The sequence below is a fragment of the Anomaloglossus baeobatrachus genome, chromosome 1 (genome assembly GCF_048569485.1).
Source record: "Anomaloglossus baeobatrachus isolate aAnoBae1 chromosome 1, aAnoBae1.hap1, whole genome shotgun sequence".
In the NCBI taxonomy this organism is placed as follows: Eukaryota; Metazoa; Chordata; class Amphibia; order Anura; family Aromobatidae; genus Anomaloglossus; species Anomaloglossus baeobatrachus.
In genome coordinates this window covers 49,122,323-49,194,411 of record NC_134353.1, presented here as the reverse complement: position 1 = coordinate 49,194,411, position 72,089 = coordinate 49,122,323, and the positions used below count along the sequence as shown (strand labels likewise).

General features: G+C 46.5%; 2 protein-coding genes across 2 annotated transcripts in view; both read left to right on the top strand.

The window, feature by feature from the left end:
- Positions 1-21,156: 21,156 nt before the first annotated feature.
- On the top strand, positions 21,157-45,238 carry LOC142304324 (nicotinamide N-methyltransferase-like). The gene is made up of 4 exons (XM_075346605.1): positions 21,157-21,245; positions 27,688-27,863; positions 36,713-36,923; positions 40,605-45,238. The coding sequence occupies exons 2-4, from the start codon at positions 27,713-27,715 to the stop codon at positions 41,032-41,034; spliced, it is 792 nt and encodes a 263-aa protein (XP_075202720.1). The 5' UTR covers positions 21,157-21,245; positions 27,688-27,712; the 3' UTR covers positions 41,035-45,238.
- A 24,248-nt stretch (positions 45,239-69,486) lies between these two features.
- The window catches only part of SUCLG1 (succinate-CoA ligase GDP/ADP-forming subunit alpha), an 85,610-nt gene continuing 83,007 nt past the window's right edge, over positions 69,487-72,089 (top strand). Inside the window, 1 exon segment of the mRNA XM_075332607.1 lies at positions 69,487-69,644. Within this exon segment, the coding sequence (XP_075188722.1) occupies positions 69,611-69,644 (34 nt within the window). The 5' untranslated portion in view covers positions 69,487-69,610.

Below are 72,089 nucleotides of genomic sequence, written 5' to 3'. Positions count from 1 at the left end.
ATACAAAATACATATACAAGTTACAGTAGACAGACTAGTACAGAGGGAAGAGGGCCCTGCCCTTGCGGGCTTACATTCTATAGGATTATGGGGAGGAGACAGTAGGTGGGGTGTAGGTGGGGCGGCAGCTCCGCACGGTGGTGGGGCGGCAGCTCCGCACGGTGGTGGGGCGGCAGCTCCGCACGGTGGTGGGGCGGCAGCTCCGCACGGTGGTGGGGCGGCAGCTCCGCAAGGTGGTGGGGCAGTGAGGTCATTCAAGGTTATAGGCATTTCTGAACCACCATTTACATAATATTCTATGTTCTCAGGATGTTAGGTTTAAAATTGTAGCAGTAGTTTTTCATTTTTGTCAAGGAAATGTATAAAACTTGTTTTTCTTAGGGACCTATTCAATTTTATAGGGACTTTGGGGATCTACATATAGGTAAACCCCCAAAAAGTGATAACATTTTAAAAACTTCCCCCTCAACATATTCAAACCTACTGTCAGATAGTTTATTAACCCTTCAGTTGTTTTTTAGGACTTAATGCAAAGTGGCATGACAGGAAAGAAAAATTTTATTTTTACCACCTGAATATTGCTAACTTTAGAACAGGTCACTATAGCCGGCTAACTCTAAGGGGTACTTTGCACGTTGCGACATCGCTACTGCGATCTCGTCGGGGTCAAATCGAAAGTGACGCACATCCAGCGCCGGTAACGCCGTCGCAACGTGTAAAGCCTAGAAGCACCGATAAACGATCAGAAAAGCGTCGAAAATCGGTGGTCTGTGTAGTGTCGGTCATTTCCATAATTTCGCTGCAGCGACAGGTACGATGTTGTTCCTCGTTCCTGCGGCAGCACACATCGCTGTGTATGAAGCCACAGGAGCGAGGAACATCTCCTTACCTGCGTCCCGCCTGCAATGAGAAGGAAGGAGGTGGGCGGGATGTTTACGTCCTGATCATCTCCGCCCCTCCGCTTCTATTGGCCGCCTGCCGTGTGACGTCGCTGTGACGCCCCATGACCCACCCCCTTAGGAAGGAGGCGGGTCGCCGGCCAGAGCTACGTCGCAGGGTAGGTAAGTGAGTGTGAAGCTGCCATAGCGATAATGTTCGCTACGGCAGATATCACAAAACAACGCATCTGCGACGGGGGCGGGGACTATCGCGCTCCGCATCGCTACAATCGGCTAGCGATGTCGCAGTGTGCAAAGTACCCCTAAGAAGTACTTTGCATGCTGCAACATCACTAGCGTTTGCTAGTGATGTCGAGCGCGATAGCACCCTCTCCCCTCGCTCGTGCGACTTTTGGTGCTTGCTGCTGTAGTGAACATTATCGCTACAGCAGCGTCACATGCACATACCTGGTCAGCGACGTCGCTGTGACTGCCGAACAATCCCTCCCTCAAAGGGGAGGTGCATTCGGCACCATAGTGACAACACTGCAGCATCACTAAGCGGCCGGCCAATAGAAACGGAGGGGCGGAGATGAGCGGAATGTAACATCCCGCCCACCTCCTTCCTTCCTCATTGTCGGTGGACGCAGGTAAGGAGATGTTCGTCGTTCTTGTGGTGTCACACATAGCGATGTGTGATGCCACAGGAATGATGAACAACATCCTACCGGCAGCAGCAACGACATTAAGGAAATGAGCGACGTGTCAACGATCATCGTTTTTGAACGATTTTTGATCGTTGATCGTCGCTCATTGGTGTCGCATGCTGCAATGTCAGTAACGGTGCCAGATGTGCGTCACTAACGACGTGACCCTGACGATATATCGCAGCGTGTAAAGTACCCCTCAGGCCGTTATTTGGCCGTGAATTACCATAAAAACCATCAGGACAACACAATCATTATTTCAGGATGACAATATGGTTATAGAGGAAGACCACACACTCTGTTAATCATCTAGATGCCGTAGTCACTATTGACAGCAGCATCTAAGCAGTTAATGGGTCAGTCAGTGCCAACACTGATCGTGACTGATACAGCACGGTGTCCGCTATAGTGTACAAATGATAGCTGCGGCATTTGCACCCATCAGCGGATGCTACGCACTTATACCTCAGGTCAGTTAAGTCATATTGGTGGTCCCTAAGGGGTTATTACAATCCTTCTGGCTGTTATGACCTGCTGCAATCGTAATGGATAACCAGCTTCTGGCAGCATTCCTGATGAATTTTAGCTGAATAGGATAACTGAAGTGAGCACTAACATATATATTATGAGTGCAAGCCAAAAATTACATACTATATACGGATAAGGCTGCACATCAAACTTAGATAATGGTATAATGCCTCAAGCATATGGACAAATATCGGAATATACAATGAAAAATGCCACTTGCCAATTTGAACATGTGAATAATGAATTGCATACCTGCCATGAATATTAGGAAAAAGGAGATATTTAGCAATCGCATTGATCAATGTAACTGAGCCCCAAGGCCTCGTCAAGGCATATCTCTATATTGGGGTCCCTAGCTCTGTGACCCTAACTGTGTGTCATCTCATTGCAATTAAAAACTGCTATGGGTGGAGAGGGGTAACTAAGGACTTTCTTATATAGGAGATGGAAAAAACATGGCCGAAAGGGGCGGAGCTGTGTTCACATTCAGGAAAAAAAACTACATATAACTGAATAGGATAACTGAAGTGAGCACTAACATATATATTATGAGTGCAAGCCAAAAATTACATACTATATACGGATAAGGCTGCACATCAAACTTAGATAATGGTATAATGCCTCAAGCATATGGACAAATATCGGAATATACAATGAAAAATGCCACTTGCCAATTTGAACATGTGAATAATGAATTGCATACCTGCCATGAATATTAGGAAAAAGGAGATATTTAGCAATCGCATTGATCAATGTAACTGAGCCCCAAGGCCTCGTCAAGGCATATCTCTATATTGGGGTCCCTAGCTCTGTGACCCTAACTGTGTGTCATCTCATTGCAATTAAAAACTGCTATGGGTGGAGAGGGGTAACTAAGGACTTTCTTATATAGAAGATGGCCGTGAATTACCATAAAAACCATCAGGACAACACAATCATTATTTCAGGATGACAATATGGTTATAGAGGAAGACCACACACTCTGTTAATCATCTAGATGCCGTAGTCACTATTGACAGCAGCATCTAAGCAGTTAATGGGTCAGTCAGTGCCAACACTGATCGTGACTGATACAGCACGGTGTCCGCTATAGTGTACAAATGATAGCTGCGGCATTTGCACCCATCAGCGGATGCTACGCACTTATACCTCAGGTCAGTTAAGTCATATTGGTGGTCCCTAAGGGGTTATTACAATCCTTCTGGCTGTTATGACCTGCTGCAATCGTAATGGATAACCAGCTTCTGGCAGCATTCCTGATGAATTTTAGCTGACTTGAAACGGGTAATGTTCTCCAGTTGCCTAATATTTTTGTATTTGCTGCTGCCACCATATTCTTCAAATCCTACCAAAGATTTTCTATCAATAAACAATCATTCATTCATAGCTATTGATACAAGAGAAGCTGGCTCAAAGCCATAGGTCACAAAACATCTGCAGACAAATTTAGCTTTAATAAACAATATGGTAACTGAGTCCTTCTAGATGTCCTGATTAGAAGACATCATAGGTAATAACATGTCATTTGGCTAAAAATCAAAGGGTGTAAGCAGCGTAAATATATAATGGTATGTAGAAGACAAGACACTGCCTGCCCAGCACCCTATAATAGCAGCACTGAGTGCATGTTAGGTAATATAGAAATACACATCGTCAACTTTTATGTAAGCACAGCACAAGTTCTTCTCTAACTTTTTTTATATACTAATCTATTTTAAAGCCTGAGAAGACCTCAACATGCTCAAAGGTACGTTCCTATAACAAGTTATAATTGCCGACAGACTGCAAATTAGGACTTTTTTGCAGAGCCACTTAAATAATAGTAACTTTGGTGCCAGTGTGAAAATATGCCAGCCATGCTACTTACACTCATATTTGTCAGCTCTTCCAGAGTGTTCGAGACACCCTTGGAAGGAAGGAATGACCTGCTTCCTTAGAGGAGACAGTAAATCTCTCAAGTGCCAAACATGCAAAGAATGAGCCACCCCAGGTCATACAGGCGCTGCTCTTCATCGCTAAGGAGACTCCATATGTGGACATGGCTTTGGGCGGTATGCGTGACACTAACTTGCAGCTTAGGGCCAATGTTCATCACCCCTGCTGCCAATCGTTGACGCCATCAGATAGTAGGACACAGAGTTCACTTGGCCAACCAATCTTTAGTTTTATTCTTCACATCATTATGACAGACATGGCCTTCCTATCACTTTCTGTAGGATACTACTCCTCGTTCTGTCCGCACTATCATGGGCCACGTCCTCAATAATTCAGAGTCTGTGCCTTCTTCCCCCTAATACTGCACACATTTGTCCATTTCTGGGCCCTGGCAGTTTCTCTAGCCGAACTACTCTCTAAGCCAGTTGAGGTAAGCCTAAAGGGCACTTTACATGCTGCAATATCGCTATCAATATCGCTAGCGAGCGTACCCGCCCCCGTCGATTGTGCGTCACGGGCAAATCACTGCCCTTGGCACACAACATTGCTAACACCCGTCACACGTACTTACCTGCCTAGCGATGTCCCTGTGACCGGCGGTTCATTCGGCGTCACAGCAGCGTCACTAAGCGGCCGCCGAATAGCAGAGGAGGGGTTGAGATGAGCGGCCGGAACATCCCACCCACCTCCTTCCTTCCTCATTGCTGGTGGCGCAGGTAAGGAGATGTTCGTTGTTCCTGCGGTGTCACACATAGCAATGTGTGATGCTGCAAGAACGACAACAACCAGCGGCATGCACCACCAACCATATTATGAAGAGGAGAGACGTGTCAACGATCAACGGTTTTTGACGTTTTTGCGATCGTTGAACGTTGCTCCTTGGTGTCACGCGCTGCAATGTCGCTAATGACGCCGGATGTGCGTCACTAATGATGTGACTCCGACGATATATCATTAGTGATGTTGCAGCGTGTAAAGCACCCTATAGTCTCTGGACCTCCAGAGGTTACGTCACAGTTCCCTGACTGGGCCAAGCACCAAGGCCATGTCTTCTCACTTTGAACCCACTTTTTGACAACCTCTCCTCTTCAGCTCCCTCATCTAGCCATCCACCCTGGCACTCCTCCCTTTCACTACTTTAACCCTATCTTATCTAATATCTCTTCTAAAACTCACTTTACCGCTAACCTAATCCGGTGGCAGATTTTGGCAACCAAGTCTACCTAGTCTAAAGTCCTAACTCTACGACATACGGAACCTGTTCTTCTTTAAAAAACACTTAACACTAGAAGTCCCAGAGAGGGGTCATTTAACATTTCTACCTTTGGAACCCAGAGAGGGGTCGAATGACCTGAAGGAATTTAGCTAACATCCTATAATCACCGACTTTTGTTCTGTTATTAAGGTCATTACCGTCGCACCACAGAAGGTTGTTGTTTTCCATTGAGTTTAGCCAATTAGTTTCTAGTTAGTTCTATTCAGTTTGGACTAAGGGTCATTTGACCCTCTTTCAGGACTTCAGGGGGGAGCTCGAAATTTCTGGGACTTCTAGTGTTAAATACTAACACATGCATTTAGATTATTTAACACTATACTTATTAGACAGAGCATATTTAAACCATGAGGCATGGTCCACCTATTACACATCTCTCCAATTAAATATAGTTGTCTCTGACCATAACAATCTATAAAACAGGTAAAGTCCTTTTCCTTAAGTCTTAATGTGACACCCTGGCCGGGCCAGGTAGTCACAAATAGGGCCCTGCATTACACCTGTCCCTCATAGGTAACATACAGCCAAACATTAACACCCTAGTCACCCCCCTCAGGGCTTGATAGACACACCAGGGGGCGGAACCAGGTTGGAAGATGCCCACCGAGGAGTTTAGAGAGCCTGAGTCGGGAAAGTAAACAGTTCAGTTCAGTTTCAGAGTTCAAGTTGGAGAGGTGTGTGGGCTGGAGCTGTGTGCAGCTCCAGCAGAGGAGAGAGAACCAATTCGAGCAGGTGCCAGGGTAGGAATCCTGGTGCCTTGGGCTAGGAGGCAGATGGCGGTCTCCATCTGCAGGAGTCGGGAAGACGGCTTGGTGGAACTGAGGTGGACCGGGACAGGGTTGTAGCCCGCCGTTACTGACATGGGGAACCGACTCGGAAACCGGAGCACAAAGGGGGGTACTCAGACCCTGAAGCTAGGTCCAGAAGCTTCTGGGGGCTAGCTAATTAACTGATTGCGGCCAGGACTAGAGGTTCTGTCCCACCCAAAATCCCGACTGAAGGCAAAAGCCCAAGGGGGGGGATAAGCAGCCACCGCCACGTCTCAGAGATCCTACGGGCCAGCGTCTGCGGGCAAAAGGCTCTTTTGGCAACCACAAGCCGGGAGCGGACTCCTGAAGTTGCAAGCACAGGCAGTCCACCACCCAACACAGGTGCTGGAGAAAGACAGAGACCACCAGCCGGGTGGGGGACCAGACTGCAGCTGGGTGCTTGCACCGACCACCATCACCTTGGTTTACCAGAGACTCGTGTGTTTACTAATAATGAGTACAACAGCACCCTCCGGTCGCCCATCTCCCTGCACCGCCAAACACCCCCAACAGGTCCCGGGGCCACCATCCCTGCCCACGGAGGGGTTAACAACTTGCTTCCGAACTTCTCCCCCGGGTGCCCCGTAACTGCAGTGGTGGTGTCCACCTTCACCACATCCCGTGGGTGGCGTCACGAACTTAATACAGCTCCGGCCGTACATATACGTCCCCAAACCACAACCCCCCTTTCAGTTGAAGTGACCACGAGACCCCCGGGTCCAGAGACCCTCGGGTCCGGAGACCCTCGAGCCACCCACTGAAGGTCCGAATCCAAGCGGCTCGGCTGCCGAGTACGGGGCGGTGCACCTCAATTTCTGGTGTCACGAACAGCATACTTACCCATCCACTTACCTTGTGGAAGTGCGCCTTTTAGTGAAGTCAGCAGTTATCCGTTGCAAGATTTTCAGAATCCGCCATCTTGTCGCCATCTTGTTGGTGCAAAAGTTCCCGCCCCGGGTCTCCTTCCCCGAGAAAGGGTGCGAAACTGAAGCCCCGCCCACTGGGAAAACGGCCGTAAAGAAAAGCCCGAAGTCGCAAAACAAAACTTACCGGCCGGCTAGTGGAGTGCCATGAAAAGACCTGATAAGTGCATGGACGCCAGGACTCTGCAGACACACGTACCTGGACCCAGCGGCAAGACATGCTAGAAGTTCCAGGCCAAGGTCCGCTCCGTGTTGGCGGAGTGGACGTCGGAGATGAAGGGCCTGGTTGCCACCGTTCGGGTATGCGAAGTGGAGGTGGTCTCAGGGGAGCAGGTAAGCAGTGACCCACGCCCCTATGTTCCCCAGGAACCGGCCTGCCAGGCTGAGGGACCCGGCCTGCTGCCATCCACCACGCCACCTCCCTCACTACCCATGCCCGTGATCAATGCCCCGACCGACCCCTTACCCCTGTCACCGGTAGCAGAGCCCACGGCCTCAGAGGACCCCCTACGTCATACAGCCTACCGGATGGGAGGACAAGAAGACCTATCTGATTAGTCGCAACCAGGGGAAGACCACGGCCACTGTTTCCAGGGACCACCTGAAGAGATGCCCAGGGCCCCTGAAGCTGATGGACGAGGTTCCTGTGCCCACGCCGAGCGTGGAAAAGAAGAAAGAGGTGATCCACACAGCGATGGGTGATTTTCCAGCTGACTTGCCTATGCAGAATGGCACGGTGAATGTTCCCGTTATAATGTTCACACAACCCGTGGAAGAAATAGAGCCAGAGAGGTCCGTCAGCGAGCTACCAGAACCAGCGCCCAGGGATGCACCTACACCACGCCCCCGCAGGTCTCTGCCAGCCATACCTGACACTCAAGAAGAGGGACCTGCCGTCCCCTCTTCTCCTCCTGCCCCACATGAGAGTAATGGGGTCAGAAGGTCCACACACCCTAACTTCGGTCAGCCCCCGCTCAGATATAGGGAGTCCGCAATCTAGGGGTGTTGTATGTTGATTGTGTAAATAGATGTGTGAATGAATGCCAATTAACCGAAATTCTCACCAGATTAAGAATGTTAAGTGGTAGCGTGTTACGAGGGGGACCCGGGGAAGCGTGCCAAGATGGGAAATGGACTGCTTCCGCCGGTCAAGGTCCACTGTGCGGTGTAAGGGACCGCCGCTATGGTGGGTGAAGAGTGAGCGGGTTGCTGCTAGCGATCGTCTGGAATGTCACAGACGATCTATGTACACCGATCTGCCCTAACCCGTGAGGGTTGTATGGCACAGATCTCACGTCTCGGTGTACCTGTTGCACGGGGAAGCACAGAGGTGCCCACGCACGTGTGCCAGTGGAAGTCACGAGAATATGGCACGAGGGTAGCACAGAGGTGCCCACGCACGTGTGCTTTCAATAACCAGGTGAGTCCAATGGAGACTTGAGGAGCTCACCTGGGACAGGAACACGGCCTGTTGACGGGGGTACTGCCGGAGCAGCAAGGCAGGAACACGGCCTGCAAACGAGGTACTGCCGGAGCAGCAAGGGCCAAGCCCACAAGAGACAGTAATGCCTGAGCAGTGGCGTGGCAGCACGCTGCCAGACATCCAAACATAGAAGGACGGTCGCGCGCCGCCATGATGGCAGGGGGAGCTTTTAAGGAGGTGCAGCTCCACCCGAGGGCGGGCGCGAGGCGGAGATGACAGACTTGACCCAATCAGGGTCCACGACGTCCCAGCCTGGCCAGTCAGGATTCACCACGTCACCAGCCTTGTCATCAAGCCGTGTGACGTCAGTGAGCGAATCAGGACCCACCACGCATTGCACATGCTCACCCTCCTGCCTCTGGGAAATAGAGGCGGGATCCTCGGTCTCACAGTGTGCAGAGATAACGGGAATCTCACTGCTTCCCTGAGCAGTAAACCTCTGCACATTGCGCAGCCTCGCAGACCTTCGGGGCCGCTGAGCAGGAGAGTCTGCGGCAGGCCAGGAATGGGAGACCGCTTCACTCCTTGTAACAGGAGAACCACTAGGTGTCACCCTTCTGCTGCCTCTCTGAGAAGGTATCTCCTGCACACTGCGCAGTCTGGCAGACCTTCGGCGCTGCTGAGCAGGAGTGCTCGTGGCAGGCAAGGAATGGGAGACTGCCTCAGTCCTTGCCTCAGGAGAGCCACGAGATGTAACAGTAGCGGTTCCCGGCTACCTTTCTGCCCGTCCCCGTTGGGACCTTGTTAACGTTCCCGTTTTAAAGTTAAATAATGACATGGCTGAGAAATTGCAGGCCAACCCAAAAACTATTGGGCCTTGTAAATAGTCCCTGGACCACCCTTTCATAGTCCTGCAGTCTCCGGAGAGGCTGGTTGGGGGAAGGGCCTGCGGTAAATTGTAGGCCGAGGTCCTGTCCCCAGTGAGACCGGTGACGACCCTCCGGGCCAGGGGTCCCCTGGACGTGGGGAATCTGAGAGAGACTGCCGGGTAAGGAACTTATTACCCGGCCCGTGTGGGCAACACCCAGACCTGAACCCGTTTCCTGGACTAAGGAAAAGGGGTGCTGACCTGGTTTCTAGAGGCAGCATCAGGGCTAGGTTTGCTTGGGTGGGCAAAAGTGAAAAAGATCCGGTCCCGTCCCGTTCCCAGTTAATAAAAATGTTTTATTGTAACGTTTAAGCAAACTGCCTCCCATCATAGGGATGAAACAAAGCCTTCATGAATCTAAATAAGTTAGTTTTATTGTATATGTGTTTTATCTTTTTCAATTCAAAAGCAAACTAAACCGGTGGTGGTCGGACAGCCCACGGACGGTCTGTGGTTAACCAAGGGGGAGTGTGACGCCCTGGCCGGGCCAAGTAGTCACAAATAGGGCCCTGCTTTACACCTGTCCCTCATAGGCAACATACAGCCAAACATTAAAACCCTAGTCACCCCCCTCGGGGCTTGATGGACACACCAGGGGGCGGAACCAGGCAGTCGGAAGACGCCCACCGAGGAGTTCAGAGAGCCTGAGGCGGGAAAGTAAACAGTTCAGTTCAGTTTCAGAGTTCAAATTGGAGAGGTGTGTGAGCTGGAGCTGTGTGCAGCTCCAGCAGAGGAGAGAGAACCAATTTGAGCAGGTGCCAGGGTAGGAGCCCTGGTGCCTTTGGCTAGGAGGCAGACGGTGGTGTCCATCTGCAGGAGCCAGGAAGACGGCTCGGTGTAACCGAGGTGGACCGGGACAGGGTTGTAGCCCACCGGTACCGACCCGGAGAACCGACTCGGAAACCGGAGCACACAGGGGGGTACTCAGACCCTGAAGCTAGGTCCAGAAGCCACTGGGGGCTAGCTAATTAACTGATTGCGGCCAGGACTAGAGGTCCTGTCCCACCCAAAGTCCCGACTGAAGGCAAAAGCCCAACGAGGGGGATAAGCAGCCACCGCCATGGCCCAGAGATCCCACGGGCCAGCGTCTGCGGGCAAAGGGCTCTTTAGGCAACCACAAGCCGGGAACGGACTCCTGAAGTTGCAAGCACAGGCAGTCCACCATCCAACACAGGTGCGGGAGAAAGACAGGGACCACCAGCCGGGTGGGGGACCAGACTGCAGCTGGCTGAGGGCGCCAACCACCATCACCTTGGTTTACCAGAGACTCGTGTGTTTACTAATAGTGAGTACAACAGCACCCTCCAGTTGCCCATCTCCCTGCACCGCCAAACACCTCAATGGGTCCCCAGGCCAGCATCCCTGCCCACAGAGGGGTTAACAACTTGCTGCCGAACATCTCCCCCGGGTGCCCCGTAACTGCAGCGGTGGTGTCCACCTTCACCACATCCCGTTGGTGGCGTCACGAACTTAATACGGCTCCGGCAGTAAATCTACGTCCCCAAACCACAACCCCCCTTTCAGTTGAAGTGACCGTGAGATCCCCGGGTCCAGAGACCCTCGAGCCACCTACTGAAGGTCCGGATCCGAGCAGCTCGGCTGCCGAGCACGGGGCGGTATACTAATAACCTTTAAGCCAAAGTCCATACATCTGCCTGGATATGGCAAAGTTCCGACACCAGTCCTTGACCCGGTAGATACCCTGAGTCTCCCATTTCCCTCTTTGTGGATGACAATACTTTTTTTTGCACCACACTGCCTGGGCACGAGTCCTGGGGACCTAAGATAAGGGGCAGAGTCAATGGGAAACAGGGGCAAAATTTATATGGCAAGGAAAGTGTGCAAAGTCCAGGGGCAGGGACAGAGTCCATGGCGGAGTGTGGACAGCTCTCTCACCGCTCCTAATCCTGCAATCCAACTAATGGGTAAGCAATGTACGAACACGACTTGGAGGGGGAATACAAAAACTAAACATTAGCAGCTCTGGGCGAACTTCTTCAGCGAAGAATCTTGACCTACCTCCCCCTTTTCAGGATGCAGAACAGTTCAAATGGAGTCTGTGCAACTACCACAACTGGAGGCGAGTGCTGTGGAGCTGGCTTCTAGTTACAAGCACTGCAGCAGTCTGCTTGCAGCCAAAATTTACAGCCAGGTAGCCTTGGACTCAGCTACTTTGTTGTACACGGCCGAGTGGGCACCCTGGGCCATGTTTGTCACCGTAGAGGCACTCACCACCTCCAAGGCCTTGATCTGAGACTCCAGCATTGTGGTGGGGAGGCTGACTTCACTTTCCCTACTAGGCTGGTGGGCTCGGAGGGTCAATGGAGCAGGGGTACCAGTTCCCAGCAGAGAGCTATTGGGCTGTAGGGCCACTCGGAAGGCTTCCTTTTGCTAAGGTGTGCAATACCTCGACTGCGTACCATTCCTGGGAGCCGTCTTCTTTAATAAAGTAGACCTGGTGTCCCCAGGTAAGAGCGGCGCCCTCGCACCTGGACCGGTGGACTGGACATGTAAGCCTTGGTTCTAGTCTCTTCCTCCTGGATAAACCTGTATCTCCACTCATGGTCCAGGTGTAAGACCTTCAGAGATTACCTTGGGGATCCCTGACTGGCCCTAGCACCAAGGCCAGATTTTCTCACTTTGAACCCACTTTTTGACTAAGGGCGGCTTTGCACGTTGCGACATTGTACGTGCGATGTCGATGGGGTCAAATCGAAAGTGACGCACATCCGGCGTCGCAGTCGATATCGCAACGTGTAAATCCTTTTTGATACGATGAACGAGCGCAAAAGCGTCGTTATCGTATCATCGCTGCAGCCTCCGACATTTCCATAATGCCGTGCAGCGACAGGTGCGATGTTGTTCCTCGCTCCTGCGGCAGCACACATCGCTGTGTGTGAAGCCGCAGGAGCGAGGAATATCACCTTACCTGCCTTCCGGCTGCAATGAGAAGGACGGAGGTGGGCGGGATGTTTACATCCTGCTCATCTCCGCCCCTCCACTTCAATTGGCCGCCTGCCGTGTGACGTCGCTGTGACGCCACACGACCCGCCCCCTTAGGAAGGAGGCGGGTCGCCGGCCAGAGGGACGTCGCACGGCAGGTATGTGCGTGTGAAACTGCCGTAGCGATAATAATCGCTACGGCAGCTTTCACCAGATATTGCACGTGCGACGGGGGCGGGACTATTGCTGCAGCATCGGTAACACATTGTTACCGATGTCGCAGCGTGCAAAGCCCGCCTAACTCTCCTCTGGAGCTCCTTCGTCTAGCCATCCTCCCTTTCACTCCTCCCTTTCACTACCTTAAGTCTATCTTATCTAACATCTCTTCTAAAACCCACTTTACCACTAACCTAATCCAATGATAGATGGCAGATTTTGGCAACCTAGTCTACAGTCCTAACGCTACTTCATATAACACCTGTTCTTCTGTAAAAAACACTTGCATACTAACACATGCATTTATATTATTTAACAGTATATGTGACGCCCTGGACTAGCCAGGTAGTCACAGTTAGTGCCCCACACAACACCGGTCCCCTAAAAAGGAGTCATCAGCCAACCACAAAACCCTAGTCACCTCCCTAAGTGCTTGATGAACACACCAAGGGGGCGGAGCCAGGCAGTTGGCCATGCCCACCGAGGAGTTCTGAGGGCCTGAGGCAGGAAGCACAGTCAGTTGAGTACAGGTGGAGTTGAGTGCAGTTGAGAGTGAGTGAGGAGGTGAGGCCTGTGAGACAGGCCAGTGGTAGTCTGACGGGTGTGAGGGTCGCAGCCCGAACACCTTGGCTAGGAGGCAAGCGGTGGCCTCAGCCTGCAGGAGCCGGGAAGACGGCTCGGTGGAACCGTGGTGGACCGGGGCAGGGTAGTGGCCCACGGGTACCGTCTCGGAAACCAGAGCACACAGGGGGGTACTCAGACCCTGAAACGAGGTCCAGAATCCACTGGACTGAGTTAATTAACTGATTGCGGTCTGGACTATAGGTCCTTTCCCACCCAAGTCCTGACACAAGACAACAGCCCACCGAGGGGGATAGAAAGCCACCGCACAGGCAGAGAGATCCCAAGGGCCAGCGATTGCGGGCAAACGGGCTCTCCCGACATACACAAATCCGGGGAGCGGACTCCCGTCGCTGAAGTGCAGGCAGTCTACATCTACACGGTGCAGGAGAAAGGCAGAGACCACCATCTGGGTGGGGCACCCGACCGCAGCCGGCTGCGGGCACCGACCACCACCAACTTGGCTTACCAGAGACTTGTGTGTGTCAATAACAGTAAGTACAACAGTGCCCTCCAGCCGCGCACATCGCCCTGCACCGCCCAGCTATCCCCAACCAGTCTCGGGGCCATCATCCCTTCGCACGGAGGGGTTAATATCTGGCTGCAATACCATCTCCCCCGGGTGCCCCGTAATTGCAGCGGTGGTGTCTACCTTCACCACATCCTGTGGGTGGCGTCACGAACTCAAGCGCAGCTCCAGCCATGCACCTACCTAATCCCCCCACCGAAAGCACCAGTATCCCCTTCCAGAGCAAAGTGACCCTGGGTCCGGAGGCGCTCGAGCCACCCACCAACAAGCCCGGATCCGAGCGGCTCGGCTGTGGCCGAGCGCGGGGCGGTACACATTGACTCTTCTGGCGTCATAAACAGGATACTTACCTATTCACTTACCTAGTGAAGTGCGCCTTGAAGCTAAGTCAGCGGTGATCCGTTGCAAAGTTTTCAGAATCCGCCATCTTGCCGCCATCTTTTGGCGTGAAGATTCCCGCCAGAGTCTTCTTCCCCGCAGAAAGGGTGCGAAAGCCGAAGACCCGCCCCCTGGGAACTCGGCCGTGCAGCAAAGCGCGCGGTCGGAAAACGAAACTAGAGAGAAAAAGAAGCGAGTGCCGCGAAAAGACCAAGGGGGGCGGGTGAAGATTCAGCGACATGTGACTGAGCTGATAAAGGGCAGGGATGTTAGCAAGCCCACAGGGGTGCGCTAACATGGTATTCAATGCCCAGCGCCATTGGCGGTGACTCTTGTAACCTGTCTCCGTTGTCAACACCAGACGCCAGGTTTAGACTCACTGCGCATGATCTGAAGTCTCACCACTTCCAGTCACGCGCACTAGACCTCTTTCAAGCCGGGTTGTGTACACCCAGCTTCAAAGTGTGCAAGACCGTAAGTGCCGGGACTTCTGATCATGTGCACTGAGCCTAAACTCAGCGTCTGATACAGTGACAAGTGACACAGGTACACGCGTCACCACCGATGATGCGGTGCAGTGGGCATTGAACAGCATGTTATCATGCCCCTGTGGGCATATTAACATGCTAAGAGGGCGAACTAGTCGGGGGAAATAAAGCCCTTGGGACTAGTACCTGTTCTCATTAGCATATCATAAATGATCTTTAGAAATCCTTTTTCTACTAGATACAAGGACAGTTAGGCAGAAATTAGAAATATGCACCCAGAACTGCTCGTGGGTCTGGGTGCATAATGGACCTGACAGGTTCACTTTATTCTTTAAAATAAAAAATGTTGTGATAAAAAAATGAAAATTACAGAAATGAATGTTAAAAATTTAAAGAATTAAACATACTACAATATGTATAATAACAAACCAATTTTTAACATAACGCCTATAAAAGAAAAAATCCACATAATATTGAAAAATTACACTAGTTAGTGTTTGCCAGACTGATATTCAGACTTTCTGGTGTCGGTATTGCTAGCTTATATATCCAGTAGCACTCTCCATTGATCAATTTTTTTTATACTGTATCTATCATGAACTTTGTCAGGAATTTGTTCAATAATTGTTAAGCTCAGACTGTCAGGCTTTTTTGATGTTCAGATAAAGTGTTTTGAAAAAATATGGTTTAAAATACCATGCTTAATGGTATAGCGTTGCTTATTTAATCTAGAGTGCACGTGTTGGATGGTACACCCTACGTATTGGTGGCCACTGTCGCACTCCAATACATAGATTACGTAGGTGGAATGTTTGCAGGATCCTAAATGTCTCACCAGTCACCCTAGATAAAATGGTCATATTGTCATGCATGATGGTTCTGCAACACAAACATTTTTTTATTTCCACATTCTGGAATTGGTCTGTTGATATTCCTATTGATTTTATTGATGTTATTCAAGTTCTCTGTGGGGCCAATTTTATTACCAGGGGCTATCAGTTTTTTTACAGATTGCTGTTACGTCTAAATATAATCAGAGGATTTTGAGGTAAATAATTGCCTAAAATACTGTCAGAAAATATATCCAAGAAAAATAAAGTTTATCGACACATCCAAAAAAAGAGATAGAAACTACAAATGTAATCCATAAGTATCAATTAGAATCTACGTGCATTTCTGATGTATTTTGTTCAGTGGGTGAATAATTCAGTAATTTGTGAAATTGAAATTTTGTGATGAAGTAGGAGAAAGCACTTGCTATGTTAATTAGATAGTTTTTATGTCTCGTAGTTGCGTTGATTGTTTACTTTGTTCTTGTTTGATTAGTTTATTTGAAATAAGAGAAAGAATGAAATTTGGGGAGTGAATAAATTTACATGTTAGGCAAGTAGGAAACTTTCTGCATCATATGAGGGGTAATGATATTTTTTTCAGTTTCCAGAGTCTTTCAAACACCTTGGAAGAGTTGACAAATATGACTTTAAGTGGAATGGTTCAGTGGTCCTTGTATTAATTTTCCCCATATCCCAGAACCAGCTATTGGTCAAAGAAGACCTGTCACCTGCTTAAAAACAAATAAATTATATATTGTACAGAAATTACTGAACTTCCCTGATTCTGTCACTCCTGCCCATTATGTGCTTCATTGCATATCATTGCAGAGATTTTCACGTTTGATGCTTTAGGAGCATGTGGAGATACGGGGGTCAGTGGGTACTCTCGTCCGCTGACCCGGCCGCCTTTAGAAAGACAGCATGGACTAGGGCTCATCCCAACTGAACGCCCGACCTCGTTAACCGTGGGCGGAACACTACTCAGACAACACAGGGTGAGGGAATCACAATATTAAGACTTTATTGGATTTCCTAACAATTAATGGCATATGGCACATAACCAGCAAAACCACAGAATGTAACCGGCAACAGTTTCTCACCCTTCCAGCGGCTCACCAGGGATTAGAATGTCCGTGCCTCAGAGCTTCCAGGGCTACTTAATCCAAATCAGCAGCACCCCGCTTTCATCAGGCATCATGCCACGAGCGTCACTAGAAAGACAGCGGGAGCTTAGGGAGATAAATACGTGGCTTAGAAATTTGTGCAGGAAGGAAGGGTTTGGGTTCATGGAGAACTGGGCTGACTTCTCAGTCGGCTACAGGCTCTACGGTAGGGACGGGCTGCACCTCAATGGGGAAGGTGCAGCTGTGCTGGGGGAGAAAATGGTCAGACGGATGAAGGAGCTTTTAAACTAGGATCTGGGGGGAGGGAGGGTAGTGGAGCAAAAAAGGGGATAGATAGAGCAGATAGAGACAGGGAGACGGTAGGGGTCAATGAAGGATTAGGGGGGGATGGGACATGCAAGGAACGTAGGGAGGCTAGGAGTAATAAAGGTGTTAATAGGATTAAATGTCTACTGGCAAATGCAAGAAGTCTTGCAAACAAAATGAATGAATTGGAGACTCTTATGTCAACCATGGATTATGATATGGTGGGCATTAAGGAAACCTGGCTGGATGAAAGCCATGACTGGGTGACAAACATACAGGGTTATAGTACATTTAGGAGGGACAGGAAAGACAAAAAAGGTGGTGGGGTGTGTATATTTATCAAATCTAACCTAAAACCTGTGTTGAATGATGACATTGGGGGGAACTGCAACAATGTAGAGTCAGTATGGGTAAATGTACATGGGGAGGGGAATAATGGAAAAATGCTAATTGGAGTTTGCTATAAGCCTCCTAACATACCTGAACAAATAGAGGGTGAAATGCTGAAACAAATTGAAAAGGCAGCTAATAATAATAATCGGGTTCTTATTATGGGGGATTTCAACTATCCAGACATTCAGTGGGACATAGAATCTTCTGGTTGTGCTAAAAGCTGTAAATTCTTATCTACCATTCAAGACCATTTCCTCTCTCAGATGGTAGATGAACCGACGAGAGGAGATAATTTGCTAGATTTGGTCCTGTCAAATAGACCGGATACAATTTCAGATCTACAGGTCCGGGAGCACTTGGGCACCAGCGTAAGCTTCAACGTAATATTCAATAGAACATTTCAAAGGGGAAATTCTAAAACCTGGAATTTTAGGAAAGCTGATTTCAACAAATTAAGGGAAGAGCTTAAATGTGTAGATTGGGACAAAGTCATGGTAACTGCGGATACTGAACATAAATGGGGAAAGTTTAAGGATATACTGCTAGAATCCTGTAATAAACTTATACCCTCTGGTAATAAAACGTCCCGGAATAAAAATAAACCACTATGGATAAATAAGACTGTACAAAGTATAATAAAACAAAAACAAAGGGCGTTTACAATCTTGAAGGCTGAGAATACAGAAATAGCATTGCAGGAGTATAAAGATATCAATAGGAAATGCAAAAAAGAAATCAAACAAGGAAAACTAGCTACTGAAACAAAAATCGCCAATGACATTAAAATAAATCCCAAAATCTTTTATAAATACATTAATGCCAAAAGGAAAACAAAGGATAGTATTGGCCCCTTACAATATAATAACAAGTTAGTTATAGAGGACAAACAAAAGACTGAGATATTAAATAGGCATTTCTCATCTGTGTTCACCAAGGAACTGACTGTACCAGGCATTATTCAACAAGTGAAAAATCAAAGTTCACCACCCGATATAATTAATTTAACACAAGAAGAAGTACGCCTACATCTGAGAAAATTAAACATTGACAAATCCCCAGGGCCAGATGGCATTCATCCACGAATATTGAGGGAATTGAGCTCCGTAATTGACAGACCGCTGTATCTCATCTTTTTAGACTCGCTTGTAACAGGGTTCGTGCCTCAGGATTGGAGGATTGCTGATGTGGTACCGATATTTAAGAAAGGTAAGAGGGTAGATCCAGGCAACTACCGTCCAGTAAGCCTGACATCAGTAGTATGCAAAGTTTTTGAGGGCATTTTAAGGGATGACATGCAAAAATATGTTGCAGAAAATAATATAATAACTGACAGACAGCATGGATTCATGAAAGATAAGTCGTGTCTAACCAACCTGTTGGGGTTCTATGAGGGGGTAAGTGTAAACCTGGATATTGGTAATGCAGCTGATGTGATTTATTTGGACTTTGCAAAGGCATTTGATACTGTACCACATAATAGCCTTATACTAAAGCTCCAGAAGCAAGGACTAGGGGAAACTATATGCAACTGGGTAAGGAATTGGCTAAAAGATAGGAAATAAAGAGTAGTCATAAATGGAACATTCTCTAAATGGGCCATAGTCAGCAGTGGGGTGCCGCATGGATCTGTGCTAGGACCAATTCTTTTTAATCTCTTTATTAATGACCTTGTGGATGGGATTGATAGTAAAGTGTCAGTCTTTGCTGATGACACCAAACTATGTAGGATATTAAAAACTGAACTTGATAGTATAATATTACAAAAAGTTCTGGATAAGATGTCAGAATGGGCAGATACTTGGCAAATGAGATTTAATGTTGATAAATGTAAAGTAATGCACCTAGGACAGAGTAATCCTATAACTGCTTATACATTAAATGGAAGTAAACTGAGGACTACAGAACAGGAGAAGGACTTGGGTATTCTCATTACAAATAAGCTGAGCAGCAGCACTCAATGTCAAGCAGCAGCTGCAAAAGCAAACAAGATTCTAGGGTGTATAAAAAGAGAGATTAGATCCCGGGATCCCAACGTATTGTTACCTCTCTATAAATCACTTGTAAGGCCACATCTGGAATATGGGATTCAGTTTTGGGCTCCACATTTTAAAAAGGACATTCAGAAGTTAGAATCAGTTCAAAGGCAGGCAACTAGACTACTACAAGGAATGGAAGGCCTCCCATATGATGACAGGTTGAAAAAGTTAGATATGTTTAGCTTAGAAAAAAGACGTCTCAGAGGAGATCTCATTTATATGTATAAATACATGTGTGGTCAATATAAAGGACTGGCACATGACTTATTTCTTCCGAAGACAATACTAAGGACCAGGGGGCATTCACTGCGAGTGGAAGAAAAGCGATTCCGACAGCTAAATAGGAAAGGGTTCTTTACAGTTAGAGCAGTCAGACTGTGGAATGCCCTACCACAAGAGGTAGTAATGGCAGACACTATAACAGCTTTCAAAAAAGGGCTGGATGATTTCCTCAGTACACACAACATTGTTGGTTATAAATGACTTGGTGACCAGGTGTAGAACTGGTGGAGGAAGGTTGAACTAGATGGACCTAGGTCTTTTTTCAACCTTAGTAACTATGTAACTATGTAACTATGTAACTGAGAATGGAATAACGCCAGATTAAGGAAGCTGGCTGAGGGCCGCAAAGCCTGTAGTGGGGTGACGGGATTGTCCCATACTGGATTCCTTCCTTGATATTTCAGCCGAATCCTTGCGTTCGATGCTGAAGTCCATGTAGTATTATAATCCAGGTTCCGTTATGGCTTGCCAATCGGATCCGCAGATCCTAGATTGGTATCATGTAGCAAGAATCTAGAAGGGTAATGAACAATCCTGTTTCTTATACCCCTGAGCTCTCCATTCAGACTATTGGGGTCTTCACGACTGGTGGATAAGACTGGGCTCTTATTGGCTAGATTTCAAGCCATATACAAAATATCCCGAGTAATAATGGTCTCTGGCAGAGACGAGGGAGGGACAGCTAAGTTACATCACACCTCTTAATACAATGGGCTGTTCGCATAATTGATTTGTCTAGGTATCTGACCTTCACTGGCCAAGGCAATTACATGAGTCAACAAGAAATTTAACACTAGACTCCTAAGAGTCTTGTAGAAACAATGAGGGGCTTATCCACCGTTTATAAACAAACTATCATCATGTCTGGCTTAATTTTAAGAAACATAACCCATGCTAGGCACTGAGAAGAGTCCATGGCATCACAGAGCATGTGAAATCTCTGTTTGTAGCGCAACTATCACTAGCGTTTCCTCACAATTTTTTTTAGGGGTGTGCACTTTTACCCCTCCCTCACAGATGCTGCTAATCACAGCTCTGCAATGAAGGGGAAAATCCCAGAGGAGACTGTGAAGAAAAGGCCAGTTCCACTACAAGTAGAGATTTCACATAATGCGCTCCAAAAACAAATAAATGAGAATATCTCTGCAATGGTGCCATGCAGCGCAAAACAGAAACAAGTGTCAGCATCAGAGGAACTCAGTGATTTGTTATTTTATTTTTTTGCAAGCTATATAACTTATTTTTCTGAGCAAATGATGGATCCTTTTAAAAAAACACAGAAGAAAGACTATCCCGATTTGGGTCTGGGGTCCATTTCAAAATACCTTTGATTTTTTGATTTTATTTATTTTTTTTAAGAATTAAAAAAAGATTAGCTTGTAAAAAAGGGCTAGAGAACAATTTCTCCTGTGCTTACATAAGGGTTGTTCATCTTATGTATTTCCATATTAACTAACATGTACTCATTGTACTGATATTATAGGGTGCTGGGCAGGCAGTGTCATGTCTTCTGCATACCATGGTGCATTGTGACTACGCCCTTTGATTTCTCTCCGAATGTCATGGTATAGAGCATCTCCTTCACTTTGTCTTCTAATCGAGAAGTCTCCTGGAAGGGATCAGTTGTCATATTGTTTGTCCTGCATGAAATATCATCATCATCCGTCTTCTAAGCTCTGGCGTTGTGACACGGTATGGAGAGCTACAAATGAATGATTAATGATTGTCCGGTTAAATTACTACTTTTGTAATCAGGAATTATTGGCTTCATATAAGATACTACTAGTTCAGGTGCCTCAGCTTTGAGGTAGCGTCCATCTTTGAAGGAATTTATACTTGTGCATTTTAAGTATAAGTTTAGTAAAACTTTTATTTCACGCCTCCATTGTATATGCATTAATGTATCGAATTATATACTCTGAGCTTGATAACTTGGATTACAGGGGGAGAAATTCAGTTGGCGACTACTACGATGTAGACTGTAATTCTAGATCACAATCATATTATGTTAGTCACATTATGGAAGGTTTTAGTTGCTTTTTTATGTGCTTCTTTTCTGAAAAACAAAGCAGAAAAACGCACATTTTTTTATTGCGTTTGACCATTTTTTTCATATGCATTTTTTTCCTGCTGTTTTTGTTTTTCTTTTAAGTCTTGGCGATAGTTGGGATTCAGGCGCTGTACCCCCACAATCGCCACCGGGTCTCCAGCTGGTGTTACAGCCGGGACCCAGCACTTACTGCCCAGAGCAGTGCACAGCAGTTTAACCTTCTAAATTGCATTCTACATAGTTTGGTGTCATCACCAAAGACTGACATTTTACTATCAATTCCATCCACAAGGTTATTAATAAAGAGATTAAACAGAATTGGTCCTAGCACAGATCCCTGCGGCACCCCACTGCTGACTATAGCCCATTTAGAGAATGTTCCATTTATGACTACTCTTTGTCTCCCATCTTTTAGCCAATTCCTTTCCCAGTTGCATATAGTTTCCCCTAATCACGGCTTCTGGAGCTTTAGTATAAGGCTATTGTGTGGTACAGTATCAAATGCCTTTGCAAAGTCCAAATAAATCATATCAGCTACATTACCAATATCCAGATTTGCACTTACAGTGCTGGCCAAAAGTATTGGCACCCCTGCAATTCTGTCAGAGAATTCTCAGTTTCTTCCTGAAAATGATTGCAATCACAAATTCTTTGATATTATCTTCATTATTTTGCTTGCAATGAAAAAACACAAACGAGAATGAAACAAAAATCAAATCATTGATCATTTCACACAAAACTCAAAAAATGGGCCAGACAAAAGTATTGGCACCCTTAGCCTAATACTTGGTTGCACAACCTTTAGCCAAAATAACTGCGAACAACCGCTTCCGGTAACCATCAATGAGTTTCTTCAATGCTCTGCTGGAATTTTAGACCATTCTTCTTTGGCAAACTGCTCCAGGTCCCTGAGATGTGAAGGGGGCCTTCTCCAAACTGCCATTGTGAGATCTCTCCACAGGTGTTCTATGGGATTCAGGTCTGGACTCATTGCTGGTCACTTTAGTAGTCTCCAGTGCTTTCTCTCAAACCATTTTCTAGTGCTTTTTGAAATGTGTTTTGGGTCATTGTCCTGCTGGAAGACCCATGACCTCTGAGGGAGACCCAGCTTTCTCACACTGAGCCCTACATTATGCTGCAAAATTTGTTGGTAGTCTTCAGACTTTATAATGCCATGCACACGGTCAAGCAGTCGAGTGTAAGAGGCAGCAAAGCAACCCCAAAACATCAGGGAACCTCTGCCATGTTTAACTGTAGGGACCGTGTTCTTTTCTTTGAATGCCTTTTTTTTTTCCTGTAAACACTGTGTTTATGGCTTTTCCCAAAGAGCTCTACTTTTGTCTCATCTGACCAGAGAACATTCTTCCAAAACGTTTTAGGCTATCTCAGGTAAGTTTTGGCAAACTCCAGCCTGGCTTTTTTATGTCTCGGGGTAAGAAGTGGGGTCTTCCTGGGTATCCTACCATACAGTCCCTTTTCATTCAGACGCCGACAGATAGTACGGGGTGACACTGTCGTACCCTCGGACTGCAGGGCAGCTTGAACTTGTTTGGATGTTAGTCGAGGTTCTTTATCCACCATCCGCACAATCTTGCGTGGAAATCTCTCGTCAATTTTTCTTTTCCTTCCACATCTAGGGAGGTTACCACAGTGCCATGGGCTTTACACTTCTTGATGACACTGTGCACCGTAGACACAGGAACTTTCAGGTCTTTGGAGATGGACTTGTAGCCTTGAGATTGCTCATGCTTCCTCACAATTTGGATTCTCAAGTCCTCAGACAGTTCTTTGGTCTTCTTTCTTTTCTCCATGCTCAATGTGGTGCACACAAGGACACAGGACAGAGGTTGAGTCAACTCTAATCCATGTCACCTGGCTGCAAGTGTGATTTATTATCGCCAACACCTGTTAGGTGCCACAGGTAAGTTACAGGTGCTGGTAATTACACAAATTAGAGAAGCATCACATGATTTTTTAAACAGTGCCAATACTTTTGTCCACCCCCTTTTTATGTTTGGTGTGGAATTATATCCATTTGGCTTTATGACAATTTTTTTTTTTTTTCATTGAAGACAAATTAAATGAAGATAATAATACCAAAGAATTTGTGATTGCAATCATTTTCAAGAAGAAACTGAGTATTCTCTGACAGAATTGCAGGGGTGCCAATACTTTTGGCCAGCACTGTACCTCCTCATAGAAATCGAACATGTTGGTTAACCATGACTTACCGTATTTGCGATATAATCCACTATAGTGATAAAGCAACAATTGACACGCTGCTTCTTTTTTCAGTAACAAAATCTGCAGGAAAAAAGAAGCAGCGTGTGCACAGAAAGTCACAATTCTCATAGACTTTGCTTTTCCTTACTTTTATTGATTAAAAAAAGCAAGAAAAAATGCATGAAAAAATGCAAAAACCCTAACACATGTGCACATAGCCTCAAGAGCAGGAATCACCTGAATTTTTGTAAGCCTGTTCTGGGAGGTGTTGAAATTGTCACTCCAGGAAGGAGAGAAACTCTAGCGCCACCTATTGGAAGTAGCAATCCTAAAAGTCAAGACTCTCTAACTAGCCTTTTCATATGACCTAGGATTTATGCCAGATCAGATCCTCAGTTTGCAGACACGGGAGGTTCTGGGAGGTGAAGTCTCTGTCTCGCTTGTTCTTCTGTAATGTTCTACTGACATCTAGTGGATTCTTTTGACAATGTAACAGAAATGATTGAAAAAAACCCGATAGAATACACTTTAAAAGAGATAAAATACGTATATGTGCATCTAGTTCAACCTTATTATGTAGTGCTAATTTAAAGTAAGGTAAGTATTGCTGGATTGAACGAAGGGTTCTTTTTCACGCCTGCCCTAAGGACCTGAGTAATGTTGAGAGAACTGATCCGCGGATGATCGAGTTTAAGTCAAACTTCATGAAATAGGTGGTTTCTCGATTGGCGGTTCTCATATAAAAAAAAATGACGAGCACTATTTACCACAATGCTGAAGCATCAGAGCGAGCTAATGTAATTTTGTATTGCTACTGCTTGGCCTCTCATAATGCCCTGTAGCTATGACATCTTACAAGCTATCATATCTTGTACAGTGGTGGTTAGTACCTGGGACATCACAAATCAGAAGTTCCCAGTGGAGCACAGTTTGTAGAACATAGTTGTTTTCCATCTCCAGAGTCACTGGGTAAGTCTCATTCTTCTGTAGAGTGTAAGCTCTTGTGGTCAGTATGGTCTTCTCTCTCTCTCTCTCTCTCCGGTAGAGTGTAAGCTCTTATGGTCAGCAGAGTTCTCTCTCTCTCCTGTAGAGTGTAAGCTCTTATGGTGAGCGGGTTCCTCTCTCTACTGTAGAGTGAAAGCTCTTATGGTCAGGAGGGTCCTCACTTTCTTCTGTAGAGTATAAGCTCTTATGGTCAGTGGGGCCCTCTCTTTCTCCTGTAGAATGTAAGCTCTTATGGTCAGGAGGGTCCTCACTCTTCTGTAGAGTGTAAGCTCTTACAATCAGTAAGGTCCTCTCTCTCTCGCTCTCTCTCTCCTGTAGAGTGTAATCTCTTATCTCTTTCTCCTGTAGAGTGTAAGGGTGGCTTTACACGCTGCAATATTTGTCCCGATATCACTAGCATGCGACCCGCCCCCATTGTTTCTGCGAAACGGGCATATCGCTGCCCGTCGCGCACAAAATCGCACACCCGCGTCACACATACTTACCTGCATAGCGACGTCGCTGTGACCGGCGTACCGCCTCCTTTCTAAGGGGGCGGTCCGCTCGGCGTCACAGCGACGTCACTGAGCGGCCGCCCAATGAAAGCGGAGGGGCGGAGATGAGCGGGAAGAACATCCCGCCCACCGCCTTCCTTCCGCATTATGGCCGGCGGCAGGTAGATGTTCCTCGTTCCTACGGGGGTCACACACAGCGATGTGCACTGCCGCAGGAACGAGGAACAACAACGGGAAAGCGATAGTATCGATAATTGGGAGCGGACCCCCATGTCAACGAGGAGCGATTTTGGACGTTTTTGCAACGATCCAAAATCGCTCCTTGGAGTCACACACTACGAGATCGCTACATCGGCCGGATGTGCGTCACAAAATCCGTGACCCCAACGAGATCGCTGTAGCAAAATCGTAGCGTGTAAAGCCCGCTTTAGCCCTTATAGTCAGCAGGGGTCTCTCTCTCCCCTGTAGAGAGTAGTCTCTTATGGTCAACGGAGTCCTCTCTCTCCCTTGTAGAGTTCACGCTCTTATGGTCAGCAGGTTCCTCTCTCTACTGTAGAGTGTAAGCTCTTATGGTCAGTGGGGCCCTCTCTTTCTCCTGTAGAATATAAGCTCTTATGGTCAGCGGGTTCCTCTCTCTACTGTAGAGTGTAAGCTCTTATGGTCAGGAGGGTCCTCACTCTCTTCTGTGGAGTGTAAGCTCTTATGGTCAGCAGGGTCCTCTCTCCTGTAGAGTGTAAGGTCTCATGGTCAGTGGGGCCCTCTCTTTCTCCTGTAGAATGTAAGCTCTTATGGTCAGCGGGTTCTTCTCTCCCCTGTAGAATGTAAACTATTATGGTCAGGAGAGTCCTCACTCTTTTCTGTAGAGTGTAAGCTCTTATGGTCAGAAGGGTCCTCTCCCTCTTGCCTGTAGAGTGTAAGCTCTTATGGTCAGAAGGGTCCTCTTTCTCCTGTAGAGTGTAAGCGCTTACAGTCAGCAGGGTCCTCTCTCTCCTGTAGAATCAATTGAAATACTATGTCCCAAGAATGACAAAAGTATTTCAGGAGTGATACCTTTATAGGCTAACCAGAAAAATCAATCTCCTGTAGAGTGTAAGCCTTTATGGTCAATGGGGTCCTCTGTCTCTCTCCTGTAGAGTGTAAGCTCTTATGGTCAGTGAGTCCTCGCTCTCTCTCCTGTAGAGTCTAAGCTCTTATAGTCAGCAGGGTCCTCTATCTCCTGTAGAGTGTAAGCTCTTATAGTCAGCAGGGTCCGCTATTTCTTTGTCTCTCTTGTAGAGTGTAAGCTCTGATGTTCGGCCAGTTTCTCTGTCTTCTCTCCCCCACATTTATTTTGTGAATAATTTCAAGCTTTCTAGAATTGAGATTCACATAAATTTATTAGCTACAAATTGAATTTTTTAGGAAAAGTTGGCCAATTTGAGTTTCAAAACAACTGCTCATCTCTAGATATGAACCATAATAAAGCTGGAAAGAAGATGCATAAGAAGTCAAAAAGTATTCTAGCATGATTCTGAGCCAGTTCTTCACACTAAGGGTGGCTTTACACACTACAATATCGGTCCCGATATTGCTAGCATGCGTACCCACCCCCATCGTTTTTGCGAGAGGGGCATATCGCTGCCTGTCGCGCACAAAATCGCGCACCCCCGTCACACGTACTTACCTGCCCTGCGACGTCGCTGTGACCGGCGTACTGCCTCCTTTCTAAGGGGGCAGTCCGTTTGGCGTCACAGCGACGTCACTAAGCGGCTGCCCAATGAAAGCGGAGGGGCGGATATGAGCGGAACAAACATTCCGCCCATCTCCTTCCTTCCGCATTGTGGCCGGTGGCAGATAAGGAGATGTTCCTCGTTCCTGCGGCGTCACACGTAGCGATGTGTGCTGCCGCAGGGACGAGGAACAACTTCGCCCCAGCGACAGCAGCGATAATTGGGAGAGGACCCCCATGTCAACGAGGAGCGATTTTGGACGTTTTGCAACGATCCAAAATCACTCCTAGGAGTCACACACAACGATATCGCTACAGCGGCCGGATGTGCGTCACAAAAAACGTGACCCCAACGAGATCACTGTAGCGAAATCGTAGCGTGTAAAGCCCGCTTAAAGGAGCTGGCCAGGCTCTGTATATGCGGCTCTGCCAGTGCACTAGCACTATAGTGGCAGGTAAAACAAAGAAGTTAATTGTCTAAATGCAGAACATAAGTCACATAATGGCCAGAAATAGTATTATGCCTCATGAACACACACATGACACCTGACTGTGGAAATTAATCTGAAATGACAGGTACTTTACATCCTACAATTAGCAATATGCAACTGGATTATTAATCAAAGGCAAATTAATTAAATCCTTTTGTTTTAGGAAATTTTCATAGAAGAAATACATCATGGATCCCTGCTTGAAACTGCACTATCCTAGTCATGAGGCCAATGTTAAGATGCTGCTGCAGGAGTACTTCTACCAAAACGCTCCATACTCATTTTATAAGGAGTCGACAATGAACATGCTCAGGTGTTTCTATAAAGTATTCAGCTCAGGTATGTGATGTAAACTGTGCTTCATGTATAAACCGGTTTATGTCCAAATATCGTGGAACATCAAGTGATCAGCGAGGACCCCTGAGGAGGGACATATCTGGTCATACAGCTAGGACAAGAGAAATGGATGACCACATGGGACCACTGAAAAGTAAGTCCACTGGCAACGGGGACACTCTTTTTAGTGGCTCTGTTTGGGCTCTAAGGGGTACTTTGCACGCTGCGACATCGCTAGCCGATGCAAGCGATGTCGAGCGCGATAGTACTCGCCCCCGTCGCACATGCGATATCTTGTGATAGCTGCCATAGCGAACATTATCGCTTTGCGATCGTTTATCGGCGCATCTAGGCTTTACACTTTGCGACGTCGTTATCGGCGCCGGATGTGCGTCACTTTCGATTTGACCCCAACGATATCGCAGTTGCGATGTCGCAACGTGCAAAGTACCCCTTAGAGGGGATCCTATGTGAGAAGTCCTCTGTATATCCTTTTACCATGATCACTTGAAAAAAGTAATGGATTATACATGTAAATGTAAGAGTGTCCTGTGACCTGCAACCCCCTGAAGATGTTGTTGTTATAAGAATGTATACCGTGTATTTATATGTGTAGTAACAATAAGAGGTTTAAGTTCCCAGTGTGTGTGGCTATGGATGCAGCTCTACCGGCCATCATTAGGTGTCACCAGCCCTGGGTTCCCTAGCTGGAAGGGGAAGCTTGGGCCTCAGATATAGTGACAGGGGGATGTGATGGTTAACTAGAGAAGCTGGTCTGTGCCGCCCCCACGTCAGCAGCCGAGCTGCTCGGATCCGGACCCACAGTGGCTCGAGGGACCTCCGGACCCAGGGGTCGCACGGACACTCAAATAAAAGGGGCGTAATCTGTATAGGGGATTGTGGTAGATTCTTCATGATGCCACCCACGGTGTGTGGTAAGATGGAGTAACACCGCTGCTTTTCCGGAGCACCCGGGGCGGTGGAGTGGCAGCTAGGTGTTGGACCCCTCCGTGGGTAGGGGTGAATGCCCCGAGGCTCAGTGTTCAGGACACGGGGAATAATGTCTGCCGGACCGGGGGATGTTGGTGTACTCACTGTTGAATAAATGCACACAAGTCTCCTGGTAAACCAAGGTGTCAGTGGCTGGCTGCCGCATCCGGGTGTACTCGGATCCCACACCGGGCTGGTGTACCAATGTCCCTTTCTCAATTTTGGACAACCTCGTATGGAACGGGAAAGTCCGCTTCCGGTGCTTTTGTTTTTGGGAGTCGTGCCCGCGAAAACTGACCCTTGGGATTTCAGTGGGTGTTTGGGGATACCCTATACCCCGCGGTGGGCTGCCATTTCACTCTATCTGGGCTCACACTTTGGAATAATGTCTGGAACCTTGCTCCCGGCCTGGTTAATTAGAGAAGGGGCTTGCAACCGTCTTCTAGCTAAGGTCCAGGTACCCCGCCTGTGCATGGTTTCTGGACCGGATCTCCGCTGTCGGTACCGGCGGGCTCCAACCCTGTCCCGGTCCACTCTGGATCTCCTGCGACCGGACTCCCGTTGCCTTTGGATACGGTCCACTGCTTGCCACCTAGCCAGTAGACCAGGGCCACTACCCTGACTACCCTCCACTAGGCTCAAATTTGACTTTTCCACTAGCACTTCCACTCCTTACTCCTTGAACTTCAACTTGATCTACTCAAATCTGAACTTGAACTACTGTGTTCCCGCCCCCGGATCCTCAAGACCCCTAGGTGGGCGCTCCCAGTCCGCCTGGTCCTGCCCACTGGTGTGTCCTTCTTACCCTGAGGGGGTGGCTAGGATTTTGTGGCAGATGGTACCTGATGTGGTATGGTGTTATGTCGGGTGAATTGTTTCTCTGTGACCACCTGGCGGCGCCAGGGCGTCACAGGTCCACAGTCAAAAGGATATAATGTTGGGTATTTCATGATTTTAGAGAGATAGTAGTATATTATGAAAAAAGCAAGCAGAAGTAATGGGCAGGAGGAAGTAAAGGTGACCGAGAACAGATAGCAGTTTAAAGTGAACCTGTCAGGTGCAATATGCCCCCCGGACCTCGAGCAGTTCTGGGTGCATAATACTAATCCCCGCCTGACGGTCCCTGTATCATTAATAAAGGGATGTATAGAAAAAGAATTTCTAAAGATCATTTATCGCATGCTAATGAGCGTAATGACTAGTAATCGAGGTGTTGCATCCCTTGGCTATTCGGCCCCATTAGCATGTTAGCACACCCACAGGGGCGTACTAACATGCTAATGAATGTGCAGCATCAAAGGATGATGTCACTCACCTCTCCACTGCAATCGCTGCCCGACGTTGGATTTCTCAGTGCGCATGACCCCGGAGTGTCAGTCATGCGCACTACTTCACTTTGAAGCTGGGATGAGTACACCCGTCTTCACAGTACAGATGACCGAAACTTCAGGGACATGTGCACTGAGCGGAAATCTGTCGTTGGGCTGCAATTGCAGCAGAGAGGTGAGACCATCCTGTGTTGCTGCACATTCATTAGCATGTTAGCACACCCCTGTGGATGTGCTAACATGCTAATGTCGCCAACTAGAAGGGAAGCAACTCCCAGGTGACTAATCCCCTCACTCATTAGCATATGATAAAAGATCTTTAGAAATACTTTTTCTATAGATACCTTTATCTATGTTAGTGTATACAGGGACAGTTAGGCAGGGATTAGGAATATGCACCCAGAACTGCTCATGGTTCTGGGTGCATATTGGACCTGACAGGTTCCCATTAACCTCTATGCAGGATCTGAGGAACCAGAGAGCGCCCCCCATCAGAGAGGCTAGTATTAACAGCGGAGACAGTGGTGGGTCAGTGTTGACTGTTAGTCAGTGACACCTGGGGAATAGACTCAAGGAATGATCCTGAAAAAGTAGTACAACTGTATAGGGTACTCTAATCATAGCGCTACACATTGACCCGTGTTATTGGATACCCAGTGGAAAGCAATGCCCCAATCACCCCTTCTTGGTAGCCAATGTGGACTTGTTTTCAGCTGTAACGGAAGAGCCAGTATGTACTAAGCTGTTAATGCCTTCAGTATACATTGACAGAAAGCTGCAAATCAGTGGGATGCGTTGGTCTATACAGGGCTCAGTATTCAGAGAACTGCTAGAGCTGCAGAAGATATAAGTGATTGTATCAAAGTTGCAGCAAGCAGCCCAGTAAATGGTACATGGCTGAAATCAGGGTCTCTCTGCCCCAACATCATGCAGCTCTCAGATAGGGAAGCACAATACAGACAGATAACCTTTATTAGTCAACATATGCAGTATGTGGAATTAATCAATTTTCCGTAAATGGGTTCTCCCCAAAATAAAACGTATTATATGTGTCACGAGTGTGTTGCTGACCTCAGAGGAATCGGGGATCAGAAGGTTTCAGCATTTGGTTGATCGCAGATCCGTTTTAGAATCTGCTCATTACTTATCCTGTGTAGGAGTGCACTTAATTCCAATTGGTGCTAAAGGGGTTTAGGTTTCTTTTTCTATCTTGCTGAGATTGACATGTAGCCACGCCCTTCCACTATATAAACCCACTCCACACTCTCTCCTATGCCGGCTATAGCTCATTCTATAGCTGACACTTTGAAAGAGCCTGTCTTTGGAGAAGCTGATGTGTTGTTTGTGTTGCAACTGAGAAGCTTTCTGCTTGAGTAGCCGTGGCAAACTATTTGTTGTGTCTTTCCCCTGCTTGCTTTATCTTCCTTGTGTTGTTTTATTGTAGTGGTGATTCTAGCATCTATCTGACCTTCAGACTAGACAGGGTGAGTTCAGGGCCAGTGAGGGCCTAGGCACATGAGGGAAGTACCCGTCTAAGGCCATTAGGGAGTGCAGGGATCAGCCTCTGGTGAGTGTTAGGAAGTGACCCCTCTCCATAGCACCAGGGCCAACCAATGTATTGTTTTTCTGGTGTACTCTTTGTGTTACGTTGTTCGTCGGAGGTCCTCTTGTCCCCAGCGTGATAGTATGTCCACTGAGTAGGAGATTTTTCAGCCCTGTGCATACACTGCGTTTTTACCCGCGTCTTTTTTTGCGTTTTCGCTGCCCTTTTGTTGTACCCTTTCTGCAGAAATTCCCCAGCAAAACCTATGGAAAAAAAATTAGCTGTGCGCACACTGCGTTTTTTTATCAAGAAAATTCTTTATGTAGATTTTCTTGAGAAAAAAAATGTGCATGTCACTTCTTTTCCGCAGATGCCTGCGTTATTTCACTCCATTGACTGTAATGTAATCATGAAATAGCGAAGGAATAACGCAGGTAGCAAATTATGTGTGTTTCATTGCGTTTTCCTGCGTTATTCCCGCGTTATTTCTCGTTTTTCGGAAAATAATGTTCATCACTGCCTGTGTTTTGCAGGGAAGTGATGTCATTGTGACAGGAAAAGTAAGTTGAGCAGAGAGTAAACACACAGATCACACTGACACGCAGACACAGACATATATAACACACATAGAAATCAAACTTACATATTAAAGATAAAAAACGAGAAAAAAAAAATGTGGGCTCCGCCGTATTTTTACCGTCCAGCCAAGGTAAGTACACAGCGGTGGCCCAGTATTCTCAGGCTGGGGAGGGCGAGGGCCATGGTTACGCCCCCCCCTGCCGCAGCCCAGAATATCAGCCCACAGCTGCCCCGAAAATGTCGCATCCATTATGCGACAGTCCCGGAATGTTACAGGCTCTTTCCGATTGCCGTGATGCGGTGGCAATCATGGTAATAAGAAGTTAATGGTAACCCATAGCTGTCACTAAGTCCTAGCTTAATCATGGCAGCGTCTATGAGACAGCTTCCATGACTAACCTGTAAGTAAAGTGAATAAACACACACACACACCGAAAAATCCTTTATTTTAAATAAAATAACAAAAAGCCCCCTCTTTCACCACTTTATTAACCCACCCCAAACACACAGCTCCGGAGTAATCCACACAAGTCCCGCGACTAGAGATGAGCGATGTTCGAGGTTGGAGGTTCGCCAATTTCATGTTCGAGTGATTTTGGGGGGTGTTCGAGTCGTTCGACGAACTCGAATGGTTTGCTAAAAGTTCGGCAGTTCGAATTACGTTCGAGAACAGTTCGATCACCAAAAGCGTGGCTTTTCACAGTATGTGCGCACCTTTCATGTCTGCATGCGTCCTGCATCCCCAGCACAATCCCTCTCTCTTTCCTACTCACCGATCACGGGCGTCTCGCTGCACGGCTGTCACAAATCTGCGGTGTCTTTTCCTCTTTTGAAAATGGCTGCCGCTTCATTATTCAATTAATTATTCCATGCTTTCCCCGCCCACCGGCACCCATGATTGGTTGCAGTCAGACACACCCCCACGATGAGTGACAGCTGTCTCACTGCAACCAATCACAGCTGCCGTGCAGTAAAATAAATAAATACAAAAAAAAAAAAAATGCGGTTTCCCCCATATTTGAAAGCAGCCAGGATAAAACCACACGGCTGAAGGCTGGTATTGTCAGGATGGAGAGCGCCACATTATGGGGAGCCCACCACCCTAACAATATCAGCAGGCAGCCGCCCGGAATTGCCGCATCCATTAGATGCGGCAGTCCCGGGACTCTACCCAGGTCATCCTAAATTGCCCTGGTGCGGTGGCAATCGGGGTAATAAGGAGTTAATCATGGCAGGCGTCTCCCCGAGATACCTTCCATGATTAAACTGTAAGTGAAAGTAAAGAAACACACACAGCGAAAAATCCTTTATTTGGAATAAAAGACAAAAAACACCTCATTTACCTCTTTATTAATCCCCAAACAACAATCCAGGTCTGAAGTAATCCACACGATTCCAATCCCCAGCTGCCTAGTTGTACCTGGCTGGGCACAAAAACTGGGCGAAGCCCACGTCATTTTTTTTTTTAATTATTTCATGAAATTCATGGAATAATTAAAAAAAAAAGGGCTTCCCTATATTTTTGGTTCCCAGCTGGGTACAAATAGGCATGGGCCTGGGGGCAGCCCGTAGCTGCCTGCTGTACCTGGCTAGCATACAAAAACATAGCGAAGCCCACGTAATTTTTTGGGGGGGCAAAAAACTCCTGCATACAGTCCTGGATGGAGTATACTGAGTCTTGTAGTTCTGCAGCTGCTGTCTGCTGTCTGTCTGTATGGAGGAGAGCAGACACAGCTGTAGAACTACAAGGCTCAGCATGCTCCATTCACTAGTGTATGCAGAAGAGCAGACAGCAACTGCAGAACTACAAGGCTCAGCATGCTCCATTCACTAGTGTATGCAGGAGAGTAGACAGCAGCTGCAGAACTACAAAGCTCAGCATACTCCATCCAGGACTGTATGCAGGAGTTTTTTGCCCCCCCAAAAAATGACGTGGGCTTCGCCATATTTTTGTATGCTAGCCAGGTACAGCAGGCAGGTACGGCTGCCCCCAACCCCCAGCTGCCTATTTGTACCCGGCTGGGAACTAAAAAATAGGGAAGCCCTTTTTTTTAATTATTTCATGAATTTCATGAGATAATTAAAAAAAAAAATCGACATGGGCTTCGCCCATTTTTGTGTCCAGCCAGGTACAACTAGGCAGCTGGGGATTGGAATCCGCAGCACAGGTTGGCTCGAGCTTTCTGGGCACCTGTTCTGCGAATTGCAGTCCGCAGCCGCCCCAGAAAATGGCGCTTTCATTGAAGCGCCATCATCTGGCGCTGTATCCAACTCTTCCAGCAGCCCTGAAGCCGGGTGGCTTGCTGGGTAATAATGAGTTAATACTAGCTTTGTTTTACTAGCTAGTATTAAGCCAGAGATTCTTAATGTCAGGCAAGTTTGACCTGGCCATTAAGAATCTCCAATAAAGGGTTAAAAAAAGACACCACACAGAGAAAAAATACTTTAATAGAAAAAAATACACAGACATACTTAGAGACTCCATGTTTATTAGTCCCTCTCACCCCTCCACAATCCTGGTCTTCTGTCTTCTTTCTCCTTCAACCCATGCAGCTCTGCTACATCAGACAGCATGCATGGGAGGAAGAACACTGCTGCTCCGTGCAGTCTAATCACTCAGTGAGTGAGCAGAGGCTGCGGGCTGTAAGCGGTGACGTCACTGCTGCCACCGTTACTATAGCAACAGCAATCTCCGATCACGTGATTCCCAGTGCCGCTATTCACCGGCTGTGGCATCTAGTCCCTGAATGTGGGCAGACTCTGTAAAGAGCACCCTCCTGCAGGAACGGGGAAGCCGACCATGTGCCAAGCATTTTGCCGGTATACGGAGATGCTGGACCGATCACCGCGTACCGGAGAGATGCACTGACAGGACCTAGCATGACGTCTAGCCATGGGACCAGTCTGTAGCCAATAAGATAATAGATATGTGACTGATCACATGTTTTTTTTGACGTCATGGAAGGTCCTATCATCAGTGCTGGTTACCGGTAGGACGCAGCGATTATCGGAAGGAAAAGCGGCGGGAGACAGAGTGCAGTACGCGTCACGGGGACAGGTAAGTGTTATGGCAATGTTTATTAATTGTATGTGTACATGTATAATGTGTTTTTATGTGTTTATGTTTGCCTCCCATTGTTTTCAATGGGGTTCGAATGGTTCGTCGAATGGATCGTCGAATGTTCGTTGAACGGAGCCTCCGTTTGATGGACCGAACCGAACTCGAACGCTAGGGGGGTGGCTCATCTCTACCCACGACGCTTGCATCCAGCCGCATCTGACACATACTCAATGTAGCCTCGTTCAGTGAGCGATACTGCAGGGGTAACTACAGGTCATTTCTCACGGTCGGTAATGTGAACGCATTACCGCTCGCGAAAACTGCAGTGTGTCCTCACAGGGACACTAGCTATTGATTGATTGATCTGTCCTCTATCTATTGATTATCTATCGATTATCTATCTATTTATCTATCTATTTATCTATTTATCTATCGATTATCTATCCATCAATCTATCTATTCATCTATCCATCTTTCTATCTATCTATTCATCTTTCTATACATCTATCCATCTTGCTATCTATTTATCTATCTATTTATTTATCTATCGATATCTATCTATCTATACATCTATCCATCTTTCTATCTATCTATGCATTATCTATCTATCTATCTATCTAACCCTCTATCTATCTATCTATCTATCTATCTATCCATCCATCTATCTATCCCTCTATCTATCTATCCCTCTATCTCTTTATCTATCTATCTATCTATCTATCCCTCTATCTATCCATTATCTATCTATTATCTATATTATTTATTGCTGTTAAAACATTAAAAAACAAAGGGACCAACCTGCAAAAAACGCACAAAAAATGCACCAAAAACGCACCAAAACACGGTAAAAACGCGTTATTGGTGCATTTTTCTAACGCAAGTGCGCTAATCCTTCACTCTCAAGAAATTTTTTAAGAAATTTCTTGAGAAAAATTATTTTTCTAGTGCGCATAGGGGTAATTGTGGGGTTCCAACTGTTGGGACCTACGTGTAGAATGGTGTTCCTAAGTCACTAGTATGAATAGAGCGCAGGTCACAATTACTTGTTGCTGCTCCATTAAATCTCTAGAGGCCTGAAGGAGATGGTAGTGCGATGTACAAAGAACTGGAATGTTAAAGTTTATAGAGGTAAAGGGGTTTCATCTGGTCAACTCTCTATAGTGGTAAATTTTTCACAGTTTGATAAAGAAAAGTCAAGGCAGAGCAGATATTTATAAGTACCAATATGAATTTTCAGATAAAATGTAGGTTTTTTTGTTTTATATTAATGATCACAACAAGCAATATCTATTGTAGAGGATTAAGAAGATTTTGTTTATGAATTTAATACTTATTTTTTTTCTATTCACAGGTTTGATTAGTGGAAAAACCCTAATTGATATCAGTCTTGGCCCAATTATAGTTCATCTTCTTTCGGTTTGTGAGTTCGTCGAAGAAATTTCCATTCTAAAATGTAATGACGCCTCCATTACAGAGCTTGAACTGTGGAGAAACAAAGATCCAGAGGCCTTTGACTGGACTCACACCTCAAAACTGTTCATGGAGTTAAAAGAGGCAAACAGGTCTAGTATGAAGAGTCACTTACTTTATGATTTAGGGCCTACATTACTGTGGGATGGGGCACAATACTACAAGGGGACAAGGATGGGCACGTTACAACAATATGGGGAACATTACTAAAAGATGTTGGTCAAAATTTCTATATAGTGCTAATTGACTATTAGTTACAAGAAAGGGATAAAATGTAAAAAAAAAAAAAAGGTTTATATTTAAACAAAGAATGTGCACGTTTGCTATAATGAACAAGTGAAAATGTTGAAAATCAGTGATCCCAAGGTGTGTGAAAAAAAAAATAAAATTATATATATATATATATTATATATGGTACCAATATAAATGTCACTTTGTCCTGCAAAGAATGCGGCCCCCCAAATTATTTTTTTTCCTCTGTGCGGCCCATACACCCAGCCGAGTTTGAGACCCCTGATTTAGGCTTTATATTTGAGAAAAAAATCTAAACAGATTGTGACAAAAATAGAAAGTTAAATTTTAAAATATTTTCTTCTTTTACATTTGAAAAATTACAAAAACAAAAGAAGGGCTGATGGAAAGGTGTGGGCACCCTTGGAAATTTGTGTGCTCGTATAACGTTGACCAAGGTTTCAGACCTTAATTAGCCTGTTAGGGTTCACTATCATTGTTTGGGAAGGCCAGGTGATTCAAATTTCACAGATTTATAACACCAAGCCTCGTCTAACCTTGTGCCAAAAAACAGGAGCCATGGGTTCCTCTAAGCAGCTGCCTAGCACTCTGAAAATGAAAATGGTGGCAGCCCGAAAAGCAGGAAAAGGCTACAAGAAGTTAGCAAAGCATTTTAAAGTTGCCCTTTCCTCAGTTTGGTACGCAATTAAGAAATGGCAGTTACCAGGAACAGTGGAGGTCAAGATAAGGTCTAGAAAACTAAGCAAATTTTCTGTGAGAACTGCTCATAAGATTGCTAGACAGGCAAATCAGAACCCCAGCTTACCTGCAAAAGACTTTCAGCAGGATTTAGCAGACTCTGGAGTTGTGGTACATTGTTCTACAGCTCAGAGACATCTGCACAAATATGGCCTTCATGGAAGAGTCATCAGAGAAGAACCTCTCCTGCATTCTCACCATAAAATTAAGTATCAGAGGTCTTCCAAGGAAAACCAATCATTCTCCCATTATCTCTGAGTGCTGATGATTCTGCTGAAAGCTACAATCTACAACATTTTGAAAATATGAAATGTACCGTATTTTCCAGTGTAAGAAATGACTTTTTAACCCCTGAAAATCTTTGCAAAAGTCGGGGGTCGTCTTATACGCCGGGTGTCGTCATATACGGCGGTGCATGGTGCCGTCATGGCTTTACACACAATAAAAGATATTCTCACTTATCCTCCGTGCCCGCGGTGCCTCCAGCTGTTTCTTGCAGTCTGCAGGCACACAGACCCCTCTGTGATAGCGTCTGGTGTACGGAATGGCCGCTGCAGAATGCCGTCATGGCTTTACTACAGTTGAATGCTTTATGGCGCCACAAAGCATTCAACTGCAGTAAAGTGCTGAAAGTAGCGGCGGCCCTGTATAATGGACGTGCTTTACTGCAGTTGAATGCTTTTTGGCGCCGCAAAGCAGTCAACTAGAGTAAAGCCATGACAACATCCTGCAGCAGCCGCTCCATACACCGGACGCTATCACGGAGGGGTCTGTGTTCCAGTGGGCTGCAAGAAGTAGCTGGAGAAACCGCGGGCACGGAGGAGAGGTGAGAATATATTTTATTGTGTGTAAACAACGGCACGTAGGGGACAGAATGTGACCAGCAGAAGAACATTATTAAACAATGGGAACATTACGGCAGGGGGCATTGTAAAACAATGGGCACATTACTGCAGGAGACATCACTAAACAATGGGGACATTACAGCAGGGGACATCACTAAACACTTTGCACTTTACTACAGGGGACATAATAATAATAATAATAATAATTTTATTCATTTATATAGCGCTGTTAATTCCACAGCACTTTTACATACAATTGCAACACTGTCCCCATTGGGGCTCACAATCTAATGTCCCTGTCTGTATGTCTTAGAAATGTGGGAGGAAACCGGAGAACCCGGAGGAAACCCACACAAACACTGGGAGAACATACAAACTCCTTGCAGATGGTGTCCTTGGTGGGATTTGAACCAAGGACCCCAGCGCTGCAAGGCTGCAGTGCTAACCACTGAGCCACGGTGCCAACATCACTAAACAATGAGGACATTACAGCAGGGGACATCACTAAACAATGGGCACATTACTGCAGGGGACATCACTAAACAATGGGCACATTACTGCAGGGGACATCACTAAACAATGGGCACATTACTGCAGGGGACATCACTAAACAATAGGGACATTACTGCAGGGGACATCACTAAACAATGGGGACATTACTGCAGGGGACATCACTAAACAATGGGCACATTACTGCAGGGGACATCACTAAACAATGGGCACATTACTGCAGGGGACATCACTAAACACTTTGCACTTTACTACAGGGGACATAATAATAATAATAATTTTATTCATTTATATAGCGCTGTTAATTCCACAGCACTTTTACATACAATTGCAACACTGTCCCCATTGGGGCTCACAATCTAATGTCCCTGTCTGTATGTCTTAGAAATGTGGGAGGAAACCGGAGAACCCGGAGGAAACCCACACAAACACTGGGAGAACATACAAACTCCTTGCAGATGGTGTCCTTGGTGGGATTTGAACCAAGGACCCCAGCGCTGCAAGGCTGCAGTGCTAACCACTGAGCCACCGTGCCAACATCACTAAACAATGAGGACATTACAGCAGGGGACATCACTAAACAATGGGCACATTACTGCAGGGGACATCACTAAACAATGGGCACATTACTGCAGGGGACATCACTAAACAATGGGCACATTACTGCAGGGGACATCACTAAACAATAGGGACATTACTGCAGGGGACATCACTAAACAATGGGGACATTACTGCAGGGGACATCACTAAACAATGGGCACATTACTGCAGGGGACATCACTAAACAATGGGCACATTACTACAGGGGACATCACTAAACAATAGGGACATTACTGCAGGGAACATCACTAAACAATGGGCACATTACTGCAGGGGACATCACTAAACAATGGGCACATTACTGCAGGGGACATCACTAAACAATGGGGACATTACTCAGGTTATCTTTCACTCGAGTATGTACAATATATACGATATATCCAAACTTTATATTTTATCTGGAAAAGTTGGGGGTGATCTTATACGAGAGAAAATACAGTAATTGTTGAATATTTGACAAACTTTAACATCTGGTCATTGTGCGCAAATACAAGTCAAAATCACTTAGTGAAAAGCTGGTAAAATGGTACCAACTCTGACTCCAGGATTTAAAAAAATATTTTATTATTAATACTGTATTTTTTACAATATTAAAACCAGATTCTACAAATTATTAATACTAATTATTGGCCATTTATGAAGCAGAGTTTTGGTTTACCGCCTCCACATTCTTGACCCTTGGTCTGCTGATCATTTGGCTTTGGTTTATGATCATAAGAAAAACCAATTTCAGATTAATTTATATCCCAATTATTTATATATCTAGGATATGTCATCATTTAAAATGATTAATATATATATTTGTATATAAATGTTTGTTCTTTTCAGAGATGGGTGGCAAGATGCTGAAGAAATGCTGAGAAGAAAAATGATACATATCGTGAAGTGTGACTTCAGCAAAACGAACCCGACAAACCCTTTTGCGTTGCCGAGAGCAGACTGTGTTACGTGTATATGGGCGCTGGAAGTGATCAGTAGGGATCATGAAGAATACAGAATAATTCTAAGGAAAATGTCTAACCTGCTAAAACTTGGAGGCCATCTCTTGATTTATACAGATATCAATGCTTCCTATTTTATGATTGGACAAGATAAATACCATCTGCTAACCTGTGACGACGACTTTTTTAGAAAGGCTATAACCGAAGAAGGCTTTGCTATTGTGCAATATGACAATATAGAGCGAGAAGCCCTCACAGACCGATTAGACCATGAAAAAAAAGCTTTCATTGTCGCCTGCAAAGTGATGGAAACCTAAAATGTCAAGTAAATTGGTCTTAAAGTCTGACCTACTAAGCGCCCAATGTATCTTTATAAGTGGGCAGAGCAAATCCTCTGCTTTGACACTGAGCTAAAATACAAAAAAATTCAGTGTTCTTGGAGCCACCACTTCAGAAGCTAACTGAAGACAGGTGTCATGATCCAGGACCGGGATTCTCTGCTCCAGAGTTTCCCAGACCCGGCCTGGTCATGTCAGGGGTTAACTCCCATCAGCCTCAATATGGTTTCATGAGACACTATATCTGGTTGCTGCACTTGCATTCCTGTGCTGGTTATAGATTTGCTCTGCAGCCCATGACTGGCTCTGGTGAGAATTCCTGTTTGATCTGACTCCTTGTTACTGTGCCCTGACCTGTACCGTCCCCCATTCGTCCGTCTGTCCCAGTCCCTGATTTCCTGCTTCGGTCTGTTGTTTGTGTTTCCCTCTGCATACCTGATCTCCCGGCTTCTGACTCGGTTCTGTTTTCTGACTTGATTTTGATCCTTTCTTTGTAGTGACTCGACTTTCCTGGCTTAGAACTCTGACGGTTTGACTACTCTATTGCCCCCTGGTGGTTCGCCTGTTAACTGCCTACTGAAGTTACTCTGCTGTACTTCAGCTGTCCTTCTGTTACAGTGTTACTTTGTGTCTCCTTCACTACTCTGCTGCCACATAGTGGGGAATACGCTGTACTACAGCTTACCAACCCTTTGTACAGCATGACAACGGGTTTATAAAAAGCAAATGACCCACCTTTACGTGTCATATTATATACAAAACAAAAAACTGTAACATTTGCCTTTATAGGCTGAAAAACATTATAACATTGACAGCACCACTTGGTGTTCACAATGTCTGTCACTTGCATTTCCACCTAACGAGCTGGAGGACGCACACGCTCAGTCACGCTCCCAACAGCCATGTATCTGCCCGTAGATCTGCTGTTCACTGTAGAAAAGACAATATAAATGTTTTTTTTTGCCCTGCTTGCAATTTCTAATAGGTTATTTGTGGGGAACATAGGATGTGAGGAGAAGGACTATGTATGTGCCCTCCTGCGCTGAACTCATAGAAACACCCACTTGCAATATTTCAAGACAATATAACTACTGTATTTCCTAAATCATTTTTTACACCATGTCAATTGCATTTTTTTTTTCTAATCTACATAGCGATTGTGAACATACCAAATATTTTACTTAAAGTTTAGTGTACAGATATCACAATCATATGAATGGAAGCAAAAACAATTTAATATATGTGGTCCTTAATGTTATATCATCAGAAAATGACCAATGCTTGAAGCAAAATATGTAGTATATTGTATTTTCTCCATCACATTATCTATATAAAATACACACAACGTATGAATGTCATGACTGTGTACCGCTCTGGGGAGACATTTGCAAGTCTTGGACCAGAAGGTCACAACGCCTTATTATTTGCAGGTCTACCACTTGTATTTGAGGGACTCTACTTTCTTTTAGTGCTGTATGGGTTAAAGACGCTTTCCTATCTGGCTGTTATTTGTAGCCCTAATGGTTCCTGCACAGACCAGAATATCACTAGCTGCACAACTAACATACCACAACTCAACTTGTCTGCCTGAAAGGCAGTAGAGTTGTTTCTTAGACCTCCTAAGGAACCAGAGGGGAGAATTCTACGCACTACAAACCAAGACAGGGAAAGCGTGCAGACATAGACAGGGACCCAAGGTGAGGAAAAATAATATACATTTACCTGTGGACAAAGGAGAAATAATAAATGCAAGCAAGGGTAAACTCCTACCAACCTAACAGAAGACAGGTTTAAGACAGGGAAATGAGAAAACAGTGAGAGAATAACACTGGTCTCTGCCTAAATGTCTTAGCTGCAGGGCTGGAATGCCTTAGCAGTAATCCACATAGCAGTGTAGCCATCAGAGAAATCTAGTATAGAGTTTAAATAGCCCCACCAAGGATGTAATAGGATAGAGACAATAAGCAAGTGCAAACACCTAATCTGTTAAAAAGACACAGCTGATTTGTAGATGTCCTAGCACTAAAATACCAAAATAGCAGAGATGAGTTTGTTATCAGGTACCTTGTTGTAAAAGAGTTGTAGGTGTGAACAGAACCAGTAAAGTAGGGATGAGCTTGTTATTAGGCACCTTATTGCAGCAGAACAGTAGGTATGAACAACGTCAAGGAAACGAGTCAACAATGTGTCACGCTCCCCGTGTCCCAGCACCACTCCTTACCCACTGATCCAGTCCACGTGTCCACCGGTCATGGCTGCCGCTCCCGCTCTTGCTCCCCAGAGTCCTGTTCCTGGTCTCAGGAGTCTGATTCTGACTAATGTTCTGTATAGGACCGGGCCGCGCCCACTCACCTGGTCTTATAGCCCCAGCCCTGCTGCAACAGGAAATGACCTGAGGCTGTGATGAGTATATAAGACTGGCCTCTCCATGTGGGCGGGGCCTGATCATCGCTTCTGTTTCTATGCCTTGTCTTGTGAGCTAGGTGCTCAGGTCTTTGTTCCTGTTTCCTATTACTGCCTTAAAGTACGCTGTGACCTTAGTGACCTGGTCCTGTCTTTGCTTCCTGATACCTGCACCCGTTCCTGCCACGTTAGTGTTCCAGCTACCGTGTACCCTGCCCACCAGGTGGGGTGCCCGTCCCAGTGGATCCACCTCCTGGGCCTACCAGTCCTCCCCGGCCCTCACACAATGTTTATCAGCAATCTACACGGTTAGAGCCAAAATCGGTTGAACCTTTGTCCAGATTTTATGAATTCACTGAGCGACACTATCCACAGCAGAAAATTGACTCTGGTGTTATTAGAAGAGGAAGACAAAACTTTCACCAAACATTCTGACAGTTCAAATTTTCCTGTCAAGTGCTTCTTGGTGCTTTACAAGACATCTGAACTCAAATTTCCAAGGACTTTGTTGCAGATCTGAAATTTAATTGTTATGGGCAAATTTGACCCAAAAGGAAAAAAATCTGTTTCATTATTAGGAATGATCGAATACCACAAATATTCGGCTCCGTAAATATTTGCCGAATAGGTCGCCGCTATTCGACTATTTGCGAATATTCAATGCGCAATGTAAGGCTATGGGAAACCCGAATAACAACTATTTGGCCTTCCCATAGACTTACATTGCGCATCGAATATTTGCATAGCGGCGACTTATTCGTTGGATATTCGCGAAGCCGAATATTTGTGGTATTCGATCATCCCTATTCATTATCTTAATTTGGATCTAAACTAAAAATATAGGTATTGCTCCGTAAACTGATTCATTCTGTTTCACTGGTAGCAATATATAGAGTAAAAGTCTAAAGAATTTTTAGATACTTATAGAGCGTCCTCCAGAATCTGGAAACAAATTGCACACCTCAGGAAGAGCTGCAAAAAAGTCAATGGAAATTTGGTAGGTGGGAGCGGCTGGTACCTGTTAAAAATAGGTTTTGACCTAGAACTAATATTCAGCATATGACGGGGTCCTTCTCCCATATCACACAATCAACAGAGCGAGAGATCAGTGATAATCCAAAGAACATTTATTCCAAGCAAATCAGAGAGTTCATAATATAATCCACCATACAGAGGGTAAAATAGTCCAGAAACACGAAAATAGTCCAGTAAGTGATAAATGTTCCAGGAGGTTAATAATAATCCTCCCGCAGTCCTTTTCCAGGGAAATCAGGGTTTATCACAGTCTCTCTGGGGTGTTAGCTTCTCCTTCCGAGGATCAATCCTTCTCTCTTCTCCTTCCCAGCCTGACTAATTCTTCAAGTTAGCAGAGAGTTTAGTTGGATCCCAGGCCCCTCTCCCCTAGACTTAGGAACAAAAGTCCGCCAGGGGAGGGATTAAACCTGTAAACAGAACAATGTACACACAAGGAATACAGAATGGACAGTGAACCATGCCTAAAATATGAACCTATACAACATGATACACAACCCCCCATATCCCACCATCACACAGCACTAGGTCATACAACATGCTGAAGGATTGTGATTTTTTTTTTTAAAACATAGTGCTCCCCTTTACAAGATTCTATGAAAACAGGTCTAGCAACTTTCTTCTGTTCATCCCTTTTATTTTTATGTGACTGTATATACTTTATTGTCTTGTCGCCTTTGTAACATCTCATATATTTTTATATACACTGTTTAATTGTTGGATTACATATATAAAATTTTATAGCTTTGTTCTACTTGCTCTTTAAACCGCACCCCTGAAGCCTCCTGAGACTCAACGTTACCAGTCATGGGTGTCTAATCGGTCTGTAATAAACGATTGGTGGTGGCAGCTAGGTTTTTTCTTTTGGCTATTGCAGAGCTTGGTGGTGACCGTACCGAAGTATATTTACATGTGTTGGATTTTCTCTGAGCGATTTGTGGGCAAAGGTAGAATAGGATGTGAATATATTATATGAAAAAGTAGAAAAACTCCAGCGATGGAAGAAAAATTGTTTTATTACAACATCACAATTATTTGTGTGATATTAAAATGTGGACCACCATGACAGGAGCACCTATGTGCATTTGGGATCTACACGTTTCGGCAGAGGCTTATTCTTGGTTGAACGATGAATAAGGCTCTGCCAAAACATGTAGGTCCCAGTGAAGTTTTAACAAAAACATTTTTTTTTTCCATCCCTGGAGTTTTTCTATTTTTTCATGTGGCAATTGCAGCCCTGACCTGGAAGTCTCTGGTAAATATTGGAATACCTCTATGAATGCTAAAGGATCTGATGAGATGAGCTAACTCCTACCTTCTCCCTCCCTCATTCATTCATGTGTATAAGTTCATTGTGAAATAAATAACTGGCCTAATAGCAATAGTGGCCATTGCCTTGTACATTAATCGTCAGTCAATTGTGTGATTGTTCTGACGATTGGTGACAGTGGGGGGATATCTTCATGGTCTCCCTGACAAATTGGTGGCAGAGGTAGGGTATCTTCGTGATATCCCTGTGTAACGCCTGCCTGGATCAACAGACTCAGGTGGGATGTAATGGACAGACTAGAGGGAAGCCACTCACCAAGCAGGACCCCCAGAACCCTGAAACCCTTTAACCCCTATACAGGGATTGGAATTACATAGGGCCCTGGAGATCACTATGTGTCGCCAGGGGTTAAGGAGATACCCAGAACCGGGCCAAGGGGTCGCTTCTGGAAAGGGGATCACGGTGTCGTGACCCGGTCTGTGCTCCCTGGTTCCACAATAAAAGGGGGGGGTTATGTTCGTGACGCCACCCGTGGAATGTGATCAGAGATGACCACCGCTGCTGCAGAACCTCCGGGGTGATGGAAGGCAGCTTGAGATGGGACGGCTCCCCACGGGTAGAGCCTTTTCCCCGGGGCAGTGTGATAGTCTATGGGGGGAGTGCAGGACACGAGCACAATAAACAGGCAGACTCACGGTTTTGCAGTTTCTTTGTCCTTTACTGTAGATGGCATTCAGCAGAGTACTGTCCACGGAGTCTGTGAGGGGTTCAGGGTTTCTCCCACCCAGCCGGGCCGTTTTGGCTTCCTTGCCTGCACTGTGTGTCTGTGGCCCTGCTGCTGCGTGAACTATGCAGCTGGCTCTGTGCTCCTCGGTACCGACCTGACAGGCAACTCGAGTCCTTACTAGTATGTTCCTGAACTCTGCGCTTGTTGCTTGTGTCTGTGGTACAGGTGAAAGATCTGAAATCTTCACTTCTCTGGTGGTAACTGTGCAGTATGTAACCTGCAGTCTCGGATCCAGCATCCGTTCTGTGTGCTCCACTGGGGATGAGCTCTGCAATGCTCTGTCTCCCAGGAATGTTCCTCTGTGTACTCTGTCTCCTTCCCTCAGACCCTCAGCTAGGCCTGGAATTGGTCAGTGGATCCTGAGGTGAGCTAAAGCCAGCTTCCAACCTCCAGAGATCCTGTCTCCTCAGTGCTCTGCACTGAACTTCCAAACTGAAACTACTTCTGACCATTTCCTCCCCCCCAGCAGAATGTACAGGGAAGCAGCTTGGTCTCCCCCTTCTGGCCAGGAGGTCTTGGTGTTGTGTGTGGGGAGTTAACCCTTTGTGTTGTTACTGTGGCAACCCTGGGGTGCCACATTCCCCCTTAGTGAAAAACAGTACTCCGGGACTGTGAAACAAACAAACAAGTTATCACAACAATTATATATATACAGAGTCTCAAAAGGAAAAAATACAAAAACCTTAAAGCTCAAAAAGAGTCCAAAATGTTCAAAAATATATAAGTGTTCATACAGTATAGTCTCTGTAGGTACTGGGCTTTTGGTCTTAACGTTGCAATTAAATAAACATTTCAATCAACAAACACTTCTTAAAGGTGTCTCTACTCTGGTCGTAAGTGCAGTAGACCTCACGGCCCTCGGGCCACCAACAATGTGATCAAGTTGTAACTCTCCGTGCTGCCACCTTACACCACTCTTCTCTCACCTTTACTGTACACTAAACTGTTACGGTTTTTCATATAAACATTATAACATATGTACATTTTATATGCAATTCCACATTAGTCTTTATATCTTGCTGGTATCTGACCCTGAGTACTACGCTGTGATCTGCGTACTGTTGGTGTACTGGGTGTACTTAGCATAATGGTGTGGGTGGAAGTGTACCTATTTGGTGTTTCTGGTACTTGTGAGGATGGGGTACTGACTGTAGGACTGGCAAGCTCACTGGGACCAGGAATCTGTTCTTCCTCTACGGTTTCAACTTCCAGTTCTTCTTGTCTTGAGACTTCTTGTGGTATGGGTTCTGATTGTGGTTCCACCACTTGAGGGAAGGCGATCATTGGGACTACTACTGCTCCATAGTAATTTGGCCATGTTTTTGGGAAATCTCCTAAGACTGTATGGAATACATCTTCTTCCTTCTTGACAGGTTGTACCTGTATGGGTAAGGTGACTTCTGGTGTTTTCAGGGTTTCAGGACACGGTTTGAGTTGATCTCTTGACACGACAGCTGATGTCCTTCCTTCATCCTTACTGATGAGACACACTTTGGGATTATCCATACTGGATGGTAAGACTGTATATGGGGTGGTTTCCCACTGATTATCCAATTTGTTTGTGCGCCGTTTCCTCTTGAGAACTTGGTCACCAGGTTGCAATGGGGTTGCTAGAGCATGCTGGTTGAAGGTTCTCTCCTGTCTTCCCCTAGCTTGTTGGAGACTTTTCTCTACGCACTCTTGTACTTGGCGATACTGCTGCTGACGTAGGGTATCCCAATTGGATTCTTGAACTTCCGCATCTGGCTTCAGAATTCCCATATCTAAATCAATTGGCAGTTTACCGGGCCTTGCACGCATAAGGTAAGCGGGGGTGCAGTTTGTAGAACTCACCGGGACATGATTGTACAAGTCCACCAAGTCTGGCAATTTCTCTGGCCATTGATTTCTTTCTGACTCTGGTAAGGTCTTCAACAGGTCAATCACAATATGGTTCATCTTCTCACATAAGCCATTTGTTTGGGGATGGTATGCTGTTGTGCGGATCTTTTTACAGCCATACATGTTGCAGAATTCTTGGAAGATCTGTGATTCGAAAGCTGGACCTTGATCTGCAAGGACTTGTTCTGGGTAACCATGGGGTCTGCAAAAGTACGTCTGGAATGCTTTAGCTGCTGTTCTAGCTGTAAGGTCTTTCACGGGTACCACCACTAAGAAGCGTGAGTAATGGTCCACGATGGTTAAGGCATAGACATAGCCGGACCGGCTTGGTGACAACTTGACGTGGTCTAATGCGACTAGCTCGAGTGGTTGCTTGGTTACTATGGACTGGAGTGGAGCTCTCTGGTTCTGTTGATCCTTTCTTCTGAGGTTGCACGGTCCGCATTTTCTACACCAATCTTCAATTGATTTTCTCATGCCAACCCAGTAGAATCTTTCTCTTAAGAGCACTTCCAACTTTTTCCAACCAAAATGACCAGCACCGTCGTGGTAAGCTTCCAGAACCATCTTGACGTCTCTCTTGGGCACGATGATCTGCCAGACCAACTCATGTGTTTTTGGATTGGTGTGCCTTCTACAGAGCTTCCCTTGGTACAGGAACAATTTACCTCTCTCCTTCCAGAGATGTTGCGTCTCAGCTGGGGCATTCTTATTAGGGTATGCACCTTGTTGTGTAAGCAGTTCTTTCACTAGCTTCACAGCTGGATCGCTGTCTTGTGTGTCAGCCCATCCGTGGTGTGCTAATGGGTTGAGAGTTGCCTGCTGTTGTTTTTGGTAGACACTCGGTTGATACTGTCCCACCTTAGGACGGTGAAAGGCCGGCAGCTCAATTTCTTCCAGACCCTCCGGTTCCTCTTCCACGTTCCCCGAGTGTGGCATCCGGGATAAGGCATCTGCATTCCCATTCTTGTGGCCTGCCCTGTACTTGATGACAAAGTTGTAGTTTGACAGTCGGGCTATCCATCGCTGTTCCAGCGCACCTAGTTTTGCAGAGTCCAGGTGGGTCAACGGATTGTTGTCAGTAAAGATGGTAAATTCTGCAGCTGCCAGGTAGTGTTTGAAACGCTCTGTTACAGCCCAAACTACTGCCAGTAGTTCTAACTTGAAGGAGCTGTAATTCTCTGGGTTTCTTTCTGTAGGCCGGAGCTTCCTGCTTGCAAAGGCAATAACTTTCTCCTTGCCTTCCTGCTTTTGAGACAATACTGCTCCCAGTCCTACGTTGCTGGCATCCGTGTACAAAATGAAGGGTTGATGGTAATCTGGATATGCCAGAATCTCTTCTCCTGTCAGTGCCCACTTCAACTTCTTAAAGGACTCTTCTCTCTCATCACTCCACTGGAAAGGAGGATTTCGGGCTGCAGACTTCTTTGACTGTCCTACCAGGATGTCTTGTAGGGGAGCTGCTAGCTTCGTGAACCCTTTTATAAATCTTCTATAGTAGCCTACCAGTCCCAGGAATTGCCTCACCTCTTTCACGCTGGTGGGTCTCGGCCAATCTCTGATCACGGTAACTTTTTCAGGATCTGGTGCTACCCCTTCTGAGCTCACGACATGTCCCAGGTACTGTACCCTTGGCTTTAGAAGGTGACACTTGGATGGCTTGATTTTCATGCCGTATCCGGATAAGGCTTCAAACACTTCTGCCAGGTCTTGTAGATGCTGTTCATAGGTCTTGGAGTAGACTATGACGTCATCCAGGTACAGGAGGACAGTTTCAAAGTTCTTATGTCCTAGGCAGCACTCCATCAGTCGCTGGAAGGTTCCAGGTGCGTTGCAGAGTCCAAACGGCATACAATTGAACTCACAGAGGCCCATCGGCGTGGTGAACGCTGTCTTCTCCTTGTCAGCCTCTGCCACAGGAACTTGCCAATACCCACTAGTCAGATCTAGGGTGGAAAAGTAAGTAGCGGATTTTAATGCAGCCAATGACTCTTCTATCCTAGGTAATGGGTATGCATCCTTGTGTGTAATGCGGTTGATCCGTCTGTAGTCTACACACATCCTCATGGTCCCATCTTTTTTCTTAACTAGCACTAGTGGGGCTGCCCAGGGGCTACAACTGTCTCTTATTACCCCTGCTTCTTTCATTTCTTTGAGCATGTCTTTGGCGCATTGGTAGTGAGCCGGTGGTACTGGTCTATACCTCTCCTTTATTGGTGGATGGTTACCAGTGGGTATAGTGTGCTCTACCCCTTTGATCTGCCCAAAGTCTAATGGGTGTTTGCTGAATATTTGTTCATATTCTTTCACTACCCTGTATACTCCATGCTTTTGATGGGAGGGTGTAGAATTGGTACCTACATGTAGCTTTTGGCACCAATCCTCCAGCTTTCCCTCTGAGCCATTGTCCTCCGCCTGATTTGACGGCTTCAAGGGCTCAACGGTGGTGATGGCGTTGTTATCAACCGTATATAGCTTAGCCATGGTAGCATACTTAGGTAGGGTGACCTCATCTTCCCCACAATTTAGAAGGCGTATTGGCACTCTTCCCCTGTGTACCTCAACTATTCCTCTGGCCGTCAATACAGTGGGCCTACTGTCTGAGTACACAGGTTCTATCAGGGCCTGATAGTCTCGCCCTCTGATGCCTATTGCGGCTCTACACCAGACCAGCATTTCTGTTTTGGGAGGAATTACAATAGGTATTGGGTCACTTACCCTTGCACTGCCAATTTCACCTCCTGACATTTCTACCTGCTGCTTCAGCATCAAGGCTTTAATTTCCTTCTGCAGGAGTCTCTGTTGCCCAGGTTTGGCAGTCTCGACGATCTGCTGCAAGACAGTAATTACCTCTGCAAAACAATTTTCAATTACATTCATTCCTAGCAGCATAGTTGGTTCACGTTCTCGTCGGTCAACATCAACAATGATAATACCCTGATTCTGCAATTCTACTCTCCCAATCTTAATGGTCATTTCTCTGAAACCAACCTGTGGTACTAATTCACCATTGCTAGCCCATATATTCAATGCAACATTAGATGGACCACTGCTAACGTCTGAATCAGCCCAGTACCTCTTATAAAGGACATGCGGAATTGATGATATTTGGGAACCAGTGTCCAGCAAGGCGTTGAGCGGAATGCCATCCAGCACGATGGGGATGACTGGACGTCCCCCCACATACTTGTCGTGCCAGGGTGAAGGGCCTTGAGAGTTCATTCCTGAGGAGCGGCCCGCCTCCCCAGGGGATCCCCATTTAAAGCACATTCACGGGCAAAGTGACCTGGCTCATTGCAACGGCGGCAAATGGGCTGTCCATCCGGCTGGTAGCGGTCGCTGGGTCGTCCTCTCGTCGCTTGGTATCTCCTAGGCCTCATCCATGGGACATCCTCCTTGCTGGTCGCCAGCTCAATCTTGGGTGCAGACTTGGATCCACGCAGCTCCTGGACGATTCTAGCCATGGAAGCAACAGTGTCTGTAAGGGCTTCAAGCTTTTGATGGAGAGCCTCATTAGTGATCGGCTCCAGGTGGTTAGCAGCAGCCGCTGACATGGCCGATGTCACCGGCACTACTGGCTGCTGGGGTGCCACTGTAAGGTGTTGAACAGAGTCTATATCCTGCGGCTCCTCCACCTGCTGGAGGCGGATGGCTCTATCCTTTAGCTGGGCAAATGTTAGTCCTGGATCCTGGATCACCATCATGCTCAGTTGTCCCCGGTGGGAAGGGGATGAGAGTCCATCCAGGAATTGGTCTATCAGCAGCTTATCTGCTCCAGGGGCTAAGGCAGGTTCTGCTAATTTAAGTGCTCTGAGCGCCTCCTGCAAGTTTAAGGCAAAGTCTCTTGCGCTCTCTCTAGGTTTTTGCTTGCATCCAAAGAACCTCATTTTAGCCCGGCTGCCAGCAGTGGATTCAAAAGCTGCTTTTAGTCCAGCTATTATATGCTCTACAGTGTCCTTTGCATCGTCCGGCCAGGATGTAGCCTCCCGCTGGGCATTGCCAGTTAACTGTCCCATAAGCATACCAACACGCTGAGCTTCTGTCAGGGGGTACATGCTGTAGTAGATTTTTAGCTTTCCGATAAAGTCATTAAGTGTGTTGGGCTCACCTGAGTACTGCGGCAGCCACACTGCACCCGGGGTGTACGGCATCAGGAACGGCATGATAGGTGCCGCTGCACCGCCGGGCACAACAGCGTCTCCCTGCTGCGACATCTTTGCGCCCCCTTAGTTAATTTCACCAGTCTTCTTGACAGCAAGCCTGGGACACTTTTCTGCGTTTTCGTTCGGGTCGCAGCACCGAGCGCACCTCCTCTGCAAGCGGTGGGCGGAGTCTTAGTTTAGGCGCGCTGTTCTCCCGCGCGTAGCAGCTAATGGCGCGATTAAAGATGGCGCCTGGAAAATGTTACCAATGATGTTTTTGGATTTTTCCAGGTATCTTTGCAAAGTTTAAAGTCCGTTCTTTGTTGCAACAATTCACAGTGCAAGTCTTTTATGCGATGCAATAAGTCTTTACAGGCACACGTCACCCGGGTTGCAGCCGGGTCCAGTCCGCATCCTGTTCGTGACGCCAAAGTTGTGTCGCCAGGGGTTAAGGAGATACCCAGAACCGGGCCAAGGGGTCGCTTCTGGAAAGGGGATCACGGTGTCGTGACCCGGTCTGTGCTCCCTGGTTCCACAATAAAAGGGGGGGGTTATGTTCGTGACGCCACCCGTGGAATGTGATCAGAGATGACCACCGCTGCTGCAGAACCTCCGGGGTGATGGAAGGCAGCTTGAGATGGGACGGCTCCCCACGGGTAGAGCCTTTTCCCCGGGGCAGTGTGATAGTCTATGGGGGGAGTGCAGGACACGAGCACAATAAACAGGCAGACTCACGGTTTTGCAGTTTCTTTGTCCTTTACTGTAGATGGCATTCAGCAGAGTACTGTCCACGGAGTCTGTGAGGGGTTCAGGGTTTCTCCCACCCAGCCGGGCCGTTTTGGCTTCCTTGCCTGCACTGTGTGTCTGTGGCCCTGCTGCTGCGTGAACTATGCAGCTGGCTCTGTGCTCCTCGGTACCGACCTGACAGGCAACTCGAGTCCTTACTAGTATGTTCCTGAACTCTGCGCTTGTTGCTTGTGTCTGTGGTACAGGTGAAAGATCTGAAATCTTCACTTCTCTGGTGGTAACTGTGCAGTATGTAACCTGCAGTCTCGGATCCAGCATCCGTTCTGTGTGCTCCACTGGGGATGAGCTCTGCAATGCTCTGTCTCCCAGGAATGTTCCTCTGTGTACTCTGTCTCCTTCCCTCAGACCCTCAGCTAGGCCTGGAATTGGTCAGTGGATCCTGAGGTGAGCTAAAGCCAGCTTCCAACCTCCAGAGATCCTGTCTCCTCAGTGCTCTGCACTGAACTTCCAAACTGAAACTACTTCTGACCATTTCCTCCCCCCCAGCAGAATGTACAGGGAAGCAGCTTGGTCTCCCCCTTCTGGCCAGGAGGTCTTGGTGTTGTGTGTGGGGAGTTAACCCTTTGTGTTGTTACTGTGGCAACCCTGGGGTGCCACAACTACCTGTGAAAAGCTGCAGTCCGATAAGAGTAGTCATCAGGCAGGGTCAAACCAGGAATAGCAGAACAGGGACAGAATCGGCAGACAAGGACGTAATCAGAAAACGTAGCAGAGGTCAAATCCGGATCGGGCAGCGAGGTAAAAAAACAGCAGGCAGAAGGGTAGTCAGAAAGCATGCAGAAGTCAGCACACAGGAATCACAAAACAGAATAGGGCGGATCAGGAGCCAGGAAATCAGAACTATCACTGGCAGAGGTCAGCAGACAGGAGGGGAGCTAAGAAGGGTGTGGTGTCTTCTCATTGGCTGTAGCTGATTGCTGGCAACTTCAGATGGAAGACACACGCCACCCACAGTCAGCCAGTGGTACTGCAGATCCCAAGATAAACCAGCCCAGTGGATGATCGGAGCCTGCGCCCACCAGTGCCGCTGGCATTGACTCCTCTCCCATCACCAGCACCATCCACGGCAAAAACACGGCGTCGCCTGGCAATCGGAGCAGAAGTTGCTGGAGCAGACTGCGGTGGTGATGTAACACCCTGACACGGAGAACCGGATTCCAAACATTCTAACTCATTGTTTCTATTTGGGCCAGCAAGAGAAATGGGAAAGGAGTTCTGCAGTTTGTTTTCTACCTAACTGACCCGAGAGAAAGCAAGAATGAACACAAATTAAGACCTCCCAAAGGAATTTTTGATTTGATCTTTTAGGAGGACAATTAGTAGAAGGATAAATAGGAAAAAGAATACATTCAGGTTTCATTACAGGTTTGTTCAGAGGCATCCAATAGATATGATGACCTAGATATTATATCAGCCCAGTAATTTTTCCTGACTGGATGGTAGGTGAGTATGAAGCTAGAGTGCAAGAAGAAGAATGACTTTAGGGCATACCGAGGATTTAGCCTATGGGTTGACTGAACATACTCAAGATTTTCACTGATGCGCCTCACTACCAGAGGAATGGGAATGAAGACGGATATATAGTTTGCATGCTTCCCTGAAGGTAACAAATTGGCTGAGCTCTCAAGAATATGTTTTTGGAAGGGGCAGATTGGGTTCGGTAACCAGCGCAGATTAAGCCGGAGTAGCGCACTGCACTTGTTTCTGCACTGCCCTCATTAACTCCACCGCCTGGAGGAACAAGGACTGCAACTGCCTTGATAGTGCATTAACTGCCATGCCAAAAATGTAAGTATAGGCTGACTATAATGTCACAAAGACAGGGGAGGGCAGGAAATCGGGGATACCAGACTGGCCCTAAGACTAGGGTGGCCCTAGCTATCCCTTATCTCAGAGTTATCTTTGAAGGAGAGGATGTATGAGCCACCTTCCTTGCGATGCTCCTGATCAGCTGATCTTATACCCTGTTCCCAGGAGTGATAACACCAGCAGAGATAAACAAAGAGGGAAAACCAAAACTCTATCTCACAGCACGCTCACACAGAGGTATAAGACAATAAGAGGTAAAGAGTAAATAGGAGCAGGTAAGAAACACCAAGACGGTAATAGAATTCCATAACAATTCCAAGCACCACATAATATAATCACCAGCAGGACTAGGACACACCAGCACACCAACCAACACAGCAATAAACTATGTGGGAAGACAGATTCCACCATGTTAAAAAGGCGGGGAGCAATTGTGATAGGTTTCCAACAACATGTGATCCTAGAGGAAAAGGCTACCAGACATTAACTCCTGCTAAGAAACAACAAAGAGCCAGCACCAATGTGCACTAAGGCATCAAATATTCCAAACTGCATTATAAAAAATTTTTTTTGAGATTTTTGGCAAAAAATTGCAATTTCTTGAGCTGCTTCGCCACGTCACGGCAAATCTCATTTGAAGCAGTCCTACACTAAAATATTTTTATAAAATGTGCCATGCGGCCTCACACATGAATAACAGAACTGCTCTCAGCAGCACTCACCTGGTCTATTGCAGTCCCGTACCCATGACTGAGTCACGGTTGTGGGCGGGACAGGTCCAAGCAAATGCTGCATGAAGTATATATATAGCCTGTGGACAAAGCCTGATGACCCAATGTGAACAGTCACCAAACGCCAAAATCTATACAGATGGAATACATCCCAAATTGGGGTGCGTAGCAAGGTGGAGGTCAACCACCGACCAATTCAACAAAGAAACAACAAAGAGCCAGCACCAATGTGCACTAAGGCATCAAATATTCCAAACTGCATTATAAAAAATTTTTTTTGAGATTTTTGGCAAAAAATTGCAATTTCTTGAGCTGCTTCGCCACGTCACGGCAAATCTCATTTGAAGCAGTCCTACACTAAAATATTTTTATAAAATGTGCCATGCGGCCTCACACATGAATAACAGAACTGCTCTCAGCAGCACTCACCTGGTCTATTGCAGTCCCGTACCCATGACTGAGTCACGGTTGTGGGCGGGACAGGTCCAAGCAAATGCTGCATGAAGTATATATATAGCCTGTGGACAAAGCCTGATGACCCAATGTGAACAGTCACCAAACGCCAAAATCTATACAGATGGAATACATCCCAAATTGGGGTGCGTAGCAAGGTGGAGGTCAACCACCGACCAATTCAACAAAGAAACAACAAAGAGCCAGCACCAATGTGCACTAAGGCATCAAATATTCCAAACTGCATTATAAAAAATTTTTTTTTGAGATTTTTGGCAAAAAATTGCAATTTCTTGAGCTGCTTCGCCACGTCACGGCAAATCTCATTTGAAGCAGTCCTACACTAAAATATTTTTATAAAATGTGCCATGCGGCCTCACACATGAATAACAGAACTGCTCTCAGCAGCACTCACCTGGTCTATTGCAGTCCCGTACCCATGACTGAGTCACGGTTGTGGGCGGGACAGGTCCAAGCAAATGCTGCATGAAGTATATATATAGCCTGTGGACAAAGCCTGATGACCCAATGTGAACAGTCACCAAACGCCAAAATCTATACAGATGGAATACATCCCAAATTGGGGTGCGTAGCAAGGTGGAGGTCAACCACCGACCAATTCAACAAAGAAACAACAAAGAGCCAGCACCAATGTGCACTAAGGCATCAAATATTCCAAACTGCATTATAAAAAATTTTTTTTGAGATTTTTGGCAAAAAATTGCAATTTCTTGAGCTGCTTCGCCACGTCACGGCAAATCTCATTTGAAGCAGTCCTACACTAAAATATTTTTATAAAATGTGCCATGCGGCCTCACACATGAATAACAGAACTGCTCTCAGCAGCACTCACCTGGTCTATTGCAGTCCCGTACCCATGACTGAGTCACGGTTGTGGGCGGGACAGGTCCAAGCAAATGCTGCATGAAGTATATATATAGCCTGTGGACAAAGCCTGATGACCCAATGTGAACAGTCACCAAACGCCAAAATCTATACAGATGGAATACATCCCAAATTGGGGTGCGTAGCAAGGTGGAGGTCAACCACCGACCAATTCAACAAAGAAACAACAAAGAGCCAGCACCAATGTGCACTAAGGCATCAAATATTCCAAACTGCATTATAAAAAATTTTTTTTGAGATTTTTGGCAAAAAATTGCAATTTCTTGAGCTGCTTCGCCACGTCACGGCAAATCTCATTTGAAGCAGTCCTACACTAAAATATTTTTATAAAATGTGCCATGCGGCCTCACACATGAATAACAGAACTGCTCTCAGCAGCACTCACCTGGTCTATTGCAGTCCCGTACCCATGACTGAGTCACGGTTGTGGGCGGGACAGGTCCAAGCAAATGCTGCATGAAGTATATATATAGCCTGTGGACAAAGCCTGATGACCCAATGTGAACAGTCACCAAACGCCAAAATCTATACAGATGGAATACATCCCAAATTGGGGTGCGTAGCAAGGTGGAGGTCAACCACCGACCAATTCAACAAAGAAACAACAAAGAGCCAGCACCAATGTGCACTAAGGCATCAAATATTCCAAACTGCATTATAAAAAATTTTTTTTGAGATTTTTGGCAAAAAATTGCAATTTCTTGAGCTGCTTCGCCACGTCACGGCAAATCTCATTTGAAGCAGTCCTACACTAAAATATTTTTATAAAATGTGCCATGCGGCCTCACACATGAATAACAGAACTGCTCTCAGCAGCACTCACCTGGTCTATTGCAGTCCCGTACCCATGACTGAGTCACGGTTGTGGGCGGGACAGGTCCAAGCAAATGCTGCATGAAGTATATATATAGCCTGTGGACAAAGCCTGATGACCCAATGTGAACAGTCACCAAACGCCAAAATCTATACAGATGGAATACATCCCAAATTGGGGTGCGTAGCAAGGTGGAGGTCAACCACCGACCAATTCAACAAAGAAACAACAAAGAGCCAGCACCAATGTGCACTAAGGCATCAAATATTCCAAACTGCATTATAAAAAATTTTTTTTGAGATTTTTGGCAAAAAATTGCAATTTCTTGAGCTGCTTCGCCACGTCACGGCAAATCTCATTTGAAGCAGTCCTACACTAAAATATTTTTATAAAATGTGCCATGCGGCCTCACACATGAATAACAGAACTGCTCTCAGCAGCACTCACCTGGTCTATTGCAGTCCCGTACCCATGACTGAGTCACGGTTGTGGGCGGGACAGGTCCAAGCAAATGCTGCATGAAGTATATATATAGCCTGTGGACAAAGCCTGATGACCCAATGTGAACAGTCACCAAACGCCAAAATCTATACAGATGGAATACATCCCAAATTGGGGTGCGTAGCAAGGTGGAGGTCAACCACCGACCAATTCAACAAAGAAACAACAAAGAGCCAGCACCAATGTGCACTAAGGCATCAAATATTCCAAACTGCATTATAAAAAATTTTTTTTGAGATTTTTGGCAAAAAATTGCAATTTCTTGAGCTGCTTCGCCACGTCACGGCAAATCTCATTTGAAGCAGTCCTACACTAAAATATTTTTATAAAATGTGCCATGCGGCCTCACACATGAATAACAGAACTGCTCTCAGCAGCACTCACCTGGTCTATTGCAGTCCCGTACCCATGACTGAGTCACGGTTGTGGGCGGGACAGGTCCAAGCAAATGCTGCATGAAGTATATATATAGCCTGTGGACAAAGCCTGATGACCCAATGTGAACAGTCACCAAACGCCAAAATCTATACAGATGGAATACATCCCAAATTGGGGTGCGTAGCAAGGTGGAGGTCAACCACCGACCAATTCAACAAAGAAACAACAAAGAGCCAGCACCAATGTGCACTAAGGCATCAAATATTCCAAACTGCATTATAAAAAATTTTTTTTGAGATTTTTGGCAAAAAATTGCAATTTCTTGAGCTGCTTCGCCACGTCACGGCAAATCTCATTTGAAGCAGTCCTACACTAAAATATTTTTATAAAATGTGCCATGCGGCCTCACACATGAATAACAGAACTGCTCTCAGCAGCACTCACCTGGTCTATTGCAGTCCCGTACCCATGACTGAGTCACGGTTGTGGGCGGGACAGGTCCAAGCAAATGCTGCATGAAGTATATATATAGCCTGTGGACAAAGCCTGATGACCCAATGTGAACAGTCACCAAACGCCAAAATCTATACAGATGGAATACATCCCAAATTGGGGTGCGTAGCAAGGTGGAGGTCAACCACCGACCAATTCAACAAAGAAACAACAAAGAGCCAGCACCAATGTGCACTAAGGCATCAAATATTCCAAACTGCATTATAAAAAATTTTTTTTGAGATTTTTGGCAAAAAATTGCAATTTCTTGAGCTGCTTCGCCACGTCACGGCAAATCTCATTTGAAGCAGTCCTACACTAAAATATTTTTATAAAATGTGCCATGCGGCCTCACACATGAATAACAGAACTGCTCTCAGCAGCACTCACCTGGTCTATTGCAGTCCCGTACCCATGACTGAGTCACGGTTGTGGGCGGGACAGGTCCAAGCAAATGCTGCATGAAGTATATATATAGCCTGTGGACAAAGCCTGATGACCCAATGTGAACAGTCACCAAACGCCAAAATCTATACAGATGGAATACATCCCAAATTGGGGTGCGTAGCAAGGTGGAGGTCAACCACCGACCAATTCAACAAAGAAACAACAAAGAGCCAGCACCAATGTGCACTAAGGCATCAAATATTCCAAACTGCATTATAAAAAATTTTTTTTGAGATTTTTGGCAAAAAATTGCAATTTCTTGAGCTGCTTCGCCACGTCACGGCAAATCTCATTTGAAGCAGTCCTACACTAAAATATTTTTATAAAATGTGCCATGCGGCCTCACACATGAATAACAGAACTGCTCTCAGCAGCACTCACCTGGTCTATTGCAGTCCCGTACCCATGACTGAGTCACGGTTGTGGGCGGGACAGGTCCAAGCAAATGCTGCATGAAGTATATATATAGCCTGTGGACAAAGCCTGATGACCCAATGTGAACAGTCACCAAACGCCAAAATCTATACAGATGGAATACATCCCAAATTGGGGTGCGTAGCAAGGTGGAGGTCAACCACCGACCAATATATGTTCCCAGGAGTGATAACACCAGCAGAGATAAACAAAGAGGGAAAACCACATATATATACTATATACTCAGAAAGGAGGCAGAATATATTATGAAGTTTAATGCTCTAGGTCCATTAGGACTAAATGATAAAAATGAGTTGAGCGTATTCTTAGGATAATTTTTTCTGGATTCCAATTATATGTGATATTATTATATGTCCTTATATGTTGTACATGCTTATTTTGCACCCCATTCAGTAGTAATACTGTAGTTTGATTTTAAACTTGTTTTAATCACTGCTGACATCGACCACTTGTATTATGTGGATATAATGGATGTGATGTCAGTCCAATCCAGACCAGCTGAAGCACCAGACAGGTGCGAAACGGCCGCCGTCGTCTTTGGACGTGTGTAGCGTCCGCTCCCTCCCCTCCACTCCATGCACTTGTAACCTGCACGAATAAAACAAAAAAACCTGCACAAGCAACAACTGGTGAGTGCCTGATGATATTTTTTCCTTTACCGCTCTGATATACATATGCCTATTCACATCAACGGCACCGCAGAGCATGTGCACTTTTTCAGCCCAGTATAGGATGTTCTAAAAGTCTTTTGGTGTGGGGCAGTGCCCTGTTTTTTCTCCTTTTTCGTATGAATAAGTTGTATCTCCTTACCTGCGTCCACCGGAAAAGGAGGAAGTAAGGAGGTGGGCAGCATGTTCCGGCCGCTCATCTCCGCTCCTCCTTTTCTATTGGGCGGCGGTTCAGTGACACTGCTGTGACGCTGAACGAACCGCCCCCTTAGAAAGGAAATGGTTCGCCGGTCACAGCGACGTCGCAGAACAGGTAAGTGCGTGTGACGCTGCCGTATCGATAATGTTCGCTACGGCAGCGATCCCCACATATCGTGTCACCGACGGGGGCGGGTGCTATCGCGCTCGACATCTCTAGCCGATGCTAGCGATGTCGCAACGTGTAAAGTGGCCTTTAGGCTTTGAATTTCAAACAATCCTTGTCTGCTTCTGGGCCCTGATGGCTGTCTAGTCAGGAGACTTCTCTGGACTCATCGGGATGAGCCGTATGCTCCGGACCTTAGGGTACATGGCCATGATCCGGACATGGTGCGTGCTGTCTGCAGGAGACTGCAGCTGCTTGTGCCCATGATCAGGCCGCTGCGGACTTTAACTCCAGTCTGCTTGCGGAGAAGCCTCGCATCTACGCAGCATAAATTCACATGTTGTGATTCGAAAAGCCAAGCCAAAGGTCAGTTTGCACTGAGGAGAAAAGAAGTACAGTAGGCATAAGATTTCTATAAATCCGATCCACTGTGCTTCTGCTGTACAAAGCCGCATGTTGGACGCAGAGATAACATGCTGTGCCCAAAACGCTGAGTTCAAAATGCTGCAAACCCTTATCGTGTGCACTCACCCTTAGAGATTACCCAGGGGTTCCCTGACTGGCCCTTACTCCATGACGTGTCTTTACTCCTCGAACCCTTCTGCAGAACTGGCTCTCAGCTCTCTGTAACCAGGAAGTCTCTCTCTCTCTCTGCCCAACATTAGTCCAACCTTTAGTGAGATGAGCCTGACATTAACTGTTTCTATTACTAACAAAATCTACTGTATCTACAATCTTATGCTTTACATTACTTCTAATAAATGACACCACACTACATCCTACATAACATTCTCCACTCTGCTAGTTGAAACCAGACGTTATCCTCCGCTCTCTATAAAGACACATCTGCAAGTTTTTCCCTCCGCTCGCTATACAGACACATCTGCAGATTTTTCCCTCCGCTCTCTATAAAACACATCTGCAGGTTTTTCCCTCCGCTCGCTATACAGACACATCTGCAGGTTTTTCTCACTATCTGACATGAAATCAGAATAAACATTTCCCATTTTAGGTCAATTAGGAACCAAAATTATTTATATTTCCCAAATGACAGAATAATGAGAGAGAGAATGTTTTATGGCATTTTTATTACTTTCTCCAAAGTCAGACGTTTCCCTCCATTTCATTAGTATTTGGCGGCATCAGCCTTACACTGTATGACTTTGGTAAAACGTTTTGGATCTCCTTCTACAAGCTTCTCACAATAGTTGGTAGGAATTTGGGCCGATACCTCCTGACAGATCTGGTGTAGCTGAGCTATATTTGTAGGTCGCCGCTCGCACCGGCCTTTTCATCTTTGCCCATAAATTTTAAATATGATTGAGATCAGGGTTTTGTGATGGCCACTCCAAAACATTGGCTTTGTTATCCTTAAGACACTTTGTAACCAGTTTGGCAGTATGCTTGAGGTGAGAAGGAGTACAGGGGGCCCCTGTGATCATGTTGCAAGGGTACCGTATAATTGGGAGAGGGAACACAGCTGCAATTGCTTTTAATTCAGGAGATTGAACAGCCAGGGGCAGCGTGGGAAACACTCCTGGGTGTGAGAGCTGCCAAATAAGCTGATGTCGTGGTGGCGATCACGTGGGCACGTGTGACCACCAGGATGTACCGGTATGTTCAAGGTCGGGAAGGGGTTAACTTGAGGGTGCCACCAATTTTGTCCAGGTCATTTTTGCAGTTTTTTGTGAAATTATGTCCAATTTGCCTTTTTTTCTTTGCTTTTTTTATGTTCCAATACAAACAAAGGAAAAACATGTATATAACAAAACATGCGTAATTACAATAATTTTTTGGGGAGAAATAGTTCATTTTCTGGAACAATTTCAAGGGTGTCAACACTTTCGGCCATGAGTTTACACTGTGTGCAGAATTATTAGGCAAATGAGTATTTTGGTCACATGATACTTTTTATACATGTTGTCCTACTCCAAGCTGTATAGGCTGAGAGCCAACTAACAATTAAGTAAATCAGGTGATGTGCATCTCTGTAATGAGGAGGGGTGTGGTGTAATGACATCGACACCCCATATAAGGTGTGCTTAATTATTAGGCAACTTCCTTTCCTTTGGCAAAATGGGTCAGAAGAGAGATTTGACGGGCTCTGAAAAGTCCAAAATTGTGAGATGTCTTGCAGAGGGATGCAGCAGTCTTGAAATTGCCAAACTTTTGAAGCGTGATCACCGAACAATCAAGCGTTTCATGGCAAATAGCCAACAGGGTCGCAAGAAGTGTGTTGAACTTGGAGTAGGACATGTCTAAAAATTATCATGTGATCAAAATACTCATTTGCCTAATAATTCTGCACACAGTGTATATGTACTATTATTTTTACTTCCAGCAGGGTATGTGCTCATTTAGTTTCTATCTAAGGTTTTGTCTCTTAAATGGCCACAGTGTGAATGTGTTCCTATACGCCACATGTATACCAACTTCTATTCCAGCTCATTTCTTTGGTTTTACTGTAGTTTCTTGTTGCTTTTTTTGTACAAACAGGCGTACGTCCCTCCTCTTCCCCCTTTTGTGTTTTTTCTTTAAATAGACCAAGACTGTGCCCTAAAAAAATAAAATGTGGAAAAAACATTTTAAAATGTAACTTTGTTTTTAATTCTCTTCCGAGCCATTGCAAAGTACCAATTTTTTGCAATATACTGTACTTCATCCCGTTATTTTGCTTCTTTCTCTCCCAAACACAGTGTTGGCCATGCTTCTTTTGAAGTTGTTTTCAACTGCTGCTCAGTAAAGATCTGTGCACTGTATTCATACAGTCTGTGTACAGGACTTTCCCTGTCTAAGCCTCTCTGCTCCCCCCTTGTATATAATGATACATATCCGTGTGATGTTTTTTTTTCCACGGCATCACTGACAGACTTACTTCAACACCCTCATCACCTCACTATCCAACAATCCTGAATGACTCTTTGAGACTTTTCATTCCACTTGGTCTAAGAATGCCGGCTCCAACCACCACTATAGTGGGTTATGTCCGTATAATATGGCGTATTGCTGTATACCATCACTTGTTTACCTCTTACTGTATGTACGATTTTGCTATTTGGAATAACACCCCTTTATATACTTGCACGAGATGCAGCCGTGGAGTGGACTTTTTGCCGGACTATGTACCAGGTTGCCATGGCGCCCAGTCTAAAGGTCTCTATAGGTTGATTAAGTGCTGTACACACGCGTCCTTGTGTGACGTGGTGAGCGCACCTCCCAGCTGATGACGCGGTTCCCTTAGTTGGACACTTCCGGTTTCGCGTCATCCTGGGGGGCGGGGTCTAAGTCGTTACGGGTCCCTTCGCAAATTAGATCGCATGGCCCGTACACACCCCCTATGTGACGTAGTGAGCACGCCTCCTGTTTGATGACGTGTTGCCGATGATGGTGCCACGTCAGATGGGGGTGGTTTGTTTGATCTGTTACCCATGCGCTACCCACCAATACTATTGAGCAATGTGTGCACACCCCACATGTGACGGGTTTGGCACGCCCCCGGATTGATGACGCGATGCCCATACTTGTACATTTCCGGTTTTCGCGTCATACATGGGGGCGGAGTCTGACCGGGTTGTGTGGGCCACTCACCAATGGCAGTTGCCGTTATAGTATATTCGGGCTGGTCAGTGCACTTTTGGACGTTCTGATTGGCCAGGATCGACCTGGTTTTGGATTGGACAGGTTTTATTTATAAGGACGCTCTTTTTTATCCTGAGACCACCCCCGGAAGAAGAATTACGAAACCTATAGGTCGGGGTTCCTTACCCCTATACCATACCTCAGGTACGATATTGCTTTGTGTTTTGTTGCCCTGTGCCACTAGTGATATACATATTTGCATTTGTTTGCTGGATTGTTTAGCAATGTTGGCACAGGGTACCTCCAGCAGCCAGCAGTTTTTTTGTATCTACATCCATTGATCATATGGCTGTCCATGTGTTTGGTATGCACAACTCTGTTCTTGAATGGTACTTTCACCACTGTATCTTACAGCCCTAGTGTTCCAGCTTGGGGTTCCCTTAGACTGACTACATGCCACATGGATAGTTATTTGTACTCAGTGGTGGTTACATTTTAGGTGGTCAGTATAGTGGAGGTTTAAGGCATGGTGCTAGTGGTTATAGTTGCACCCCTTGAGCATATTGTATTACCTACTTCTAAACACAGGGTTTTCATAACCTCATGCCAATTGATCTCCCCTTTGTTTGATCATCTGTTTTGGCTTTTTTGGCTTTCTGACTGCTTTTTACATGTAATGTGTGCCAGGTTGGTATATGGGTATCATTTGGTGGTTATCATCACCTGTCTCTACAAAAAAGTTTTTATCATATTAATTGTTGTCTTTTGTACTTAATAAAATTTGACTCTATTTTTCAACTATAAAGTCTCTGTACAGATTTTTTCTTCCATGGTTCTGCACTTGTACATACTGGCTGGCGCCAGGATCCTGCAGTGATATATTAATCTCCTAGTTATTATATTGATGACTGCACCGTACTATATTCAAAGACTTTTTTACCATTTACCATTGGTTCCTCCCCTACTTCCTTATAGATTGTAGATTGTGAGCAGGGCACTCACTCCTTGGTGTCTGTTGTATTGTGTTACTCTAATGTCTCATATTGTCTCCATATGTCCCTTTGAATTCTAAAGCGCTCTGGAATATGTTGGCGCTATAGAAATAAAAATTATTCTTGGAGATTTTTTCTTTTGGACAAAACAGGTCCACAAAAAACAAGGACATGTGAAAAGATGAGTCTGTTATTAATCTGTAAATGTAACGGGGAGCACTTACCAAAAATACTGATGCGAGAATGAGTCTTACTATATGTATCCCGATATATAGGGTCTGCGCATAGAATTATGACTTGTCCCCTGATAAAATTAGAGGTGGGGGTGCCTCACAATGCTGTGACCAAGTTTGATTATGGAATGGAAAGCGTTAAAGGGGTACTTTTATAATGATGGGTGCAGCACCCCCGACGATCATCTGTTCTTAGTGCCAACTGGATGTACAGCACAACTCAACTGTATGGTGGTCGCAGCCATTTGCATAGGAGTAAACGTGCAATACCGAGCCATCGCCCCCCGTCTCCGATTGATGACCTATCATGAGGATAGGCCACAATACAAAAGTAATGGACAACCCCTTTAAGGCCCAGTGCCCACACTGCGGATTTTGACGCTCATTTTGACGCAGATTTTCAGAACTCTGCATGTCCATTTTGAAGCCAGCAAAGTCTATGAGAACTCAGAAGTGCTGTGCCAACGTTGAGTATTTTTCCCTTGCGTATTTGGTGCAGATTTCTTTATTTCTGCACCAAATCCGCAAAGGAAAAATAAGCAGCGTGGGCACAGCACTTCTGAATTCTCATAGGCTTTGCTGGCTTCACAATGGACATGCAGATTTTGCTGCAGATTTCTGAAAATACGCATCAAAACTACACAGCGTGGGCCTTAAGGGTGCTTTACACGCTGCGACATCGCTACCGATATATCGTCGGGGTTACGTTGTTAGTGACGCACATCCGGCGCCGTTAGCGACATCGCAGCGTGTGACACCAAGGAGCGACGATCAACGATCGCAAAATTGTCCAAAAACGGTGATCGTTGACAAGTCGTTCCTTTTCATAATATCGTGGGTGGAGCATGCTGCTGGTTGTTCGTCATTCCTGCGGCATTACACATCGCTGTGCGTGACACCGCAGGAACGACGAACATCTCCTTACCTGCGTCCACCGGAAATGAGGAAGGAAGGAGGTGGGCGGGATGTTACGTCACGCTCATCTCCGCCCCTCCGCTTCTATTGGACGGCCGCTTAGTGACGTCGCTGTAATGCCGCACGAACCAGCCCCTTGAAGGAGGGATTGTTCGGCGGTCACAGCGACGTGCGTGTGACGCTACCGTAGCGATAATGTTCGCTATGGCAGCGATCACCAAATGTCGCACGTACGACGGGGGCGGGTACTATCGCGCTCGACATCGCTAGCGATGTCGCAGAGTGTAAAGCACCCTTTAGTGTACAAGTGCTGCCTAATACTTGGAACATTCAAGCGGTTAGGAAACATTGTACAGGATATAATGGCGTCAAATTTACCTTTGTGCCTGAAATGGAGAAGTCAGATGCTCAGTTCACCCACACGCCACTGATATCACGTTTCTAATATATTTTTCTTTTTGGGTTTAACGCTGCGGCCATGTTTTTTGGTAACAAATATTAGAATATCTTTATCATATTCCGCAGGACTTTACATCATATAAATACTGGGGGAAATATATACAAATTCTGCCTCACTTATGGCGTTTTATGTTTTGTTTTGATGGATTTTTTAAAGAATCTTAGAAAAAAACAAAAACCTACAGTTAAAAGGAGTGATAAGTGCACATTTATTAGCGCCATTTTATTTTTTTTTGCACCAAAATTGTGATGTTAATAATATAATATTTATTAATCTATATAGCATTGTTAATTCCACAGCGCTTTACATACCATGGCAACACTGTCCCCATTGGGGCTCACAATGTAAATTCCCTATCTGTATGTTTTTGAGTCTGGGAGGAAACCTGAGAACCCGGAGGAAACCCACAGAAACATGGGGAGAACATACAGACTCCTTGCAGATGGTGTCCTTGGTGGGATTTGAACCCAGGACCCCAGCGCTGCAAGAATGCAGTGCTAACCACTGAGCGACCCTGTTCAGTACTTGAACCAGGAGGTGGGATACTGAAATAAGTCACATCCACCACGACTGGTAATTTGGGTAAAATTTTCTCCTTTTTTCATTCATTAATTATTTTGCTGACAATGTACGCTACTTTATAAACTATTGATAAATCTTCCCTATTGCAGGCCGAGGAAGTGATCGCACATTTGTAGGGTTATTCCCACCTTTATATAAGGGGATTCTCAGACACAGCGGGTAAAAACAAACACTTTTGCAATTTACTGTTTATTAAAATATGCAGTCGTTCTTGACATATAACCACCTTTCTGCTTGTTTATAGCTTGTTTCCTAGGAGACCAGTCACCGCTGCTGTCTAGTTTACAGGTCATTGCTAGGAGACCAGTCACCGCTGCTGTCTAGTTTACTGCTCATTGCTAGGAGACCAACCACTGCTGCTGTCCAGCTTGTAAGCACTGTCCAGCTTGTAAGCACTGTGTGACGCTGGCCAGGATTAGGAGGCAAATACGTGGTCTTCAGCAATCCTGGCCAGCTTCACACAGTGCTTACAAGCTGGACAGCAGCAGCGGTTGGTCTCCTAGGCAACGAGCAGTAAGCTAGACAGCAGCGGTTAGCGGTCTCCTAGGCAACAAGCCGTAAGCAAACTGAAAGGTGCTAATATCTCAAGAACGGCCGCAAACTATAACAAGTAGGAAATGGCAAAATGACTTTTATGAAGACGGAAATAACCCTTTCTGCCCCAGTGCAGTCTAAAGGGATCATATAGTCTCTAAACTTCACTTATAAGGTGAATAAGTGAGAGAAATCCACTCTAAACCCTAACATACCAGTCTCTACACTAGACTTCATTTCTGTTTTAATCAGGCATAATCCAGGACAGCTCCAGGGTCCTAATTAATAGTAAAAAGGCAGTAAAAAGAACGCCTTAGGGGTCCTGACAGTTAAGGACCTCTCAGGCAGTAATGAAGCCAACCCCAGGGGCTTCATTGCTAGTCAGGCAGTTTTATGGCCAGCTCTCCTACTGTCTGCTATGAATCCTTTCTGCATCCAGGTGGGACCTGGTTAGGACGCTGCTCTCTTCCGGCAGTGTAACGGACAGCTCCGGCGGTCTTGATTAGTAATAGTAGTATCGGGCAATGCTAATGATACCTTAGGGGTCCTGACAGTTAAGGACCTCTCATGCAGTGATGACGTCAGCCCCGGGGACATCATTGCTAGTCAGGCAGTGTTATGGCCAGCTCACCTACCGCCTACTACGGTATGAATTATTTTCTGTAGGCAGGCCCCCCGAAGACTAGTTGCTAGAATGTATGGGTTCCTTCTAGGTATGACGTCATTTAAACACGCCTCCTTGCATGATTATTGTGGGCTGGAGGAAACATGGTCACGCCCACTAACCTGGAAGGAGCCCATACATTCTAGGCTTAAGCAGGTGAGACGTGGTGCGCCTTTCCGGCAGTGATTGGGCAGCCCCGGGGGCCTGTGCTGACCTCTAGGCTCCGCCTCTTCCTGTAGCTGGGCCCCGGGCTGTCATTGGTGAAGGACCCGCACCATGTTCCAGGGAAGGCTCTTCGCCCGCTTTCTGGGTGAGTTCTCCGGTGTGTGCGGGGCCGGGCGGGCTGTCTCCGCTGCAGGGACGGGGTGGCCCGGGGTCTCCTGTCATGTGCAGCAGGGAGGGGTGTAAATCTCTGGTTGTCATGGTTACTCAGGCTAATAAAGCGGTGTGTGCGGCGGGTGTCTCGCTGTGTGCGGTGCCGGCCCCTCCTGTGCTGCTGTCTGAGGCTGCGGGGTCTGCACTGTCACTGGCGTCCTGTGCTGCGCTGCCATACTGCTCCCCCCCAAGGTCACGTCTGCTGCGGCCTGTAGAGAGCTGGAGCCTTGCTGGCAGTGAATAGAAACTTGTGCAGGTCCAGCACGGCTCACAGCTGCAGACATGTCACTCATAGTGATGGGCTGGGACAGAAGTGCGCGGTCAGGGCATGCTGGGAGTTGTGGTGCTGCTGTGGAGCCGCACGTTGCTGGTGTACACCCCTCCTGTACGGGCTCCGCACTGCACAGTTCTGTCTGATACTTTGTCACTCTCGGTCCTCACTGTCTTGTTTGTCCCGATACACTGTATCAAGCCCTCAGCTACGGCGGGCTGTCAATCACTGCAGGGGAGTGGGGGGCCCATTAAGGATGAGCTGCCGTCAATCACTGCAGGAGAGTGGGGCGCATTGAGGATGAGCTGCCGTCAATCACTGCAGGGGAGTGGGGTGCGCATTGAGGATGAGCTGCCGACAATCACTGCAGAGGAGTGACGGGCCCATTAAGGATGAACTGCTGTCAATCACTGCAGGGGAGTGGGGGGGCGGCGAATTGAGGATGAGCTGCCGTCAATCACTGCAGGGGAGTGGGGGGCGCATTGAGGATGAGCTGCCGACAATCACTGCAGGGGAGTGGGGGGGGGACGCGCATTGAGGATGAGCTGCTGACAATCACTGCAGGGGAGTGGGGGGGGGGCGCATTGAGGATGAGCTGCCGACAATCACTGCAGGGGAGTGGGGGGGCGCATTGAGGATGAGCTGCCGACAATCACTGCAGGGGAGTGGGGGGGGGGGCGCATTGAGGATGAGCTGCCGACAATCACTGCAGGGGAGTGGGGGGGGGGCGCATTGAGGATGAGCTGCCGAAAATCACTGCAGGGGAGTGGGGGGGGGGGGCGCATTGAGGATGAGCTGCCGAAAATCACTGCAGGGGAGTGGGGGGGGGGGGCGCATTGAGGATGAGCTGCCGAAAATCACTGCAGGGGAGTGGGGGGGGGGCGCATTGAGGATGAGCTGCCGACAATCACTGCAGGTGAGTGGGGGGGGCGCATTGAGGATGAGCTGCCGACAATCACTGCAGGGGAGTGGGGGGGGCGCATTGAGGATGAGCTGCCGACAATCGCTGCAGGGGAGTGGGGGGGGGCGCATTGAGGATGAGCTGCCGACAATCGCTGCAGGGGAGTGGGGGGGGGGCGCATTGAGGATGAGCTGCCGACAATCGCTGCAGGGGAGTGGGGGGGGGGTGCATTGAGGATGAGCTGCCGACAATCGCTGCAGGGGAGTGGGGGGGGCACATTGAGGATGAGCTGCCGACAATCGCTGCAGGGGAGTGGGGGGGGCACATTGAGGATGAGCTGCCGACAATCGCTGCAGGGGAGTGGGGGGGGCACATTGAGGATGAGCTGCCGACAATCGCTGCAGGGGAGTGGGGGGGGCACATTGAGGATGAGCTGCCGACAATCGCTGCAGGGGAGTGGGGGGGGCACATTGAGGATGAGCTGCCGACAATCGCTGCAGGGGAGTGGGGGGGGCACATTGAGGATGAGCTGCCGACAATCGCTGCAGGGGAGTGGGGGGGCACATTGAGGATGAGCTGCCGACAATCACTGTAGGGGAGTGGGGGGGGCGCATTTAGGATGAGCTGCCGACAATCCCTGCAGGGGGGGGCGCATTTAGGATGAGCTGCCGACAATCACTGCAGGGGAGGGGGGGGCGAATTGAGGATGAGCTGCTGACAATCACTGCAGGGGAGTGGGGGGGGGCGAATTGAGGATGAGCTGCCGTCAATCACTGCAGGGGAGTGGGGGGCGCATTGAAGATGAGCTGCCGACAATCACTGCAGGGGAGTGGGGGGGCGCATTGAGGATGAGCTGCTGACAATCACTGCAGGGGAGTGGGGGGGCGCATTGAGGATGAGCTGCCGACAATCACTGCAGGGGAGTGGGGGGGCGCATTGAGGATGAGCTGCCGACAATCACTGCAGGGGAGTGGGGGGGCGCATTGAGGATGAGCTGCTGACAATCACTGCAGATCTAAAGGAGCTGAACCCCCGGTAATCATTAAAGTTTTGGCCAATGACTGAGTTTTCCCGCAGAGGCTACTATGGACTAAGGCGGGCTTTGCACGTTGCGACATCGCAAGCCGATGCTGCGATGTCGCACGCGATAGTCCCCGCCCCCGTCGCAGCTGCGATATCCTTGTGATAGCTGCCGTAGCGAAAATTAT

Bases quoted from the DNA above. Each gene is read 5' to 3' on its own strand.
- LOC142304324 (XM_075346605.1), top strand. From the start codon at position 27,713: ATGGATCCCTGCTTGAAACTGCACTATCCTAGTCATGAGGCCAATGTT. The intron at 27,864-36,712 runs GTATGTGATGTA...TTCTATTCACAG, and splicing joins CTATAAAGTATTCAGCTCAG to GTTTGATTAGTGGAAAAACC. The intron at 36,924-40,604 runs GTCTAGTATGAA...TGTTCTTTTCAG, and splicing joins GAGTTAAAAGAGGCAAACAG to AGATGGGTGGCAAGATGCTG.